Below are 72,089 nucleotides of genomic sequence, written 5' to 3'. Positions count from 1 at the left end.
AGGTACCCCCCGGTGGACATTTTGCGGTGCTGGAGGAAACAGTTGGTGGAATCATGAAAGAGATTTACCGGCTGCCCAGGGGGAAGAATGTTATTGATCATGACCGACGCGAACTGAGACGGTCACCGGCTTTTGATATGCTAACAAACCTAGTCGGTGTTAGCGTGGAAATCAAAGAAGCTAGGGGCCCCCTGATAAGAGAAAAAAACCATTTTGAAAAGATTAGGATGGGATCGGTCAGATGGGAGAAGGCTATTGTTTTGGCCAGGTCTACTGATAAGGTCTCTCCCTTAATCCTCGAACAAAGCGAATCTTTAGAAGAAGTAATTAAACGACTCGCACCCGTATGTTTGATTGTCCCGAGGAAATGCAAAGAACTGGGACGTTGGGTGATGTCTGTTACAATAGGGCAGCCTAGTAAAGAACACCGATATATAATGAGTAATTCAGTGACTAAAGGGCTGATGAACACAGAGGTGTGTATTGGCAATTTAATACGGCTGTCTGAAGCCAGCTTGATAGTGAACCTTGAAAAAAATGAATTCGGCCACACGAGGGTCACTTACCTGGGAATTGTGGTGACACAGGGGCAGCTGGCAGCGATGCAAGCTACAGTGCAGGCTATCGCTGACCTCCCAACCCTGACAGACAAGAGAGCCCTCAGAAGGCTCTTGGAGATGGTGGGGTACTGCAGAAAGTTTTGCAATAACTCTGCGGTCAATACCCGTCCCCCTCCTACTAAGCCCTTGCGAGAGAAAACTGAGTCGGAATGGGACGACCCTTGTTATTGTGGTCCGGGACAAAGCCAAATGAGAGATTACATCGATCGCAATTCATCAGTGTTTTTGGCCACTATGAAGTTTGCTGAGTTGGAGCCTGGTCTAAGGGATTACTAATAACACGTGTAAAAGGAACAGAAAATGTGATGACTGTCTGTCAAGGTGTTGACAGCTTCAAACTCGTTGTGTTTGCCAAATAGCTGATAGAGATGTATATTTGTGTATGTATCAAATAATGTATTCATGTTTGTAATTTTTACCTCCCGGTAAAAATCCTTAAAGGGGGGAAGTGTGACGAGAATACACATAAAATTAAGATGTTTGCTGGCCTAGGTTAGCATCAGTGACATCAGCAAGTGGTCTGCCACCTGCCCTCAGGGGAAGGAGAGATAAGGAACAATGGAGCAGTGTCTGGAGATGTGTAATGAAGGGACGGGGGAGAGAGAGCTGTCTGGAGCGGCTCCCCCCTTTGAACCTTGAACTGTTTGAAGTGATGGACAGGCGATACCCCAGCAGGGGGATAAAAAGGGACAGGTTCGCTAAGGCAGGACACACGCCACCCGAGGTAACGAGACCCTGGAAGCGGTACGCTTCTCACGAGTCGGTGAGAAGTACCAGACAACGGCCAGGGTGGAAAGGTACGATCAGCGGGAACCCGGTGTGTGTCCGCCCTTGCCTGGGTGCCGGGTTCACTGCAGAGGATCGACCGCATCTGGAGGAGGGGTCACAGTCGGTGACCTCAGGTGACATCACCAAGGACCCGCCCAAAAGTTGCTTGTGAGCCATCTCGCCGGTCTGTGAATGAAGCCGTGTCTGAATGATCAGTTGTTCCTGTTCTATCTCTCTCTTCCCCGACGTTGTCCATCGCCATGGCAACGATTACTGCAAACTGAACTACTAAACTGGACTGAACTTTGAGTCACTTTGAAATTTGGTCATTTGCCCCTAGACAACGATAGAGCTTGATTGATGCTGCTATCTTAATTCTGTGCACATGTGTGGTTATCATTGCTGAACTGTTGCATTTATTATCCTTTCGATTACTGTGTTGCTTGTTTCTTTAATAAAACTTTCTTAGTTCCAGTAATCCAGACTCCAACTGAGTGATCCATTTCTGCTGGTGTGGCAACCCAGTTACGGGGTACGTAACACCTGCCTCTAAGGATCTTCAACAACTTTCTCAGCACTGAAGTCAGGCTCACTGGTCAATAATTTCTTCGGTTATAGACTTCCTTTCTTGAACAAGGGAACAACATTTGCAACTCGCCAATCCTCCGGTTCTTCTCCCGACCCAACTGATGACACAAAAATCATCGCAAGGTGCTCAGCAATCTCGTCCCTCACTTCCCACAGTAGCCTGGGGTATATCGCTCATCCGGTCCCGGTGACTTAATATTTTTCAGAACCTCCAGCACATCCTCTTTCTCAATGTCTATATGCTCAAGCATTTGAGTCCACTGTAAGTAATCCCCACAATTGTCAAGGTCTTTTTCCCTGGTGAATACTATAAGACCATAAGACAAAGGAGCAGAAATCGGCCATTCGGCCCATCAAGTCTGCTCCGCCATTTTATCATGAGCTGATCAATTCTCCCATTCAGTTCCACTCCCCCGCCTTCTCACCGTAACCTTTGATGCCCTGGCTACTCAGCTACCTCTCAATCTCTGCCTTAAATACACCCAATGACTTGACCTCCACTGCTGCCCGTGGCAACAAATTCCATAGATTCAACAGCCTCTGACTAAAAAAATTTCTTCGCATTTCTCTTCTGAATGGGTGCCCTTCATCCTTAAGTCATGCCTTCTCGTACTAGACTCCCTCATCATGGGAAACAACTTTGCCACATCCACTCTGTCCATGCCTTTCAACATTCGAAATATTTCTATGAGGTCTCCCCTCATTCTTCTAAACTCCAAGGGATACAGTCCAAGAGCGGACAAACATTCCTCATATGTCAACCCTTTCATTCCCGGAATCATTCTAGTGAATCTTCTCTGTACCCTCTCCAACGTCAGCACATCCTTTCTTAAATAAGGAGACCAAAACTGCCCACAGTACTCCAAGTGAGGTCTCACCAGCGCCTTATAGAGCCTCAACATCACATTCTTGCTCCTATACTCTATTCCTCTAGAAATGAATGCCAACATTGCATTCGCCTTCTTCACTACTGACTCAACCTGGAGGTTAACTTTAAGGGTATCCTGTACGAGGACTCCCAAGTCCCGTTGCATCTCAGAACTTTGAATTCTCTCCCCATTTAAATAATAGTCTGCCCATTTATTTTTTCTGCTAAAGTGCATAACCATACACTTTCCAACATTATACTTCATTTGCCACTTCTCTGCCCATTCTTCCAATCTATCCAAGTCTCTCTGCAGACTCTCTGTTTCCTCAGCACTACCGGCCCCTCCACCTATCTTCGTATCGTCAGCAAACTTAGCCACAAAGCCATCTATTCCATAATCCAAATCGTTGATGTACAACGCAAAAAGCAGCAGCCCCAACACGCATCCCTGTGGAACACCGCTGCTAACTGGCAGCCAAAGAGAATGGGACCCCTTTATTCCCACTCTCTGTTTCCTGCCAATCAGCCAATGCTCTATCCACGTATGTAAATTTCCCGTAATTCCATGGGCACTTATCTTGTTAAGTAGCCTCATGTGTGGCACCTTGTCAAAGGCCTTCTGAAAATCCAAATATACAACATCCACTGCATCTCCCTTGTCTAGCCTACTGGTAGTTTCCTCAAAAAATTGTAATAGGTTTGTCAGGCAGGATTTTTCTTTAAGGAATCCATGCTGAGTTCTGCCTATCTTGTCATATACCTCCGGGTACTCTGTAACCTAATCCTTGACAATCAACTCCAACAACTTCCCAACCACCGACGTCAAGCTAACAGGTCTATAATTTCCTTTTTCCTTCCTTGCCCCGTTCTTAAATAGCGGAGTGACATTTGCAATCTTCCAGTCCTCCGGAACGATGCCAGGATCTATCGACTTTTGAAAGATCATCGCTAATGCCTCCACAATCTCCACAGCTACTTCCTTCAGAACATGCGGGTGCATTCCATCTGGTCCGGGAGATTTATCTACCTTTAGACTATTCAGCTTCCTGAGTACTTTCTCTGTCGTAATTGTGACTGCGCACACTTCTCTTCCCTGCCACCACTGAGTGTCCAGTATACTGCTGACGTCTTCCTCAGTGAAGACTGATGCAAAATACTCGTTCAGTTCCTCTGCCATCTCCTTACCTCCCAAAACAATTTCTCCAGCATCATTTTCTATCGGTCCTATATCTACTCTCACCTGTCTTTTACTCTTTATATACTTGAAAAAGCTATTAGTATCCTCTTTGATATTATTTGCTAGTTTCCTTTCATAGTTAATCTTTTCCCTCTTAATGACCTTCTTGGTTTCCTTTTGTAACATTTTAAAAACTTCCCAATCCTCTGCCTTCCCACTAATTTTTGCTTCCTTGTCTGCCCTCTCCTTTGCTTTAACTTTGGCTTTGACTTCTCTTGTCAACCACAGTTGCATTCTTTTTCCACTCGAAAATTTATTCTTTTTTGGAATATACCTGTCTTGCACCTTCCTCACTTCTCACATAAACTCCAGCCACTGCTGCTCTGCTGTCTTTCCCGCCAGTGTCCGTTTCCAGTCAACTTTGGCCAGTTCCTCTCTCATGCCACTGTAGTTTCCTTTACTCCACTGAAATACCGACACATCAGATTTCGGCTTCTCTTTTTCAAATTTCACAGTGAACTCAATCATGTTATGATCACTGCCTCCTAAGGGTTCCTTCACCTCAATCACTCAAATCACCTCCGGTTCATTACACAATACCCAATCCAGTACAGCCGATCCCCCGGTGGGCTCAACAACAAGCTGTCCTAAAAAGCCATCTCGCAGACATTCTACAAATTCTCTCTCTTGAGATCCAGTGCCGACCTGATTTTCCCAATCCACTCGCAGGTTAAAATCCCCCACAATTATCATAACACTGCCCTTCTGACAGGCCTTTTCTATTTCCAGTTGTAATTTGTAGTCCACATCACTGCAACTGCCATCAGGGTCCTTTTACCCCTGCTATTTCTTAGCTCAACCCATAAAGATTCTGCACCTTCCGATCCTATATCACCTCTCTCGAATGATTTAATATCATTTCTTACCAATAAAGCCACGCCCCCCCCCCTCTGCCTACCTTCCTATCCTTCCGATACACCGTGTATCCTTGGACGTTCAGCTCCCAGAGACATGCATCCTTTAGCCACGTCTCAGTGATGGCCACAATATCATACCTGCCAATCTGTAGCTGTACGACAAGATCATCCACCTTATTCCTTATGCTGCGTGCATTTAAGTACAGCACCTTAAGACCAGTATTTGATACTTTTCGCTTTGATTTCACTGCAACTTTATTGCACTGCAACTCATCCCAATGGCTACAAATTTGCCCCATCACCTGCCTGTCTATCCTGACATCTTTACTGCTCACTATGTTAGATTTATTTCTGTTTTCCCCTTCCTCCACTCTGTCATTCCGGTTCCCATCCCCCTGCCAAATTAGTTTAAACCCTCCCTAACAGCTCTATTAAACTTTCCCGCCAGGATATTGGTCCCCTTCGGGTTCAAGTGTAATCTATCCTTTTTGAACGGGTCATATTCCCCCAGAAGAGATCCCAATTATCCAAGAATCTGAAGCCCTGCCCCGTACCCCAGTCTGTCAGCCACGCATTCATCTGCCTGATCCGACTATTCTTGCCCACGCTAGCACGTGGCACAGGTAGCAATCCCGAGATTACTACCCTGGAGGTCCTGCTTCTCAGCTTCCTTCTGAACTCCTGGAAATCTCTCTTCAGGACCTCCTCCTTTGTCCTATCTATGTCATTGGTACCAACATGTACTAAGACTGTGGCTGCTCCCCCTCCCCCTTTAGAATATTCAGGACCCGATCCGAGACATCCCGTACACTGGCACTTGGGAGGCAACACACCATGCGGGTATCTCTATCAGGCTCACAGAATCTCCTGTCCGTTCCCCTGACAATGGAATCCCCTACGACTACCGCATTTCTCTTCTCCCTGCTTCCCTCCTGCACAACAGCGCCAGGCTCAGCGCCAGAGACCCGGTCACCGTGGGCATCCCCTGTCAGGTCATCCCCCTCAACAGCATCCAGAACAAGATATTTGTTGCTGAGGGAGACAGCCACAGGGGTGCTCTCCACTATCCGGGTATTTCTCTTCCCTCTCTTGACAGTGACCCAGTTTTCTGACTCCTGTAGCCTAGGGATGACTACCTCCCTGTAGCTCCTGTCTATCATCTCTTTACTTTCCCTGATGAGCAGTAGGTCACCAAGCTGCAGCTCCAGATCCCTACCATGGTCTCTGAGGAGCTGCATCTCGGTGCACCTGGCGCAGATGTGGCCATCAGGGAGGCTGGAGGTCTCCCAGGATTCCCACATCTGACACCCTGAACAAAGCACTAACCCTGCAGGCATGTTATCTAATTCTACAGGAATGAAACAGGAAAAATAAGTCTACTCACGTACTTACCTCGCCAAACAGACGAACTTTTTAAACCGTTAGCTCATACCATTACCTGTGAGAGCCCTGCTGTTCCTGCCTGTCCGGGCCAATTCGCGAAATGTAGGGCGGAGGGGGAGAGGAAAAAAAAAGAGTTGGCGCTTCGCTCTCGCCTCTTCCCGTTTACCGCCGAAGCCCGTTGAGGCCAAAGCCCTACACTCTTCTCCCACTCACTCCGCTGCCCGCTGTATAGGGTGGTCTCCTTTTTAAACTCTCCGCGCGGTCCTGTTGACGTCACGCGCCTGCGCAGTTTCGCCCGTCTTGCTCTCGAAGTTTTTTTAAAAAACTGCCTTCCTTCAGAATTCAGCTCCCACGACGCTCTGTTGTCCCGATCCAAAAGAATACTGAAGCAAAGTATTCATTAATACCTCTGCTACCTTCTCCGACCCCATGCACACGTTTCCAGTATCGCACCTGATTGGTCCTATTCTCACATGGCTCATTCTCTTGCTCTTCACATCCTTGTAGAATACCTTGGGGGTTTCCTTAATCCTGCTCACCAAGGCCTTCTCGTGGTGCCTTCTGGCTCTCCTAATTCAATTCTTAAACTCCTTCCTAGCAAACTTGTAATTTCCTAGAGCTCTAACAGTACCTAGTTTCTTGAACCTTTCACAAGCTTTTCTTTTCTTCTTAACTAGATTTTCTGCATTCTTTGTACACCATGGTTCTTTAACCCTGCCATCCTTTCCCTGCCTCAATGGAACATACCTATGCACAACTCTATACAAATGTTACCTGAACATTTGCTACTTTTCTGCCGTTCGTTTCCCTGAGAACATCTGCTCCAAATGGATGCTCACAAGTTCCTGCCTAATAGCATCATATTTCTCCCTTCACCAATTAAATGTTTTCTCAAATTGTCTGTTCTTATCCCTCTCCAGCGCTGTGGTGAAGGAGACAGGGTTGTGGTCACTACCTCCAAAATGCTGTCCAAGAGATCTGACATCTGACCAGGTTCCTTTCCCAATACCAGATTAAGTACAGCCTCTCTTCACAAACTCCCTACAAGCTGTCTCTCCTTGTGCTCCAACCTCCCCAACCTCTGCCTCTGCACTTCGGTTCCCACCCCCCTGCAAATCTAGTTTAAACCGTCCCCAATAGCATCAGCAAACCTCCCCACCCGCATATCGGTCATCTGCGGATTCAAGGGCCACCTGTCCTTTTTGTGCAGGTCACACCTGCCCCAATGAGAGGTCCCAATGATCCAAAAATCTCAATCCCTGCTCCCTGCTCCAATGCTTCGGCCACGCAGTTATGGAAGGCATTGTAGCAGTGTGCTACACACAGCGCTAGAGTAACGACACGTAGTCGGTGAGTTGTAGTTGCGAAAAAAGAGGTTTATTCAGACTTCGCAGCCTCCTTTAAAGCCTTCCCGTTCCCGCCCTCCCTGGGCGGGGCTGCTGTGGGGAATGCATACTCGCAGACCCTTCCCGCGCGCGGGTATTCCCCCTGCTGGTGAAGATGGCCTGGCGCCCTTTTTGGGGCCGGCCTTTCTGCCGGCGCGCACCGTTTTGTGAGCCGGTTCGAGTGCGCTGGAAAGTGGGTCACCACATAACCCCTCCCCCCCCCCGCCACCAGAACCGGCGATACATCCCCCGGTGTCCACAGTCTGGTTCGGCCTCTGTTTGAGAGGTCTGCCTCTGCGCCGCGGTGCCTGAGCCCGGACCGGCTGCGCCAAGTCCACATGGGCCGGTTTGAGTCGGTCCACTGTGAAAACCTCCTCTCTCCCCCCAATGTCCAGCACGAACGTGGACTGTTGTTCCTGATCACCTTAAACGGCCCCTCGTAGGGCCACTGTAGCGGTGCCCGGTGTCCACCCCGTCGTACAAAAAGAAACTTACAGTTCTGCAGGTCTTTGGGTACGCAGGTCGGGCTCTGTCCGTGCTGTGAAGTGGGGATGGGGGCCCGGTTACCGAGCCTCTCTCGTAGTCTGTCCAGGACTGCTGTGGGTTCTTCCTCTTGCCCTCTTGGGGCTGGTATGAACTCTCCCGCGACTACCAGGGGTGCGCCGTACACCAACTCGGCCGACGAGGTGTGCAGATCCTCCTTGGGCGCCGTGCGGATTCTGAGCAGGACCCAGGGATGTTCGTCCACCCAGTTAGGCCCCTCCAGGCGGGCCATGAGAGCCGACTTCAGGTGACGGTGGAAATGCTCCACTCGTCCGTACGACTGTGGGTGATGGGCAGTTGTGTGTTGTAGCTGCAATCCTAAACGGTTGGCCATAGCTGACCACCGGCTGGAGGTGAACTGGGCGCCCCTGTCGGAGGTAATGTGGGCTGGTACCCCGAAGCGTGCTACCCAGGTTGTCATCAGTTCTCGGGCGCAGGATTCGGAGGTGGTGTCGGTGAGCGGGACTGCCTCTGGCCATCTGGTGAACCGGTCTATCATAGTTAGGAGGTACCGCGCTCCTCGTGACACTGGCAGGGGCCCCACGATATCCACATGAATGTGGTCGAACCTTCGGCGGGTGGGTTCGAATTGCTGCGGTGGAGCCTTGGTGTGCCGCTGCACCTTGGCCGTTTGGCACTGCATGCACGTTTTGGCCCATTCACTGAGCTGTTTACGATGCCCATGCCACACGAAACTGTTGGCGACCAGCCGGATGATTGTTCAGATGGAGGGGTGCGCAAAGTTGTGAATGCAATCGAAAACTCGCCGCTGCCAGGCTGCTGGGACGACGGGGCGGGGTTGGCCGGTAGCTACGTCACACAGTAGGGTCCTCTCACCGGGGCCTACGGGGAGGTCTTGGAGCTGCAAACCGGAGACTGCAGTCCTCTTACTAGGGATCTCATCGTCTGCCTGCTGTGCCTCTGCCAGCGCTGCATAGTCCACCCCCTGGGACAGGGCCTGTATGGTAGGTCTGGATAGTGCGTCCGCCACGACATTGTTCTTTCCAGAGACATGCCGGATGTCTGTCGTGTACTCGGAGATGTAGGACAGATGTCGCTGCTGGCGGGACGACCAGGGGTCGGACACCTTCATGATCGCAAAGGTAAGCGGTTTGTGGTCCGTGAACGCGGTGAAGGGCCTACCTTCTAAGAAGTACCTGAAATGCCGGATTGCCAGCTATAGTGCCAATAGCTCCCGGTCGAAAACACTGTATTTGACTTCGGGTGGTCGTAGGTGTTTGCTGAAGAACGCCGGGGGGGGGGGTCACGTGATGACGTGGGATTCAGCTCTCCCGCAACAAATCAATAAAGTACCGTTGAACTAAAACAAAGTTGGTAAATATTTTTTGAAAACTATTTATAAACTTTGTAAGACTATTTTACGGTATGCCTCCTAAACCGCAACAAAAGAAGTCTGCTGTTGCGAAGCAGCCGCGAGACGGGAAGAAAAAAGGGCCTACTGCAACGATGGAGCCTCGGACTCAGGTTGGATCTCCTTCGGTAGAACAGGGAACAATGGCGTTGGCAACGGTTGCTCCGAAGAAGACAACGGAAATGCGCATGCGCAAATCGACACAACGCAAACTACAAGAACCGACACCCACTGCAGTTGAAAGTGACTCAGAGTCAGAACTGGATTCTGCAGAGAACACAGATGAAGAGGAGGAAGAATTGGAAGCGAGTGGAAGTAAAGGAGATGATAGAGACATAAGAGAGGCTGTATTGCAATATACGGCTGAATTAAGGAAAGTAAGAGAGGAGCTTAGAGATACGAAGAGATGCTATAATAAAGTTATGGAAAGACAGGACAAAATGGAAAAGAAGCTTCAGAAGATGGAAAGAGAAATGGGGCTTATGAATGATAGAGTGGAAAAAACAGGAAATGATTTGCTTGTCTGGAACTCGGAAAGAAACCGACTCTTGGAGAAAGTGCACATGTTGGAAAATTTCAGTAGACGTAATAATATTAAAATTGTTGGTCTTACAGAAGGTATGGAAGGAGAAAAGCCAATAGAATTTTTTCAAAGATGGATCCCGGAGGTTTTGCAAATAGGAGAGGAGGTTCGACCAATTGAAATTGAGCGGGCACATAGAGCTTTAAGACCAAAACCAAAAGATGACCAATATCCACGATCGATTTTAATAAAATTCTTAAGATTTCAAGACAAGGAAAGGATTCTACAGGCAGCTGTTCGAGCTGCCAAAGATAGAAAAGGGCCATTGATAATTAAAGGGAAAAGAGTTTTTTTCTACCCTGATATAAGTTACGAACTTTTGAAGAAAAGGAAGAAGTTTAATCCAGTGGAAAAAACCCTATGGGAGCATGGTTATCAATTTATACTGTGTTATCCTGCAACTTTGAAGATTTTTTTGCCTGGTGGAGAAAAAAGATTTTTTTGATGACTACCAGAAAGCAGAGCAGTTTGTGCAAGATTCTCTGAATATTCACCAGATACAAGAACAAACTCAGGAGAGAGAGAGATAGATTGAAGATGAAGATTGGGTTTAAGAATGGATTTGTTGGATTTTTGAAGCTGGATGAATGTATAAATATAGTATTCATTATATGAGGGGGGTAAGAAAGGTTAATACTGGAGGAAATTAGCTGGGAATAATAATACTAATTTTGTCTATATATATATATAACTTTTTATGTTGCGGGCGAGCTGGAAGAAGCACTGATCGATTGCTACGTTAATCATGTGTGCAAGCGTGGCTTTTGCCGCGACCCGTAAAATGGAGGGGGGTAGTGTTGTGTATCTTTCATTCACAACATTAGTGGGGGGGGGGTATTTTGTATTTTTCTTTTTTTTCTTCTTTTTTTTCTCTTTTTGCCTGGAAGGTTGCGGGGCGGGGGGAACACATAGCATCATGGTGAAGTTTAAAGAGATTCCCCAAGGTACTACGAGAGTTGAGAAGATAAGTAATGTTTTAGATTGGAGTAACTTTGTTAAGAATAATGACTAATTTATTGAATTTTTTGAGTTTTGATGTTAATGGGCTTAATGGACCAGTGAAAAGAAAAAGAATTTTAACATATATTAAAAAAAATGAAGATAGATTTAGCTTTTTTACAGGAAACGCACCTAACAGAAACAGAACATCAGAAACTAAAGAGAGATTGGGTGGGTAATGTTGTTGTTCCACATAACCCTGTATTATTTCTATTAGGTGATATTGAAGGGATAAAACCGAAACTTAAATTGAATAAATATCTGAAAGAATTTATAAAAATTGCATTGGCAGTAGCTAAGAAGACTATAGCAGTTACTTGGAAATCTGATTCGTATTTAAGTATGGATCGTTGGAATAATGAAATGGCTAGTTCTATTCCACTTGAAAAAATTACTTATAATTTAAGAGATAATTATGTAACATTCTTGAATATTTGGCGCCCTTATTTACAAAAGATAGGATGTCATATTTAAGTGCTCCGACAAAGAATTTGGTTACTTGGGGAAAGTAACGAATAATTATACCAAAGTTATTTTGAATCCCATGGAGCGTGTGGAAACCTTCCAATACCCAGGCGGCTCTTTTTTTTCTCTTTCTTTCTTTTAGGTAGAACTATATATATGGGGGGGGGTTAAGGGGAGGGGGGTGGGTAGATTTTATCTTTTCATGTATTCTTTTTGAAAATTTAATAAAAATTATATTTAAAAAAAAACGCCAGGGGTTGCCAGCGACCCTCGATGAGTTGTTCCAGCACTCCACCGACTGCTGTGTTGGATGCGTCCACCGCGAGGGCAGTAGGAACGTCCGTTCTGGGGTGCACTAGCATCGCGGCGTTTGTCAAGGCTTCTCTGGTTTTAACGAAAGCGTTTGCGGCCTCTTCGTTCCAGGTAATGTCCTTGCCCTTACCCGACATTAGAGTGAACAAGGGGCGCATGGTTCGGGCTGCTGAGGGGAGGAAACAGTGGTAGAAATTCACCATACCCACGAATTCCTGCAAGCCTTTGATTGTGTTGGGTCGGGGGAAGTGGCGGACCGCGTCTACCTTGGCGGGCAGCGGGGTTGCCCCGTCTTTACTAATCCTGTGGCCCAGGAAGTCGATGGTGTCGAGTCCGAACTGGCATTTGGCCGGGTTGATTGTAAGACCGAATTCGCTCAGTCGGGCGTAGAGCTGGCGGAGGTGGAACAGATGTTCCTGACGACTACTGCTGGCTATGAGGATGTCGTCCAAATAGATGAATGCAAAGTCCAGGTCGCGTCCCACCGCGTCCATTAGCCGCTGGAACGTCTGTGCGGCAATCTTTAGGCCGAACTGCATTCGGAGGAATTCGAAAAGGCTGAACGGGGTGATGAGTGCCATTTTGAGGATGTCGTCTGGATGTACCGGGATTTGACGGTATCTCCGGACGTGGCCTACCTTGGAAAAGATCCTTGCGCCGTGTAGATTTGCAGCAAAGTCTTGAAGGTGCGGCAAAAGATAGCGGTCTGGCGTTGTAGCCTCGTTCAGTCTGCGGTAGTCACCGCATGGTCTCCAGCCCCCCGTTGTCTTGGGCACCATGTGCAGCGGGGAGGCCCATGGGCTGTCGGACAGTCGTAAGATCCCCAATTCCTCCATCTTCCTGAACTCCTCCTTCGCCAGTCGGAGCTTGTCCGGGGGAAGCCTTCGAGCACGGGCGTGGAGAGGTGGTCCCTGGGTCGGGATGCGGTGCTGTACTCCGTGTCTGGGCATGGCTGCCGTGAACTGCGGTGTCAGTACTGATGGGAAATCCGCCAGGACCCTGGTGAATTCGTCGTAGGACAGCGTGATGGAGTCCAGGTGTGGGGCTGGCAACTGTGCTTCACCCAGGGAGAACGTTTGAAAAGTCTTGGCGTAGACTAGTCGCTTCCTTTGCAAGTCGACCAGCAGGCTGTGAGCTCGCAGAAAATCCGCCCCCCAGGAGTGGTTGGGCCACGGAGGCTAGTGTGAAGTCCCACGTGAACCGGCCGGAGCTGAACTGTAGCCGCACCGTGCGGGTGCCGTACGTCCGTATTTTGCTGCCATTTGCGGTCCTCAGGGTGGGTCCCGGTTCTCTGTTGCGGGTGTCGTAACTCGATGGAGGTAAAACGCTGAACTCCTCTCCGGTGTCGAACAAAAAGCGGCGCCCCGACTGCTTGTCCCAGACATACAGGAGGCTGTCATGATGGCCAGCCGCTGTAGCCATCAGCGGCGGCTGGCCCTGGCGTTTCCCGGGAAATTTGCAGGGCGGTCTACAGCGGCGGGCCTTTGTGCCCCACCGCTGGTGGTAGAAGCACCATTATTCGTTGGGCTCCTCACTCCTGTCGCCGGGTTTTGTAGTCTCTGCTGCCGGGCTGGGCCTGGTCTGGTCTGCCGTTGGGTACGCGGCTTGAGATCTGTGCAACGACGCTCCCCTCTCTTTCCTGACATTCCACAGCACATCTGCTCGGGCCGCCCCCTCCCGGGGGTCGCTGAAATCTGCATCGGACAGCAGCAGGCTTATGTCTTCGGGCAGTTGCTCTAGGAACGCCTGTTCAAACATGAGGCAGGGTTTGTGTCCTTCAGCCAGGGCCAGCATTTCGTTCATTAATGCTAACGGCGGCCTGTCTCCCAAACCATCCAGGTTCATTAAGCGGCGTGCTCGTTCGTGCCGTGAGAGTCCGAAAGTCCTTATGAGCAGGGCTTTGAATGCTGTGTATTTGCCGTCCTCTGGGGGCGACAGTATAAACTCCTCAACTTGTGCAGCTGTCTCCTGGTCGAGGGAGCTCAGCACGTAGTAGTAGCGAGTGAACTTCGAGGTTATCTGCCGAATGTGTAATTGGGCTTCTGCTTGTTCAAACCATAGGCGTAGTCGCAGTGTCCAGAAGCTTGGCAGTTTTAACGAAACTGCATGAACAAATGCGGCGTCGGTCATCTCTGGTCCAAATATCGTTTGGGCCGTCGGGGTCACCAAATGTAGCGGTGTGCTACACATAGCGCTTGAATAACAACAGATAGTCGGTGAGTTGTAGTTGCGATAAAAGAGATTTATTCAAACTTCGCGGCCTCCTTTAAAGCCTTCCCGTTCCCGCCCTCCCCGGGAGAGACTGCTGTGGGGAATGTATACTCGCTGACCCTTCCTGCGCGCGGGTTTTTCCCCCGATGGTGAAGATGGCCTGGCGCACTTTTTGGGGCCGGCCCTCTGTCGGCGCGTGCCGGTTCGTGTGTGCTAGAAAGTGGGTCGCCACAAACTTTTATAAATCATTGGACGGGCCACATTTGGCGTATTGGGAGCAGTTTTAGGTGTCATATCTTAGAAAGGATCTACTGGTGTTGGAGTTGGTCCAGAGGAGGTTCATCAGAATGATGCAGGGTATGAAGGCGTTAATATCTGAAGAGGTTATCTACTTGCTGGGCTTCAGAGGAATGGAGCAGGGAGGGGAATCCCAATGAAACCTATCAAATACTGAAAGGACGAGGTGGAGTGAACGTCGTCAGAATGTTTCCTGTAGTGGGAGAGTCTATGACCAGATGCCTATGGAGGCCAAGCCGTTGGGTGTATTTTGAGCAGAGGGTAATAGGTTAACAAGCTTGTCAGGTTTACTGGGGGAAGGCAGAAGAACGGGGGTTGAGATGGAAAGTACATCGGCCATGATCAAGCTCAAGTTCAAGTTCACTGTCATCTGACTGTTCATAAACACAAACGAATCAATGTTCTTCCAGACCATGGAGCACCCACAACACATATATCACACACAGCGCATAAAACAAAATATTACCACCACAAATAAGATAATAAACGATCATTCAAAATGCATATCAAGTGTGCAGCACAGGTAAATACTGAACAGCTCCCTGTCCTAGTGACAAGACCTTAGTGGTGGCAGGGTCGTCATTAGTCTCACAAACTGAGGGTAGAAATTGTTATCCGCTCTGACATTTCTATCCTCATGCTCCTGCATCTTCTTCCTGGTGGTCGTGGGTCGAAGAGATTGTGGTGGTGGTGTTCCTCAACAATGCTTTGGTCCCTTTCTATTCAACCCTCCCAGTAAATGTAACAACCCGGCGGCAGGGGGAGACCCCAGTGATCCTCTTGACAGTCTTTACTATCCTCTGTAGGGCTTTGTGGCCTGAGGCCTTGCAGCTTATTTCTTCTGGATCAGCATCGAAAGGCAGAGCAGACTCGATTGACTGAATGGCCTCATTCTGTGCCCGTGCCTCATGGTCTTATTGTTCTTGAGATCTTGCAGATGCTGAAAATCCTGACAACACACAAAACATGCTGGAGGAGCTCAGTTCAAAGCAAAACTATTACCAAAGTACATTTTCATCACCCTGACATTCATTTTCTTGAAGTCATTTACAGTAGACACAAAGAAACACAATAGAATCAATGAAAAACTCCACACAAACAAACAACATATAATCAATGTTCAGAAGACAAACTGTGTGACTACAAGAAGAAACAATTACTGTTAATAAATAAATATGTAATAAATAACACTGAGAACGAGTTGTCGATTCCTTGAAAGTGAGTCCCTAGGTTGTGGAATCAGTCAATTTTCAGGTGCGTGAAGTGAAAAATGAGAGGAGAGTGAAGGTTGAGTAATTACCAGAATTTGTAATTATCTACTGTAATTGCCCTGTGCATCATCTACATAGAGGATCATCCGCAGTTGTCGGCGTCTCGTTCTCTCACTTTGGGAACCCATCATCAGCAGTTTCCTACTGACAGGCTTGACTTACTAAGGGTGCTTCGCTATTGCCGACTTCCTGTGGTCCAAACCCAACACCCCCTCCTCAACCCCCAGACACAGTCAGACTCGGAGGGGGCTTCCCTTCAAGGTCGCCTCCCAGACCCGCTGTTGTCGAGCCGAATCCAACGTGACAATGTGCAGAACGGTCCCTCATCGCCCCCTTGTGGTGACTGACAGTAGCTGGGAGAGTCAGACAAACCAGATTTCAGTCCCCAGAGACGGTGAAGCAAGCTTGAGAAAACTTCTGTAACCGAATGAAATCAGTAGAAGGTATTTGTGGTTCAGGGAATACGGCCAAGAAAGTGCCCCAGGGCCTCTTCCTCCTCAGGGGACCAGAGAAGTCTGGGATTTCCCTTCAATTTCAAGTTCAAGTTTCATATCAGCTGACTTTACACCTATACAACCAAACAAAATAACACTCTTCCAGACCATGCTGCATCCACAAAACAATTGTCACACACAGCACATTAACCAAAATATTATATTACAATGAAGTTTATAAAATCTAATTTAAAATGCATGCAATAAACCACAGCACAGGTGAACAGCAAATGACTTTTTGTCCTAGTGACGAGACCTTGGTGGTGACAGGGTATTCATTAGTCTCACAGCCTGAGGGAAGTGGCTGTCACCCAGTCTGGCCGTCCTCGTCCTGTTGCTCCTGTACCTATTACTGACGGTAGTGGGTCAAAGTGTTTTAAAAACTTGCAGAAGGAAAAATAAGGACTGTCAGAAGGAAAAGATGCATTTTGAGAGGAAGCAGTCGACCAATATCAAAGAAGATACTAAAAGCTTTTTTAAAGTATATAAAGGGTAAAAGAGAGTCAAGGGTAGATATAGGAACAATACAAAATGACGCTGGAGATACTGTAATGAGAAATGCAGAGATGGCGGAGGAACTGAATGCATATATTGCAACAGTCTTCACAGTGGAAGACAACATCTGCAGTATACCGAACATTCAAGAGCGTCACGGAAGTGAAGTTTGTGCAGTGAAAATTACGACTCAGAAGGTGCTCAGAAAGCTTAATGGTCTGAGGGTGAATAAATCTCCTGGACCTGATGGAATGCACCCTCGGGTTCTGAAGGAAGTAGCTGGAGAGAATGCGGAGGCATTAACAATGCTCTTTCAATAATAGATAGATTCTGCCATTGTACCCGATGACTGCAAAATTGGAAATGTTACACCGCTATTTAAGAAGGGTGGGAGGCAGCAGAGGGGAAACTAGGCCTGTTAGCCTGACATCAGTGGTTGGGAAGTTGATGGAATCGATTGTTAGGAATGAGTTTACGGAGTACCTGGAGGCACATGACAAAGTAGGCCAAAACCAGCATCGTTTCCTGAAAGGAAAATCCTGCCTGACAAACCTACTGCAATTCTTTGAGGAAATTTCGGGAAGACTGCTATTTAGATGTGACCAGAAGACCATAAGACAAAGGAGCAGAAGTCAGCCATTCAGCCCATCGAGTTTGCTCCGCCATTTTATCATGAGCTGATCCATTCTCCCATTTAGTCCCACTCCCCCGCCTTCTCACCATAACCTTTGATGCCCTGGCTACTCAGATACCTATCAATCTCTGCCTTAAATACACCCAATGACTTGGCCTCCACTGCTGCCCGTGGCAAAAAATTCCATAGATTCACCATCCTCTGGTTAAAAAAATTTCTTCGCATTTCTGTTCTGAATGGGCGCCTTTCAATCCTTAAGTCATGCCCTCTCGGACTAGACTTCCCCAACATGGGAAACAACTTTGCCACATCCACTCTGTCCATGCCTTTCAACATTTGAAATGTTTCTATGAGGTCTCCCCTCATTCTTCTAAACTCCAAAGAATACAGTCCAAGAGTGGAGAGAATTCAAAATGGCTTCTCCTATTGCCCTGCACCAGGACCATAGCCCTCCATACGCCTGCCATCCACGTACCTATCCAAACTTCCCTGAAACCCTGAAATCGAGCTCGCTTGCACCTCTTGCGCTGGCAGCTCGTTCCACACTCTCACAACCTGAGTGAAGAAGTGTCCCCTCATGTTCCCCTTAAACTTTCCACCTTTCACCCTTACCAGTGACCTTGTTGTAATCCCACCCAACCAAAGTGGAAAAAACCTGCTTGCATTTACCCTATCTATACCACTCAGGCTTCTGTATACCTCTATCAAATTTCCCCTCAATCTTCTACATTCCACGGAATAAAGTCTTTCAACCTTTCCTTATAACTTGGGGTCTCCAGTCCCAGCGATATCCTTGTCAATTTTTTCTGTACCCTTTCAACCTTATTTACACCTTTCCTGTAGGAAAAACTGCACACAATACTCCAAATTAGGCCTCGTTAAACATCTGATACAACTTCAACATAACATCCCATCTCTTATAATCTATACTTTGGTTTATGAAGGCCAATGTCTCTAAAGCTTTCCTTACCATCCGATCAACCTGAGACACCACTTTCAATGAATGTTGGACCGTATTCCCAGATCTCTTTGTTCTACTGCACTCCTCACTCAGGTAGGTCCTACCAAAGTGCAACATCTTGCAATTGTCCACATTAAATTCCATCTGCCATTTTCCAGTTTTCAGCTGGACCAGATCCCACAGCAAGCTCTGATAGTCTCCCTTGCTATCCACTACACCCCCAATCTTGCTATCGTCTGCAAATTTTCTAATCCTCAGCGATGAGCCCATTTACATGGAGCCTGGCCACAAGATAGCAGCGACCGTCATCAAGGACTCCAACCATCCACACCATGCTCTCTTCTCTCCACTCCCATCGAGCAGGACATACGGAACCCTTAGGTCCCACACCGCCAGGTTCATGGACAGCTGTTACCCTACAACCATCAGGCTCTTGAACCGGTGTGGATAACTCACTCACCACAACTCTGAACCGATCCCACAACCTACAGACTCACCTTCAACAACTCTTTGCAAGTAATGTTCTCAGTATATTTTTCTTTATTTGAACAATTTATCTTCTTTTGCACATTGATTCATTGTCAGTCTCTGTTTATGTACAGTTTTCATAAATTCTATTGCTTTCTTTATTGCCCTGTAAATGCCAGCATGAAAAAGAATTTCAAGGTAGTACACGGTAACAAATAGGTACTTTGACAATGAATTTTACTGAACTTTGAGTACTGGTATTGAGGGCAATACAGGGCCATCCCCAACATCCTGGCCAATGTTAATCACAGAAACAACACCAAACAAAAGAGCCATTTTGGTTGTTTTCAGCTTGTTATGTATGAACACACAAGATTCTGCAGATACTGGAAATCCAGAGTAAAACTCACAAAAAGACGGAGGAACTCAGCAGGTCAGGCAGCATCTATGGAGACAAATGAAGAGTCAGCTTCTCAGGTCGAGACCATCCATCAGGATGCGATAATCTGAAATACTGACGAAGGGTCTCGGCCCAAAATATCGACTCTTCATTCCTCTCCATAAATACAACACCGTACAGACTCTTCGACTAATGATGCAGTGCTGACATTTTAACCTGCTCTACGATAAACATAACCCTTCCCTTCCACATAGCTCTCCACTTTTCTTTCATCCACGTGCTTGTCTGAGTATCTTCAATGCCCCGAAAGTATCTGCCTCTATCACCACTCTTCCAGAGCGTTCTGCGTGCCCACCAACCTCTGTGTAGTAATCTACCTCTGACAACCCCCCAGACCTTCCTCCATTCTCCTGAAAATGATGCCCCCTGGTATTAGCCATTGCTGCCCTGGGAAATACTTCCTATGACTTATGCTGACCACTCTCCAGGTGAAAACATTGGCCTCAGATTCCTGTTAACTCACTTCATACCAATTAGTCCTTCAGTCTCCAGTCCTGGGAAAAAGATATTTGGCCAGTTAAACCTGACACAAGAGCTCGAACCTTTTCACTATTGACTAAGGATGTAATATCAACTAAACCTAGCCTTAAGTAAATACTAGCATCGCTAATGGTGACATTTTTACAGGATTGTTGTGAAAACCCACCCAATTCGGGTGTCACGGTAGCCCAGCAGTAAGTGTAACGCTATTACAGAGCCAGTGGCCCGGGGTCAATTCCCGCTGCTGTCTGTAAGGAGTTTGTAGATTCTTCCTGTGACTGTGTGTGTTTCCTCTGGATGCTCCGGTTTCCTCCCACACTCCAAAGATGTGTGGGTTAGGGTCAGTAAGTTGTGGGCGTGCTATCTTGGTGCCAGAATTGTGGTGACTCTTGGCCTGAGCACACAGAATGTGTTGGTGATTGACACAAACAGCCCAATTCACTGTATGTTTCAATGTGACAAGAAAAGCCAATTTACATTCACAAACGTTGTTCAGGGAGGACAACTGCCTTCCTTACCCCCTCTGGATTGGACAAGACTTCAAATTCTTGGCAATATCATCGTCCCAGAGTTTCCCCCGCTAAGCTGATCGTCAAGCCACCCGACCCAGGAGTGAAGGATGACAGACAAAATGGGCCAGGCGAGGGAATCGATCATCCCTGGAGTACAACAGTAAAACACTTTGAAAAGAAACGTGTTCAGCAGCTGACTTGAAACGGGCTGTCAAAGCGTGAAGAGCAGATTTAGGTCAACAGGTTCTGAAGGAAGTCAAGTTTCAGAATGAGAAGGCAATGGGATAGAATTACTGTTGTGTGTTACCAGACTTAACCCACACAAGAAGTTGTAATGATGAACAACTAGAATGTCAAGTTATTAGGTGAGACAGAGAACAGGAGAAAAATAGATTAGCGCTATGTGTGAGGGGTTGGGGGAGACTGGTGAGTCATATTTCTTCTGAAAGAGAGGACAGGTGAACAAGGAAGCAAAGCTGAGAGCAAAAGCTGTGAACAGAAACTCTGGCAGGGGAAATTACAAACAATGGGAATGTCTCCGCAGCTGGGCGATAGAGACTGAACTCCAATTCTACTCACTGCATTTTAGGAAGACAGGGTTTCCCAGTGTGGGTCAAGAATTAGAATCACAATCAGGTTTATTGTCACTGACTTATATTGTGAAATTTATTGTTCTGTGGCAGCAGGAGAGTGCAGTAAATAATTTTACTGTACGTTACAATAAGGAAATAAATATGTGGTGCAGAACAGTGAGACTGTTGATGGTCCATTCAGAAATCTGATGGCACAAAGAATAAAGTGTTCTGAAAACATCAAGTGTGTCTTCAGGCTCCTGTACCTTTCCCTGACGGCATCAGTGGACTTGTCCTGGATGGCGAGGATTTTAATGATGGACTCCACACTCCTGAGGCAGCCTCATTTGACGATATCCATAATGGCGGGGAGGCTAGTGCCCATGATGGAGCCGGCTGAGTTTTCAAACCTTTGTAATGGTTTCCGATCCTGTGCAATGGTACTTCCACACAGTCAGTATGTACCCAGACTGAATGCTCCCTGCAGTACATCTGTGGCAGTGAGGGATTTTGGCTGTGCAAAAAGACTGGGAGGATGTGAGAGGGGTGTCCTCGAAGTGAAGTAAGATCAAGTGAAGTCATGCTGAATTTATTGTCGTGTGGACAAGGCACCGAGACAGTCTGGAGACACGACAGGCTGCAAATGCTGAAATCCAGAGCAACACACAAAATGCTGGCTAGATGCATCTCCTGCCTCAGCAAGGACCTGGGCCCACTGCAATTTGCCTATCGCCACAATAGGTCAACAGTAGACACGATCTCAATGGTTCTTCACATGGTCTTGGGTCACCTGGACAATAGAAATACCTACGTCAGGATGCTGACCATTGACTGTAGCTCAGTCATCATCATTCCTACAGCCCTGATCAATACGCTACGGAACCTGAGTCTCTGTATCTCCCTCTGCATCTGGATCATTGACTTCCAAACTGGAGGACCACAATATGTGCTGATTGGTAATAATATCTCCACCTCGCTGACGATCAATGCTGGCACAGAACAGGGATATGTGCTGTTCCCACAGCTCTACTTTCTCTGTGTGACTGGGTGTAGCTCAAATGCCATCTATACGTTTGCTGATGACAGAGCCATTGCTGGCAGAATCTCAGGTGGTGACGAGAGGGCGAACAGGAACGAGATATTCCAGCTGGTTGAGTGGGGTCACAGCAACAACTTTGCACTCAACGCCAGTGAGACCAAAGAACTGATTGTGGACTTCAGAACGGGTAAGACGAGGGAACATGAACCGGTCCTCAAAGAGGGATCAGAACTGGAGAGAGTGAGTGATTTCAGGTTCCTGGCTGTCAAGATCTCTGAAGATCTAATCTGGTCTAACCAGAACAGCAGCTATCTTTCATTAGGAGTTTGAGGAGATTTGGTTTGTCACCTAAAACAGTTGAGAACTTCTCTAGATGTACCATGGAGAGCATTCTGACAGGCGGCATCACTGTCTGGTTTGGGGAAGGTGCGGGGGGTGCGACTGCACAGGTTCAAAAGAAGCTACATAAACTTGTAAAATTAGTCAGCTCCATCTTCAGTACTAGCCTCCATGGTATTCAAATATCTCCAAGGAGCAGTGCCTCAGAAAGGACCCCCAAGACCCAGGACATGCCCTCTTCTCCTTGTTACCATCAGGAAGGAGGTACAGAATCCTGAAGGCACACACTCGGCGATTCACGAACTATTTCTTCCCCTCTGCCATCCAATTCCTAAATGGACATTGAACATTACCTCAGTTTTTACTATATTACTTCTGCATTTGCAATATTTTAATTTAACTGTTTAATACAGATATATACTCTCTGTTACAGATCTTTTTTTTCTATATTGTCATGTATTGCATTGTACTGCTGCCGCTAAGATACAAATGTTATGACGTATGCCGGTGACCTGGACCTCTGTACCTCCCTCTGCATTTGGATCCTCGACTTCCCAGCTGGAAGATCACAGTCTGTGCGGATCGGTGACAATATCTCCTCCTCACTGAGGATCAACACTGATGCAACTCCAGGATGTGTGCTTAGCCCACTGCTCTACTCTTCAATACCAATGACAGTGTGACTAGGCAGACCTCAAACAGCATTTATAAATTTGCTGATGATACAACCATTGTTTGTAGAATCTCAGATGGAGTCGAGAAGGCGTACAGGAGCAAGATATACCAACTAGTGGAGTGGTGTCGCAACAACCTTGCACTCAACGTCATTCAGTCAGATGAAAGAGCTGATTGTGGACTTCAGGAAGGGTAAGAGGAAGGAACACATACCAATCCTCGTAGTGGGATCAGAATTGGAGAGAGGAAGCAGTTTCAAGTTCCTGGGTGTCAAGATCTCTGAGGACCTAAGCTGGTCCCAACATATCAATGCAGCTACAAAGGCAAGACAGTGACTATACTTCATTAGGGGCTTGAAGAGATTTCATATGTCAACAAATATACTCAAAAACTTCTCTAGATGTAACGTGGAGAGCATTCTGACAGGCTGCATCACTGTCTGGTATGCGGGGGGGGGGGTGCTGCTGCACAGGACCAAAAGAAGCTGCAGAGGGTCGTAAATATAGTCGGCTTCATCTTGGGTAGTAACCTACAGAGTACCTTGGCCATCTTCAAGCAGCGGTGTCTCAGAAAGGCAGCGTCTTTTATTGAGGACGGCCAGCACCCAGGGCATGCCCTTTTCTCACTGTTACCATCAGGCAGGAGGCACAGACTCAGCGATTCAGAAACAGCTTCTTCCCCTCTGCTATCCGATTCCTAAATGCACATTGACCCCGTGAACACTACCTCACTTTTTTAATATAATTGTTTTTGCATGATTTTTCATCTATTCAATATACATATACTGCAATTGATTTACTTATTCATTTACTTATTATTTTTTGTTCTTCTATATTATGTATTGAATTGAACTGCTGCTGCTAATCTAACACAAGCCGGTGATAATATAATCAACCTAATTTGATTCTGATTCCTTCCTCTGTTTAGCGATCTGTCTGTGTACGAGTGGGCCACAAGTACATCATTTCGACTTTCTTTTGGGCAGTCGGCGGGCAGTAAATGTTGGCCCTGCGACCGATGCCCACATTCCAGCCGAGTTACAGCATTGTGTTTCTGCTCTTCCTGCAGTACCGGTTTCCAGCAGCAGGTGGCGATCCTGCACCGTGAAACTTTAACGAGAAAATCTGCAGATGCCGGAAATAGTTAATCTCTCCCTCTCCCAGTGTAGAGTAACTTCCTGCTTCAAATTATCCTCCATTGTCCCTGTACCAAAGAAGACCAAGGTAACATGCCTGAACGACTGACATCCTGTTGCACTCACCTCAATAATAAGCAAATGCTTTGAGAGGCTGGTCAAGGATTACATCTGCAGCAAGCTGCCATCCACACTGGACCCCCTACAATTTGCCTACTGACACAACCGATCAACAGACGATGCAATAGCCACTGCTCTACATACCATCCCTACATATCTGGAGAAGAGGAATGCTTATGTGAGAATGCTGTTATTGGACTACAGTATTCAACACCATAATTCCCTCCAGGCTCGACAGGAAGCTCAGAGACCTCGGCCTTGACCCTGCCTTGTGCAGCTGGATCCTGGACTTCCTGTCAGATCGCCAGCAGGTGTTAAGAGTGGGCTCCTTCACCCCCACCCCTCTGACTCTCAATACACGAGCTCCTCAGGGCTGTGTCGCCATCCACAGCTCTAATCTGCTAATTAAATTTGCCGACAGCACTACATTGATTGGCCTAATCTCAAACAATAACGAGGTGGCCTACAGGGGAGAAGTTATCTCTCTGACACAGTGGTGTCAAGAAAACAACCTCTCCCTCAATGTCGCAAAAACAAAGGAGCTGGTTGTGGATTACAGGAGGAATGGAGACGGGCTAACCCCTATTGACATCAATGGATCTGGGTTTGAGAGGGTAAACAGCTTCAAATTCTTCGGCATCCACATCACCGAGGACCTCACGTGGTCTGTACACACCAGCTGTGTGGTGAAGAAGGCACAACAGCGCTTCTTTCACCTCAGACGGTTGAGGAAGTTCGGTATGGGTCCCCAGATCCTAAGTACTTTCTACAGGGGCACAATTGAGAGCATCCTGACTGGTATGCGAACTGTACCTCCCTTAATCGCAGGATTCTGCAGAGAGTGGTGTCGACAGCCCAGCATATCTGTACTTGGAAACTTCCCATGATTCAGGACATTTACAAAGACAGGTGTGTAAAAAGGGCCCGTAGGCTCATTGGGGACCCAAGTCACCCCAACCACAATCTATTCCAGCTGCTACAATCCGGGAAACGGTACCGCAGCATAAAAGCCAGGACCAGCAGGCTCCGAGACAGCTTCTTCCAGCAGACCATCAGACTGATTAACTCACACTGATTTGAGTGTATTTCTATGTTACACTGACTGTTCTATTTATTATAAATTACTATGATTGCACACTTAGATGGAGAGGTAAAGATTTTTCCTCCTCATGTATGTGAAGGATATAAGAAATAAAGTCAATTCAATTCATTCCAAACAACACACACAAAATACTGGAGGAACTCAGCAGGGCAGGCAGCATCTATGAGAAAAAGTACAGTCGACGTTTCGGGCCAAAGCTCTTCAGCAGGACTGGAGAAAAAAGGTGAGGAATCACATTTGAAAGGTGGGGGGGGGGTCAGGGGGAGAACACGAGGTGATCGGTGAAACCGGAAGCTGGGAAGGTGATTGGGTGAAAGAGATCCAGGACTGGAGAAGGGTGAGTCCTACAGGAGAGAACAGAAGGCCGTGGAAGAAAAGTGGGAGGAGCACCAGAGGGAGGCGATGGGCAGGCAAGGAGATAAAGTGAGAGAGGGAAAAGGGCACGGGGAATGGTGAAGGAGGGGTGGCCATTACTGGAAGTTCGATAAATCGATGTTCATGCCATCAGCTTGGATGCTACCCAGACGGAATATGAAATATCGCTCCTCCAACTGAGTGTGGCCTCATCGTGACAGTAGAGGAGGCCCTCGATGGACATATGGGAATAGGCAGTGGAATTAAAATGGGTGGCTACTGGGATCCAGCTTTCTCTGGTGCTTGGTGAAGCAGACTCCCAATCCATGTCGGGTCTCACTGATATACAGGAGGCCACACCAGGAGCACCGAACACAGTCTATGACCCCACCTGACACACAGGTGAAGTGTCACCTCACCTGGAAGTGCCAGGAGGGAGTTCAGTGGGATGGAATGAATGGATAAGGGAGTCGTGTAGGGAGTGATCCCTGCTGAAAGCAGAAAGTGGGGGAGAGGGAAAGGTGTGCTTGCTGGTGGGATCCTGTTGGAGATGGTGGAAATTACAGAAATTATTGAGAGTGAGGACAAGTTCCGCTAGATGGGGGAGAGTGGTGGTGAAGGAAACTGCTTGGGACGGGTGTCCAGAAAGAAACCGAGAGCTTTGAGGCCTTCCTGCTGGTGGATGGAGGTGTACGGGGACTGGACATCCATAGTGAAAATAAGATGATCGGGGCCAGGGAACTTGAAATCATTGAAAAGATCCGGAGCGAGTGAAGTCACTGAGGGTTCACACCATCCTGAGACAGTGACCCCTGACCCTCAACTCCTCAGACAGGGGAAACGTCCTCCCTGCATCCTGTCTGTTGAGCCCTGAAAGAGTTTTGTGTTTCGCTGAGATCTCTCATTCTTCTAAACGGGGAACATAGAACAGTACAGCCCAGGAACAGGCACAGAAACTGAGGCTGGTCATGTGTTGGACAATGAAGTCTGTCTAAAGTTACAACAGGACCTCAATCAACTGGGAATCTGGGCAAAGGAATGGCAGAAAGAATTCAACACAGAAATGTGCAAAGTGATGCATTTCAGGAAGTTAAAACCAGGACAGAATGTAGACAGTGAATGTCAGGGCCCTGGGGAGTGTTGTAGAATAGAAATACCCAGGGGAACAAGTACATAGTTCCTGAGAGTAGAGACACAGGTAGACAGTGTAGTGAAGAAGGTGTATGGTACGCTGGCCTTCATCGATCGGGGCATTAAGTACATGAGATGGTTTGTCACGTTACAGTTGTACAAGACATTGGTGAGACCACACTCAGAGAACTGGGTGCAGTTCTGGTCACCGAGCTGTAGAAAGGATGACATTCAGCTGGAATGTGTGCAGACAAGATTCACAGGAATGTTACCGGGGCTCAAGGCTTCAGGAGAATCTGGATCGACCTCTGAATCCAAAACACTATCCACATCTCTCCTCAACATAGTTGATGTGTAAATGTGCAGAGCCCTGTTAGATTATGAGCTGGGTAAATACATTTATTCACCTCTGAATGGTCGTCCCCTCACTGTGCCTCCTCATCCTGACACTCACGTTACCAGAAACATCATCCCTGCATCTACCTGGGGAGCCTGGAGCAAGTCTCAGACTCTCTCTCTGTCTCCACCACACACAAATACACACAGGGGACATCACCATTTACATTTCTCCATTGCGTCAATGACCAACACAGTCTGCCCGAGGATTGTGCTGGGATCAGCCTGCATGTGTTGCCACACTTCCGGCTCCAAAATATCATGTCCACGTCTCTGTGTTTTTCCTGCATTCCTGGGTATAAACTGTGTCCCAAAATGAATATCTGATTTAACGTAGAGATCCCGGCTCTATTTGTCTCATAAATTAGAGGAACAGCTCCCCATGTCCCGTCAGGGTGATCGTCAACCTGACAGCATCAACACCGAATTCTGAAACTTTTGGTAGCTGTTCCCTGTCACTTTTGCTATGTAAATGTCTCTCTCCTCCTGATCCACCAGCCCCATCACCCTATCTCTTTCCCCTCCCTCCCCCACCCTCTCCGTTCCCCATCACCCACACACTCCTCCCCACCTCCCTCCCTTTACTCCGGCCTCCACTTTCCCCTCCTGTCAGATTCCAAAATCTTCAGCCCTTTGTCACTGACACCTCTCACCTCCCAGTTTCTGACACATTTCCAAACTCCACCCCTCCCTCATCTATTACCCCTCACCTGGATCCACCCCTCACCTGTCCATTTCCCTCCACAGATGTTACCTGACACTCTGGGAGATCCCGCCGCTTCGTGTGTTACCGACAGTACATGTCCCGTGTTACCAAGATTCACCGTGACCTCCCTCTCCCAGTCAGCCCCACCACCACTTGTCCCAGTTACCCGGTCAGTCCCGGTGGACTTTAGCACCCGGGGGAGCCGGGGAGCTCAGGACCCGCCGCCCGCGGCTGCTGCTGAATCCGCAGTGTTTCTGTTCCGTTGACGGATGCGGTAAACGAGTTAAAATTAATGGATCGATAATTCTCACATCGTGTTTATTTCACTCTTCGCACATTTATATTTACACTGACTTACTCCTGACGCCGGTCCCGGACCCGACCCGTTTACAGACCCGGAGCGGATCCAGAGCAGATTCTCAGCCGCTCGTTTGGATATACTGTCCCGAATAAAGGATAAAGTTTCCCCGTGAATTTATTCCCAGTGAAGGTGTGGAGATGGGACTTGGTCTCCGCGTTGTAAAATGAAACTGTCCCGGACTGGTAACTGAGATAAACTCCCACCCTCCCGGGGATGGGACCGGCAGGGAGACGGGACTCAGGGGAGGTGTAAACCCACATCTCGTCATCAACCCGCCCGATGATCCAGAATCCGGTCTCCGGTCTCAGTCTGACCGATCCCTTCCTCTTCACAGACTCTGCGGCGACTCCCAGACACCACCACCGATTCCCCGTCACCTCCACCTCCCAGTAATGTCTCCCCGATGTGAATCCCTCCGATCCCAGCAAACAACGCCAGACTGTGAACCTCTTCCCGGTGTCAGGGAGACTCCTCCGGGTCCCGGTGTATCTCACACTCTTCCGATCCTCAGACACCTCGAGCAGCGGATGCGCCGTTTCCACATCCAGGGTGACAGAGACTGGGGGGAGAAGCAGAGAATTAGAGAGTCCCCGGGGATCGGGGGGAGACTCGGGCAGCGCGGCCCCGGGACCGGACCGGGGGAGAGGCCGCTGGGCCTCAGGCTCAGTCGGGTGGCCGACAGGACCCTCTCCCGGGGTTTTACACAAACACAGCGGATGGACAACCAGCATCTTCCCGAGGTTTTTCCCCGACAGGGAGAGCGGATTTTTCCTGATCAACACACAAGATTCTGGAGGATCTCAGCGGGTCAAGTAGCATGTGTTAAGGGAGATTTCAAGCCGAGACCTTTCCTCAAGATTGGAAAGAAAGACGGGAGATAGCAGTGGAAACGGGTGTGAGGAAGGAGAGGAGCAACAACTGGATCCAGATGAGGATGGAGTGAGTAAACACTGGAGGCATTTAAAGAGGAGGTCAGGCAGAATTCATTCATGCTGACCAACTCACTTTAATGAACTTGTTCCATTTGCCTCTATTTGCTCAATATTCCTTCAAACCTTTCCTACCCATGTGCCTGTCCAGATGTCTTTTAAATCATTGTAACTCTACCCACCTCTACAATTTCCTTTGCAGCTTCCTGAGCTCCAGGAAAACGACCCAGAATATCCAGCCTCTCCTTATAACCCAAACCCTCCAGTCCCAGTAACATACTTGTAAATCTGTTCTATACCCTCTCAGTTTAATGACATTCTTCCTGCAGAAAGATCACCAGAACTGTACAGAGTGATCCAAATCATAAAGACGAGAAAGTCTGCGGATGCTGGAAATCCAAAGCAACACGCACAAAACCTTGACCCAAAACATCGACTGTTTATTCATATCCATAGATGCTGCCTGATCTGCTGATTTCCTCCAGCAGTTTGTGTGTATTACTCTGCTCCAAATGTGGCCTTCCCAATGTCTTGTACACTCTTAACGTAAAGTCCCAGCTCCTGTACTCAGTATTCTGACTGATGAAGGCAATCACCTCCTGGTCTCTCTGTTCCACAACACTCTCCAGGGCCCCACTGATTCCTGTGTAATCTGGTCCTGGTTTACCCTCCAAAATGCAACACCCTCATCTCTGAATTAAAATCAATTTCCATCCAATGGTCCAGAGACCCAATTAATCAAGATCTCATTGTAATCTTGGAGAAGTTTGGACAGGTACATGGATGGTAGGAGTTGGAGGACGATGGTCCATGTGCAGGTCGATGGGAGCAGGTAGTTTAAATGGTTCGGTATAGACTAGGTGGGCTGAAGGGCCTGTGTTGTTAGTTTCCATCACTCTGTGACGCTCGTACAAAGAGATAACGGTTTGTAGGATAAATGGTCATTGTACATTGCCCCGTGATTAGGCTAGTTTTAAATAGTTGGGTTGCTGGGTGGAGCAGGTCATTGGTCTGGGACGGCCTGTTTCACACTGTATCTAAATAAATAAATAACCTCTTCACTGTCCATGAAACCACCAATTTTAGAGTCCTTCACAAACCTACTAAACACGTCACCTACATTCTCTCCAAATCATTCATATGAATGATGAAAAACAGTGGACCCAGCACCGATCCCTGCAGCACAACCACTGGTCACAGGACTCCACCCAGACAATTCTGTATCCTATTCCAGATCGTACTGTATCCCATCTGATCTAACTCTCTGCTACCTTGTCAAATCCCTCGCTAAACTCCATGGAGACGATGTCTACTGCACTTTCATCAGCTGTAATTTATTTATTGAGATACAGCACGGAATAGGCCCTTCTGGCCCTTTGACCCCCACCACCCAGAAACCGCTGATTTAATCCGAGCCTGACCATGAGACAAGTTACAATGACCCCCACCACCCAGAAACCCCTGATTTAATCCGAGCCTGACCATGGGACAAGTTACAATGACCCCCATCACCCAGAAACCCCTGATTTAATCCGGGCCTGACCATGGGACAAGTTACAATGACCCCCACCACCCAGCAACCCCTGATTTAATCCGAGCCTGACCATGGGACAAGTTACAATGACCCCCATCTCCCAGAAACTCCTGATTTAATCCGAGCCTGACCATGGGACAAGTTGCAATGACCAATTAACCTGCCAACCGGTACGGGTTTGGACTGTGAAACCGGAGCACCTGGAAGAAACCCACGTGGTCATGGGGAACGTACAAACTCCTTACAGGCAGTGACGGGACATGAACCCGGGTCACTGGTACTGTAAAGTGTGGTGCTAACCACTATGCTACCGTACCGTCCATGCAGAAAGCCAAGCTGGGTATCCCTGATTAGTCCTCACCTTTCCAAATGAATGTAGATCCTGTCTCTCAGAATCCCCTCCATTAATGTACCCTCCACTGACGTTAGGCTCACCGGTCTGTACTTCCCCGGCTTTTCCCTACAGCCGATCTTCAATAAATGTTCAACATTAGTCTCCCTCCAGTCTTCTGGCCCCTCACCCACAGCTATCGATGACACACATATCTCCAAAATGGGCTCCACACTTTCCTCCTGAGCTTCCCACAATGTCCTGGGATACACTTGATCAGGACCTGGGGATTTATAGACCTTTCTGCATTTTAGGACCTGCAGCACACTTGCTTCTGTAATGTGGTGGAAAATGAGGTCGATCATCTTCTGTAACACAGGGGAATTGAGGGTCCCGTGGAACTGGCACAGAAGAGGAGTTGAGAAATGATGACAGGGAAGGTTTAGCAGGATACAGGCAAGATGCAGGTAAATGGACTGGTGGCGGGGGGTGATCTGACAGAAACATTTAAGGTAACGAGGGGTTAGATTGAGCAGATGGTTGAAATCTTCTTCCCACAGGAGGGGGGATGAAATACAAGAGGTCACATGTCTGAGGAAGGAGGAAGGAGTTTAAAGGTGAGTTTACTGGAACAGTGAGTGGTTGATTTTGGAACTTGCTGCCAGAGGAGGTGATGGAATCAGATACAATCACTGTGTTTCCGAGACACTCAGCCAGACACTTTAATGGACAGGACACAGAAGGAGACTGACCTAAATAGGTCAGAACAGAGGTGACGGGCCGAAGGCCCATTTCAAGACTGTACAACAATGACTCTGTGACTTTAGATTAACTGAAAGACTGAGACCCCACAGCCTCCGGTGCAGAGAATTCCAGATACAACATCCTTTGAGGGTCCACCCCATCCTGAGACAGTAACCCCTGACCCTCGACTCCTCAGACAGGGGAAACATCCTCCCTGCATCCTGCCTGCTGCATTTGGAAAGACAAGGACAGATCAGGGACAGTCAGCATGGCGTTGTGCATGGAAAATCACGGCTCACAAATTCCAGTTTGTTGAAGAGGTGACAGAGAGGATTGACCAGGACAAGATGGTAGACATTGTCCACATGAACTTCACCAAGGCCTTTGATGTTGATGATAGACCACACTTGGAGTATTGTGGACATTTCTGGTTCCCCGACTATGGGAAGATGTCATTACACTGGTCAGGAAGCTTCAGGAGACTGTAACAATGGCTGGAGGGCTTGGGTTAAAAGGAGATACTGGATAAGCTGGGGACATTTCCCTGGAGCGATGGATGTTGAGGGGTGACCCCATTTCGAGGTATATAAAATCATAAGGGGCAGGTGTAAGGTGTAGGCTCACGGTCTTTTTCCCATAAAAGGGGAGTCCAAAACCAGAGGGCAGAGAGGCAAAGTGAGAGGGAGAAGTTTTTTAAGGGAGCTGCAGGGTAACCAGTGACCAATCGGCATCTGGGATTGATTAGGAAGAACAAATTAAAGGAAGACAGGCAAACACAGCAGCCATCGTCTGAGTGGACATCGTCAGAGTGGTGATCTTGAGGCTTCAGCTCTTCAAGGCTTCACACGGAGAAAAAAATAAATAAAAGGCATCCGTTAGTCTTGCGAGACCATGGATCTGCGCCTGGAAAGTCTTCACTCTCCAGGGCGCAGGCCTGGACAAGGTTGTATGGAAGACCAGCAGTTGCCCATGCTGCAAGTCTCCCCTCTCCACGACACCGATGTTGTCCAAGGGAAGGGCATTAGGACTCATACAGCTTGGCACCAGTGTCGTTGCAGAGCACTGTGTGATTAAGACACAACACATTGCGTTGGCTGGGGCTCAAACTCACCACCTGGTTAAGAGAAAGCAAAGGAAAGAAAAGCACATTTTTTTTCCTTCTCTTCTTTGCATCTGCTCAGCCAGGACGGTAGAGATGCCAGGCAGGATAGACAAATGCTCCTCTTGCGGGATGTGGGAAGGCAGGGAGACCTCCAGTGTCCCGGAGGACTACAACTGTGAGATGTACATCCAGCTGCAACTTCTGACAAACCACGTTAAGGAGTTGTAGCTGGAACTGAGTGAACTCCGGATCATTCTGGAGGCTGAAGGGATGAGAGACAGGACGTACAGGGAGGTAATTATAACAAGGTGCAGGACATGGAAACTGGGTGACAGTCAGGAAGGGGAAAGGGTTGAGGGAGCCAGTGTATAGTACCCCTGTGGACATCCCCCCAACAACAGGATACTGTCCAGGGGAGATGACCTAACAGAGGAAAGTCACAGTGCTCAGGTCCCTGGTACTGAGTCTGCCTCTGTGACTCAGAAGGGAAGGGGGAGAAGAGAGATGCTGTGGTGACAGGGATTTGTTAGTTGGGGAAAAGGACAGGAGGCTCTGTGGGTGAGAACGAGATTCCCAGATGGGATGTTGCCTCCCGGGTGCCAGGGTCTGGGATATGTGGGATTGAGTCCTCAGCATTCTTAAGTGTGAGGGTGAACAGCCAGAAGTCGTGCTCCATTTTGGTACCACTGACATGGGTAGGATGAGTGACGAGGTTCTGCAAAGGGAGTTCAAGGCGTTAGGTGCTGAGTTAAAGGGCAGGACCTCCAGGGTTGTGATCTCAGGATTGCTCTCCGTGCCACGTGCTGGTGATGCCAGAACAAGCAAGATTATACAGTTTAATATGTGACTAAGGAGTTGGTGTAGGAGGCAGGGCATAAAATTTTTGGATCATTGGGCTCCTGTGATCACAATTCTATTTCCTTTACCATAGCATTGGAGAGGGATAGGAACAGGCAAGTTAGGAAAGCGTTTAATTGGAGTAAGGGGAAATATGAGGCTATCAGGCAGGAACTTGGAAGCATAAATTGGAAACAGATGTTCTCAGGGAAACAAATAGGATTAGGACAGGATGAAGGAAAATCCCAGGGCATTCTACAAATATGTGAAGAGGATAAGATGTGAGAGAATAGGATCAATCAAGTGTGACAGTGGAAAAGTGTACATGGAACCAGAGGAGATAGCAGAGGTACTTAATGAATACTTTGCTTCAGTATTCACCATGGAAAAGGATCTTGGCGTTTGTAGGGATGGTTTACAACGGTCTGAAAAGCTTGATCATGTAGATATTAAGAAAGAGGACGTGCTGGAGCTTTTGTAAAGTATCAAGTTGGATAAGTCACTGGGACCAGACGAGATGTACCCCAGGCTACTGTGGGAAGCGAGGAAGGAGATTGCTGAACCTCTGGAGAGTTTCTGGAGGATTGGAGGGTTGCGGATGTTGTTCTCTTATTCAAGAAAGCGAGTCGGGATAGCCCAGGAAATTATAGACCAGTGAGTCTTACTTCAGTGGTTGGTAAGTTGAAGGAGAAGATCCTGAGGGGCAGGATTTATGAACATTTGGAGAGGCATAATATGATTAGGAATAGTCAGCATGGCTTTGTCAAAGGCAGGTCGTGCCTTACAAGCCTGATTGAATTTTGGAGGATGTGACTAAACACATTGATGATGGTAGAAAAGTATATGGATTTCAGCAAGGCATTTGACAAGATACCCCATGCAAGGCTTTTTGAGAAAGTAAGGAAGCATGGGATCCAAGGGGACATTGCTTTGTGGATCCAGAACTGGCTTACCCACAGAAGGCAAAGAGTGGTTGTAGAATGGTCATATTATGCATGGAGGTCGGGGACCAGTGGTGTGCCTCAGGGATCTGTTTTGGGACCCCTACTGTTCGTGATTTTTATAAATGACCTGCAGGAGGAAGTGGAGGGATGGGTTAGTAAATTTGCTGATGACACAAAGGTTGGGGTGTTGTGGATAGTGTGGAGGGCTGTCAGAGGTTACAGCGGGAAATTGATAGGATGCAAAACTGGGCTGAGAAGAGGCAGATGGAGTTCAACCCAGATAACTGTAAGGTGGTTCATTCTGACAGGTCAAATATGATGGCAGAATATAGTATTAATGACACTTGGACTCTTGGCAGTGTGGAGGATCAGAGGGTTCTTGGGGTCGGAGTCCATCGGACACTCAAAGCTGCTACGTAGGTTGACTCTGTAGTTAAGAAGGCAGGCAGTGCATAGGCCTTCATCAATTGAGGTAATGAGTTTAGGAGCTGAGAGATAATGTTGCAGTAATATAGGACCCTGGTCAGACCCCACTTGGAGTGCTGTGCTCAATTCCGGTCACCTCACTACAGGAAGGATGTGGAAACCATGCAAAGGATGGCGAGGATATTCACAAGGATGCTGCCTGGATTGGGAAGCATGCCTTATGAGAATAGGTTGAGTGAACTCGGCCTTTTTTCCTTGGAGCGACAGACGATGAGAAGTGACCTGATAGAGGTGCATAAGATGATGAGAGGTATTGATCGTGTGGATAGTCAGAGGCTTTTTCCCAGGGCTGAAATGGCTAATATAAGAGGGCACAGTTTTAAGCTGCTTGGAAGTAGGTACAGAGGAGATGTCAAGAGTAAGTTTTTTTTTAAACACAGAGTGTGGTGAGTGCGTGGAATGGGCTGCTGGTGACGGTGGTGGAGGCAGATACGATAGGGTCGTTCAAGAGCCTCCTGGATAGGTACATGAATCTTAGAAAAATAGAGGGCTTTGGGTAACCCTAGGTAAATTCTCAGGTAAGGACATGTTCGGCACAGCTTTGTGGGCCTAAGGGCCTGTATTGTGCTGTAGGTTTTCTATGTCTTTTTGTTTCTACATCCCACAGAATAAGTACTCTGAAGGCAGGATGTGGCTAACAAGAGAAGTCAAAGCCAACATAAAAGCCAAAGAGAGGGCATAAAACAGAGCAAAGAGTAGTGGAAAGTCAGAGGATTGGGAAGCTTTCAAAAGGCAACTAAAAAAGTCATTAAGGTAAAGAGGGATTACAAAACTAAGTTAGCCAATAATATTAAAAAGGACAACAAAAGTTTCTTCAGATACATAAAATTTAAAAGACCATAAGACATGGGAGTAGAATTAGGCCATCTGCCCATCAACTCTGCTCCGCCATTCAATCATGGCTGATCCTATTTTTTATTTCCTCCTCAAACCCAGTTTCCAGCCTTCTCCCCGTAACCTTTGAAACCATGTCCATTCAAAAACTTATAAATCTCTGCCTTAAATACACCCAACGACCTGTCCTCCACAGCTGCATGTGGCAACAAATTTAACAAACTCACCACCCTTTGGCTAAAGAAATTTCTCCTCATCTCTGTTTTGAAAGGGCGCCCCTCTATCCTGAGGCTGTGCCCTCTTGTCCTGGACTCTCCTACCATGGGAACCATCCTTTCCACATCTACTCTGTCTATGCCTTTCAAGATTCGAAAAGTTTCAATGAGATTCCCCCCCCGCCCCCCATCATCCTTCTGAATTTCAGCGAGTACAGACCCAGAGCCATGAAACGTTCCTTGTAAGATAACCCTTTCATTCCTGGCATTATCCTTGTGAACCTCCTCTGGAACCTCTCCAATGCCAGCACATCTTCCTCAGATGAGGTGCCCAAAACTGTTCACAATATTCAAGGTGAGGCCTCACCAGTGACTTTTAAAGCCTCAGCATCACATCCTTGCTCTTGTATCCTAGACCTCTTGAAATGAATGCTAACATGGCATTTGCCTTCCTCACCACCGACTCAACCTGCAAGTTAACCTTTAGGGTGTTCTACACAAGGACTCCCAAGTCCCTGTGCATCTCAGATTTAGATCTCAGATCCCATTTAGAAAATAGTCTGCACATTTATTTCTACTAGCAATGTGCATGACCATACATTTTCCAACATTGTATTTCATTTGCCACTTTCTTGCCCATACTCTTAATGTGTCTAAGTCCTTCTGCATCCCACCTGTTTCCTCAAAGTGACCTGCCCATCCACCAATCTTTGTATCATCTGCAAACTTGGAAAAAAAACCATCTATTCCATCATCTAAATCGTTAATATACAGCATAAAAAGAAGTGGTCCCAACACTGACCCCTGCCGAACACCACAAGTCACTGACAGCCAACCAGAAAATGATCCTTTGGTTCCCTCTTGCTGCCTCCTTCCAATCAGTCAATGCTGTAACCATGCCAGTATCTTCCCTGTATAACATGGGCTCTAACTCGGTAAGCAGCCTTTTGTGTGGGACCTTGTCAAAGGCCTTCTGAATGTCCAAATACACAACATCCACTGCAGCCCCTTTGTCTATCCTACTTGTAATCTCCTCAAAGAATTCCAACATGTTCGTCAGGCAGGATTTTCCCTGAAGGAAACCATGCTGACTTTATACTATCTCTTCCTGTGTCACCATGTACTCCATCACCTTATCCTTAACAATTGACTCAAACATCTTCCCAACCACTGAAGCCAGGCTAATTGGTCTATAATTTCCTTTCTGCTGCCTTCCTCCTTTCTTAAAGAGTGGAGTGACATTTGCAAATTTCCAGACGTCTGACACCATGCCAGAGTCCAATCATTTTTGAAAGGTCATTTCTAATGCCACCACAATCTCTAATGCGATCTCTTTCAAAACATTAGGGTGCAGTTCCTCTGGTCTGGGTGACTTATGAACCTTTAGGTCTTTCAGCTTTTTGAGCACCTTCTCTCTTGTAACAGTAACTTCACCAACTTCTCTTCCTTCACACACTACAACATCAGGCACACTGCTAGTGTCTTCCACAGTGAAGACTGATGCAAATACTCATTTAGTTCATCAGCCGTCTCCTTGTGCCCTGTTATTATTTCTCCTGCCTCATTTTCTAGCGGTCCTATATCCACTCTCATTTCTCTGTTATTTTTAACACACTTGAAAAAACTTTTACCGTCTACTTTGATATTATTTGCTAGCTTGCTTTCATATTTCATATTTTTCCCTTCCAATGATTTTTTTAGTTGCTCTCTGTAGGTTTTTAAAAACTTCCCAATCCGCTATCATCCCACTAATTTTTGGTTTGTTGTCTGCTCTTTCTTTTGCTTTTACAATAGCTTTGACTTCCCTTGTCAGCCACGGTTGTACTATTTTACCATTTGAGTATTTCTTCATTTTTGGAAGAAATGAAGAAATACTCATGTCCTGCACCTTCCTCATTTTTCCCAGAAACGCACACCATTGCTGCTCTGCTGACATCCCTGCCAGCAGCTCTTTCCAATTTACTTCAGCCAACTCCTCTCATACCACTGTAATTTCCCTTACTCCACTGAAATACTGCTACATCAGCCTTTACTTTCTCCCTATCCAGTTACAGGTTGAACTCAATCATACTGTGATCACTGGTTCTGAAGAGTTCTTTTACCTTCAGTTCCCTAATCGCGTCCGGTTCATTACATAACAACCAGTCCAGTATAGCTCATCCCCTGGTAGACCAATGCAAACTGATTTAAATGCCATCGCTTAGGCATTCAACAAACTCACTCTCTTGAGATCCATTACCAACCTGATTTCCCAAATCGACCTGCATGTTAAAATCTCCCATCACTACCATAACATTGCCCTTTTGACATGCCTGTTCCATTTCCTGTTGTAATCTGTGTTCCAATTCCCAGCTCTGTTGGGAGGCCTGTATATAACTGCCATCAATGTCTTTTTATCCTTGCAGTTTCTTAACTCAACCCACAAGTATTCAACATCTTCCGATCCTATGTCACATTCTTCTAGTGATTTGATGCCATTCTTTACCAGTAGAGCCACACCACCCCCTCTGCCTACCTTCCTATCACTCCGATATAATGTGTAACCTTGGATATTCAGCTCCCAACTACAACCATCCTTCAGCCACGATTCAGTGATGGCTACAACATCATACCTGGCAATTTGTAATCGTGCAACAAGATCATACACTTTACTTCTTACACTACGTGCATTTAGATACATCACCTTGAGTACCGTATTTGCTGTCCTTTCTGATTCTGCATCCCTAATGTTTTGATACTCAGCCTGTTGACTGCAACTGAGGCCCATCACATGCCTGCCCTTCCTGACAGTCTGACTGCACGCTATCTTTATTTTTCACTATCCGTCCTATCCTGAGTCCCTTCACCATGGTTCCCACCCCGCTACCACATTAGTTTAAACTGTCCCCAACAGCTCTAACAAACCTGCCCGCGAGAATATTGGTTCCCCTCGGTTCAGGTGCAACCCATCACTATTGAACATGTCATACCTCCCCCAGAAGAGATCCCAATGATCCAAGAACCTGAAACCCTGTCCCTGCACCAGCTTCTCAGCCACACATTTATCTGCCAAATCATCCTGTTTCTACCCTCACTGACACGTGGCATAGGGGGCAATCTAGAAATTAGTACGCGGGAGACGCTATTTTCTGGATTAGAGGGAGGCAAGAGTGGATATCAGACTGCTGGAAAACAATGTTGGGGAGGTAGTAATGGGGGACAATGAAGGGGTGGATGAACTGAAGACGTATTTTGCATCAGTCTTCACTGTGGAAGAGACGAGCAGGATGGTGGAAGTTACAGGTGTCAGATGGCATGCCGTGCGTGAAGTTCGCATTACCAGAGAACAGGTTCGTGGGAAACTGAAAGATATTAAGGTAGCTGTCACCTGGACTAGATGGTGTACATGCCAGAGTTCTGAAAGAGGTGGCTGAAGAGATCGTGGAGGCATTAGTAATGATCCTTCAAGAATCACTAGATTCTTGAATGGTTCTGGAAGACTGGAAAGTTCTAAATGTCTCTCCACTGTTCAAGAAGAGAGAGGCAGAATAAAGGAAACTCTGGGCCAGTTAGTCTGACCTCAGTGGCTGGGAAGATGTTGAAGTTGATTATTGAGGAGGAGTTGTCAGGGTACTTGGAGGCACAGGATAAAATAGGCCGTAGTCAGCATGGTTTCCTCAAGGGAAAATCTTGCCTGACAAATCTGTTGGAATTCTTTGAAGAAATAACAAGCCAGATCAACAAAGAAGAATCATTGATGTTGTGTACTTGGATTTTCAGAAAGTCTTTGACAAGGTGCCACACATGAGGCTACTTAACAAGCTACAAGCCCACGGTATTACAGGAAAGATCCTGGTATGGACAAAGCAGTGGCTGATTGGCAGGAGGCAAAGAGTGGGAATAAATGGAGCCTTTTCTGCCTGGCTGCCAGTGGCTAGTGGTATTCCACAGGGGTCTGTGTTGGGACTGATTCTTTTTACATTGTATGTCAATTATTTGAATGATAGTTTTAATGGCTTTGTTAAAGAGTTTGCAGATGATATGAAGATAGGTGGAAGGGCAGGTACTTTTGAGGAGGTAGAGAAGCTACAGAAGGACTTAGATAATTTTGGAGAATAAGACCATAAAACAAAGAACCAGAAACTGGCCATTCGGCCCATGGAGTCTGCTCCGCCATTCTATCATGATCTGATCCATTCTCCCATTTAGTCCCACTCCCCCGCCTTCTCACCATAATCTTTGATGCCCTGGCTACTCAGATACCTATCAATCTCTGCCTTAAATACACCCAATGACTTGGCCTTCACTGCTGCCCATGGCAACAAATTCCATAGATTCACCACCCTCTAACGAAAAAAATTTCTTCGCATTTCTGTTCTGAATGGGCGCCCTTCAATCCTTAAGTCATGCCCTCTCATACTAGACTCCCCCATCATGGGAAACAACTTTGCCACATCCACTCTGTCCATGCCTTTCAGCATTCAAAATATTTCTATGAGGTCTCCCCTCATTCTTCTAAACTCCAAGGAATACAGTCCGAAAGCAGACAAATGTTCCTCATATGTTAACCTTCTCATTCCTGGAATCATTCTAGTGATTCTTCTCTGTACCCTCTCCAACGTCAGCACATCCTTTCTTAAATAAGGAGACCAAAACTGCCCACAGTACTCTAAGTGAGGTCTCACCAGCGCTTTATAGAGCCTCAACATCACATCCCTGCTCCTATACTCTATTCCTCTAGAAATGAATGCCAACATTGCATTCGCCTTCTTCACTACCGACTCAACCTGGAGGATAACCTTAAGGGTATCCTGTATGAGGCCTCCCAAGTCCTGTTGCATCTCCGAACTTTGAATTCTTTCCCCATTTAAATAATAGTCTGCCCATTTATTTTTTCTGCCACAGTGCATCACCATACACTTTCCAACATTGTACTTCATTTGCCACATCTTTGCCCATTCTTCCAATCTATCCAAGTCTCTCTGCAGACTCTCCCTTTCCTCAGCACTACGGGCCCCTCCACCTATCTTCGTATCATCAGCAAACTTAGCCACAAAGCCATCGATTTCATAATCCAAATCGTTGATGTACAATGTAAAAAGAAGCGGCCCCAACACAGACCCCTGTGGAACACCACTGGTAACCGGCAGCCAACCAGAACAGGATCCCTTTATTCCCACTCTCTGTTTCCTGCCAATCAGCCAACGCTCTACCCACGTGTGTAACTTTCCCGTAATTCCATGGGCTCTTATCTTGTTTAGCAGCCTCACGTATGCCACCTTGTCAAAAGCCTTCTGAAAATCCAAATGTACAACATCCACTGCATCTCCCTTTTCTAACCTACTGGTAATTTCCTCAAAAAATTGTAATAGGTTTGTCAGGCAGGATTTTCCTTTAAGGAATCCATGCTGAGTTCTGCCTATCTTGTCATATGCCTCCAGGTACTCTGTAACCTCATCCTTGACAATCGACTCCAACAACTTCCCAACCACCAATGTCAAGCTAACAGGTCTATAATTTCCTTTTTGCTTCCTTGCCCCCTTCATAAATAGTGGAGTGACATTTGCAATCTTCCAGTCCTCCGGAACCATGCCAGAATGTATCGACTTTTGAAAGATCATCGCTAATGCCTCCGCAATCTCCACAGCTACTTCCTTCAGAACATGAGGGCGCATTCCATCTGGTCCAGGAGATATATCTACCTTTAGACTATTCAGCTTCCTGAGTACTTTCTCTGTCGTAATTGTGACTGCGCACACTTCTCTTTCCTGCCACCCTTGAGTGTCTGGTATACTGCTGATGTCTTCCTCAGTGAAGACTGATGCAAAATACTCGTTCAGTTCCTCTGCCATCTCCTTATCTCCCATGACAATTTCTCCAGCATCATTTTCTATCGGTCCTATATCTACTCTCACCTGTCTTTTACTCTTTATATACTTGGAAAAGCTTTTAGTATCCTCTTTGATATTATTTGCTAGCTTCCTTTCATGGCTAATCTTTTCTCTCTTAACGACCTTCTTGGTTTCCTTTTGTAAGGTTTTAAAAACTTCCCAATCCTCTGTCTTCCCACTAATTTTTGCTTCCTTGTATGCCCTCTCCTTTGCTTTAACTTTGGCTTTGACTTCTCTTGTCAACCACAGTTGCATCCTTTTTCTAGTCGAAAATTTATTCTTTTTTGGAATATACCTGTCTTGCACCTTCCTCACTTCTCACATAAACTCCAGCCACTGCTGCTCTGCTGTCTTTCCCGCCAGTGTCCCTTTCCAGTCAACTTTGGCCAGTTCCTCTCTCATGCCACTGTAATTTCCTTTACTCCACTGAAATACCGACACATCAGATTTCGGCTTCTCTTTTTCAAATTTCACAGTGAACTCAATTATGTATGATCACTGTCTCCTTAGGGTTCCTTCACCTCAATCTCTCTAATCACCTCCGGTTCATTACACAATACCCAATCCAGTACAGCCGATCCCCTAGTGGGCTCAACAACAAGCTGTTCTAAAAAGCCATCTCGCAGACATTCTACAAATTCTCTCTCTTGAGATCCAGTGCCGACCTGATTTTCCCAATCCACTCGCAGGTTAAAATCCCCCACAATTATCACAACACTGCCCTTCTGACAAGCCTTTTCTATTTCCTGTTGTAATTTGTAGTCCGCATCCCTGCAGCTGTTTGGAGGCTTATAAATAACTGCCATCAGGGTCCTCTTACCCCTGCAACTTCTCAGCTCAACCCATAAAGATTCTGCACCTTCCGATCCTATATCACCTCTTTCTAATGATTTAATATAATTTCTTACCAATAAAGCCACGCCTTCCCCTCTGCCTCCCTTCCTGTCCTTCTGATACACCGTGTATCCTCGGATGTTCAGCTCCCAGAGACATGCATCCTTTAGCCATGTCTCAGTGATGGCCACAATATCATACCTGCCAATCTGTAGCTGTACAACAAGATCATCCACCTTATTCCTTATGCTGCGTGCATTTAAGTATAACACCTTAAGACCAGTATTTAGTACTTTTCGCTTTGATTTCACTGCAACTTTATTGCACTGCAACTCATCCCAATGGCTACAAATTTGCCCATCACCTGCCTGTCTTTCCTGCTCACTATCTTAGACTTATTTCTGTTTTCCCCTTCCTCTGCTCTGTCATTCCAGTTCCCATCCCCCTGCCAAATTAGTTTAAACCCTCCCTAACAGCTCCATTAAACTTTCCCACCAGGATATTGGTCCCCTTCGGGTTCAGGTGTAATCTGTCCTTTTTGAACAGGTCATTCTTCCCCCAGAAGAGATCCCAATTATCCAAGAATCTGAAGCCCTGCCCCCTGCACCAGTCTCTTAGCCATACATTCATCTGCCTGATCCTACGATTCTTGCCCTCACTAGCACGTGGCACAGGTAGCAATCCCGAGATTACTACTCTGGAGGTCCTGCTTCTCAGCTTCCTTCCTAAATCCTGCAAATCTCTCTTCAGGCAAAGAAATGGCAGATGGAATACAGTGTCGGGAAGTGTATGGTCGTGCACTTTGGTGAAAAAAACATAAGTCTTAACTATTTTCTAAATGGAGAGAAAATATAAAAAAAACTGAGGGGCAAAGGGAGTTGGGAGATCTTGTGCAGGATTCCGTAAATGTTAATTTGCAGATTGAGTCTGTGGTGAGGAAGGGAAATCTGATGTTAGGATTCATTTCAAGAAGACTAGAACATAAAAGCAAGGATGTAATGTTGAAACTTTATAAGGCCCTGGTCAGACCTCACCTGGAGTATTGTGAGCAGGTTTGGGCCCTTTATCTCAGAAAGGATGAGCTGAAACTGGAGAGGGTTCAAACGAGTTCATGAAAATGATTCTAGTGTTGAATGGCTTGTCATATGAGCGGCGTTTGATGGCTCTGGGCCTGTATTCACTGGAATTCAGAAGAATGAGGGGTGATCTCATTGAAATCTATCATTGAAAGGATTTGATAGAGTGGATATGGAGAGGATGTTTCCTGTGGTGGGAGAGTCTAAGACCAGAGGACACAGTCTCAAAATGGGGAAGCATTCTTTTAGGATGGAGATGTGGAGGAATTTCTGTAGCCAGAGAGTGGTGAATCTGTGGAATTCTTTGCCACAAGTTGAGGTGGAGGTCAAGTCTTTATGTATATTTAAGGCAGAGATTGATAGATTCTTGACTGGTCAGGGCATGAAGGGATGTGGGGAGATGGCAGGAGATCTGGGCCGAGAGGAAAATTGGATCAGCTACGATGAAATGGCAGAGCAGACTCAATGGGCAAAATGGCCTAATTCTGCTCCTATATCTTAGTCTTATGGTCTATGGTTTAATTAAAATATTTTAAAATAAATTTAGACAGGTACACAGATAGGAAATGGTTGGAGGGATATGGGACAAACACACGGAAATGGGGCTTACTCAAGAAGACATTTTAGCCCGGATGGATGAGTTGGGCCATGGGTTCAACATCTACCAAACCCCTTCCCAGATCATCCTCCTGAGGAATCTCACCCTGGAGTCTGTCTGTGAACTGTTGGTGTGACATCAGTTCAGAGGGCAGTTCAGTGCCACAAAATCAGGCAGATTGGATAAAGGTGGCAGATTTCATTCTTAAATGTAAATTTGTGTCTGTGTCTCTGACGATGTGTCCCAGTCTGCTGGTGTGTCTGGGTATTTATCACTGGTGTGTGTGTGTGTGTGTGTGTGTGTGTGTGTAACTAACAATGTGTAATGCTGAGGCTCTGACTACAATCTATCAATCGTGCTTGTGCATGTGTGTGAGGGAGATTTGCCAGGCTGGTTACATGATCTTCTCCCATCATTCACCGAGGTCAATGCTGATCAGTGTGTCCGGGCTCAGTCTGACGATGCTTCAATGTGCTGGTTTGATAACAACAGTGAGACTCGCGAGTCCAGCAGGGGGCAGAGCTGAGTCAATCAGACTGCGGTCACGGACAGGTCAGACACGGTGAGTGGCTCGAAGGACTGGTGTATTTTTCTGACAATTCCCTGTCACCACAGTGATACCAGATTTTATCCCCTTTAATGTCATTCATTGAATGTTAATTCCAGAGCTACTGTGTTGGGATTCAAACTCATGCATTGGCGTATTTGTCCAGTGTGAATGGGATCAGGATGCAGTGGTTCACATAACAGTGCCGTGTATTGGTTGTATGTTGTCCCTGTGTCAGTCTGTTCAGGGATTTGACATCTCCAGCTGACCATGTGACAGTGATGCTTCCCAACAGGTGGAGTTGGTGCCGGAATTAACTTCAATTCCGACGACCCGATTAGAGGCATGAGCAGGCCACAGTGAGGAGGTTTCCAGCAGGTTTGCGACACTTGTTTAAAAGTAGAGAAGGGACAAGTGGAGCGGCCATTGTCGGGGCTACCATTGTTGGGATTAGGTCAGTGGTGAGAGTAGGAGTGTCAGGCTTTGGCTCAAAGGAGGTTTCACCGTTAAAAGAGGCATTACTCTGGGTAAGCTTCTGTTAAATTTCCCTTTTTTTTCTCTTACTGTAGCTCATGTAGTAAATGCCTGTTGTGTGTTCTTCATGCTGGATGTTGGAGTCCTGGGAGACCAGAGTCTCCCAGTGAGCACCATCTGTGTGAAGTGCATCTGGCTCCAGCTCCCTGAAGACTATATTCGGGATCTGGAGCAGCAGCTGGATGACCTTCGGATTGTAGAGGAGAGTGAGGAGATAATCGATCAGAATTACTGGAAAGTAGTCACACCAAAGTTGCAGGAGGCGAGTAGCTGGGAGTCTGTCATGAGAAATGGAAATGCAAATAGGCAGTTAGCGCAGTGAAAAGAGGTCCTGAACAGAGAACTTAGAGAGCTAGGTAGAAAGTTGAGAAGCAGGACCTTCCAGGAAGTAATTTCTCCATTGCTGCCTGTGCCACGCGTCACTGTGGGTAGAAACAGGATGATTTGGCAAATTACTGCATGGCTGAGAAGCTGGTGCTGGGGGCAAGGCTTCAGGTTCTTGGATCATTGGGATCTCTTCTGGGGGAGGCATGACCTGTACAAAAGTGACAAGGTGCACCTGGACCCGAGGGGAACCAAAATTCTCGCGGGCAGGTTTGTGAGAGCTGTTGGGGAGGGTTTAAACTAATTTGGCAGTGGGGTGGGAACTGGAGTGAGGGGACTCAGGGTAGGATGGATGGTAAAAAAAGCATAGATAGCCTGCAATCAGACTGTCAGGAAGGGCAGGCAGATGACAGGTCATAATTGCAGCCAGCAGGGTGAGTATCAGTGCATTAGGGATGCAAAATCAAAAAGGGTAGCAAATGCAGTACTCAAAGTGTTATATTTCAATGCATGGAGGATAAGAAATAAGGTGGATGATCTTGTTGCACTATTACAGATTGTCATGTATGATGTTGTGGCCATCACTGAATTGTGGCTGAAGGATGGTTGTAGTTGGGAGCTGAATGTCCAAGGTTACACATTATATCGGAGTGATAGAAAGGTAGGCAGAGGGGGTGGTGTGGCTCTACTGGTAAAGAATGGCATCAAATCAGTAGAAAGACGTGACATAGGAATGGAAGATGTTGAATCATTGTGGGCTGAGTTAAGAGAATGCAATGGTATATACAGGCCTCCCAATAGTAGCTGGGATGTGGACCACAGATTACAAGAGAATAGGAAAGAATTCAAAATGCAGAGATGCAAAGGGACTTGGGAGTCTTTGTGCAAGATACCCTAAACGTTAACCTCCAGGTGGAGGTTACTGACCTCCTTACTAACTCTTCCTTCAGTTAGTCCTGACGAAGGGTCTCGGCCTGAAACCTCGACTGTACTTCTTCCTAGAGATGCTGCCTGGTCTGCTGCATTCACCAGCAACTTTGATGTGTGTTCCTCCAGGCTGAGTTGGTTGTGAAGAAGGCGAATGCAATATTGGCATTCATTTCTCGAGGTATAAAATATAAGAGCAGGGATGTGATGTTGAGGCTCTATAAGTACTCGTAAGACCACACTTGGAGTATAGTGTGCAATTTTGGGCTCCTTATTTTAGAAAGGATATATTTAGAAAGGGTTCAAAGAAGATTGACGAGAATGATTCCAGGAATGAAAGGGTTACCGTACGAGAAACATCTGGCAGCTCTTGGGCTGTATTCCCTGGAGCTCAGAAGAGTGAGGGGGGGTCTCATAGAAACATTCCGAATGTTAAAAGGCTGAACAGATTAGATATGGCAAATTTATTTCCCATGGTAGGGGATTCTGGGACAAGTGGGCACGACTTCAGGATTGAAGGACGTCCTTTTAGAATTGAGATGCGGAGAAGTTACTTTCATGAGAGGGTGGTAAATCTGTGGAATTTGTTGCCACGAGCGGCTGTGGAGGCCGGGTCAATAGGAGCAGAGTTAGGCCATTCAGCCCATCGCGTCTGCTCCGCCATTCCATCATGCCTGATCCTGGATCTCACTCCATGACCTACACCTGCCTTCTCGCCCTGACCGATCAGGAAACTATCAACTTCCACCTTAAGTATACACATGGACTTGGCCTCCACCACATTCTGTGGCAGAGCTTTCCACATATCTGACGTGTAGAACAGATTTGCCACTCTCAGCCTAAAAGAATTCCTACTTACCTCTGTTCTATCATGTTGCCCCTCAATTTTGAAAAAGCTCTGCCCTATAGTTGTGGATACTCCACCGTAGAGAACATCCTCTCCACATCCAGCCTATCTTGCCTTTTCAACATCTGGGTGTATGTAGGGCAGAGATAGATAGGTTCTTGATTAGCCAGGGCATCAAAGGGTATGGGGAGAAGGCAGGGGAGTGGGGATGACTGGAGAATTGGATCAGCCCATGATTGAATGGCAGTACAGACTCGATGGCCCAAATGGCCTACTTCTGCTCCTATATCTTATGGTCTAATATGGAAAAAGCAGGCCAGAAGGGCAATGTTATGATAGTCGTGGGAGATTTTAACATGCAGGTCCATTGGGAAAATCAGGTTGGAAATGGATCTCAAGAGAGGGAGTTTGTTCAATGCTTAAGAGGTGGCTTTTTAGAGCAGTTTGTCGTTGAGCCTACTAGGGGATCAGCTCTACTGGATTTGGTGTTATGTAATGAACCGGAAGCGACTACTGAGGAGGCAGTGATCACAAAATGATTGAGTTCAACTAGTAATTTGATAGGGAGAAAGTAAAGTCCGACATAGAAGTATTACAGTGGAGTAAAGGGAATTACAGTGGTATGAGAAAGGAGTTGGCCAAAGTAATTTGGAAGGACATGCTGGCAGGGATGACAGCAGAGCAGCAATGGAGTGAGTTTCTGGGAAAAATGAAAAGTGCAGGATGGATGTATTCCAAAAACAAAGAAATAATCAAATGGTAAAATAGTACAAGGGAATCAAGACTAATGTAAAACCAAGAGAGGGCATACAACAAAATCAAAATAGTGGGAAGAGATGACTGAGAAGATTTAAAACTCTACAGAGAGCAACTGAAAGAATCATTAGGAGGGAAAAGATGAAATATGGAAGCAAGCCAGCAAACAATATCAAAGTGGATAGTGAAAGCTTTTTCAAGTATGTAAAAATAAAAGAGAGATGAGAGTGGATGTAGGATTGCTAGAAAATGATGCCGGAGAAGTAATAATGGGGACAAGGAGGTGGCAGAAGAACTAAGTGAGTGCAGTTAATTTTACAAGGTAGAAGGTGATGAAAATGCTGAAAGACCTAAGGGTACATAAATGACCCAGACCAGATGAACTGCACCCTCGGGGTCTGCAAGAGGTAGTGGTTCAGATTGTGGAGCCATTAGAAATGATCTTTCAAAAATCATTTGACTCTGGTATGGTGCCAGATGACTGGAATATTGAAAATGTCACTCCACTCTTCAAGAAAGGAGGAAGGCAGAAGAAAGGGAATTATGACCAGTTAGCCTGACTTCAGTGTCTGGGAATATGCTGCAGTCAATTGTTAACGATGAGGTGATGGAGTACTTGGTGACGCAGGACAAGATGGGACAAATTCAGCATGGTTCCTTAAGGAAAAATCTTGACCGACGAACCTGTTGGAATTTGTTGATGAGATTCCGCGTAGGATAGATAAAGGAGATGATGTACACAGGTATCCCCCGCTTTTCAAACATTCGCTTTACAAAATCTCACTGTTACGAAAGACCGACATTAGTTACCTGTTTTCATATCAGAGGCGACTGATCAGAGACTAATCCTAACCCTAATGCGCTGCAATTGCAATCGCCTCTGATCTGGGCTGACATTTAATTCCACTTATGTTGTATACAAATAACTTACGAGGGGTGATTGATAAGATCATGGCCTAATGTAGAAGGAGATGAGTTATACAGCTCTCGTTACATGCACATGCAGTTCAACTCTTTGAGTGATTATACAGAAAGTTTGAAGTTAATAACTTTTGTGGTATTTCTGTTTCAGATAATTGAAAATTGCAAGTAAGCACTGTCTGAGAAAGTGGACCTTAAGCCACAAAATTATCAATCACCCTCGTAGATGATGGGATGATGGCTTTGTTGCTATGTTTGCAGCTGATGCAAAGATTGGTGGAAGGGCAGGTAGTGTTGAGGAAACAGATAGGCTGCAGAAGGACTTAGGCAGATTCGGAGAATGGACAAGGAAGTGGCAAATGAAATACCATGTTAGAAAATGCATGCTCGTGCACTTTGGTAGTAGAAATAAATCTGCAGACTGTATTCTAAGTGGGGAGAAAATCCAAAAATCTGAGATGCAAAGGGGCTTGGGTGTCCTTGTGCAGAACACCCTAAAGGATAACTTGCAGACTGAGTCAGTGGTGAGGAAGGCAAATGCAATGCTAGCATTCGATTTAAGAGGTCTAGAATACAAGAGCAAGGATGTGATACTCAGGCTTTATAAGGCACTAGTCAGGCCTCAACTTCAGTGTTGTGAACAGTTCTGGGCTCCTCATCTAAGAAAAGATGTGCTGGCATTGGAGAGGGTTCAAAGGAGGGTCACAATGATGATTCTGGGAATGAAATGGTTATCATATGAGGAATGTTTGACATTTCTGTGTCTGTACTCGCTGGAATTTAGAAGGATGGGGGGGCTGTCATTGAAACCTTTCGAATGCTGAAATGCCTGGACAGAGTAGATGTAGAAAGGATGTTCCCCATGGTGGGGAATCTAGGACAAGAGGGCACATCCTCAGGACAGAGGGACATCCATTTAAACAGAGATGCGGAGAAATTTCTTCAGCCAGAGGGTGGTGAATTTAATGAATTTATTGCCACAGTCAGCAGTGGAGGCCAGCTCATTGGGTGTACCTAAGGCAGAGCTCAATAGATTCTTGATTGAACATGGACATGGACATTGGACATTGGACGTGGCATCAAAGGTTACAGGGAGAAGGCCGGGGAGAGGGGCTGAGGAGGGGAAGAAAGGATCAGCCATGATTAAATTGCGGAGCAAACTCAATGTGCCAAAGAGACTAATTCTGCTCCTGTGTCTTATTGTCTATAGTTTCCCTTCAGCCTATAACTACAGCCATATTTTGTGTCTAATTATAACTTGGTTGTGTCTCTTAAACCAGGACAAATGAATCTTATGTTTTACCGTGTTTAATGCTGCCAATCACTTCTTCCGACGCTCTGTCAAGCAAATAGGGGTGATTGAATTTTTCAACCAGTAGGGCACCATCTGTCACTGACAATGTCTTGTTTTCATCACTAATCCTGTAAATATTATACATGTAGTTGTAAACTGAGCATCAGTAATATTTGAACTATTTTACATATTCATACAGTGTTTCAGTAAAGACCATGTCCTACCTCCTCTTCCGACGAGCTTCCTCCTGAAATAAATAAAACACAGATCTCAATTGACTGAAACAGACCGTCGGCATCTGAACAGCAGGAATCTGAGCCAAGTTACTACAAGCTGCTGAAAATTCCCACTAAACTCACTCCCACTGACACGAACGGAAAAAGAGGGACATTGAACCATGGGAGAAAGTACAAGGACTGTTTATGAGAATTATACCATAACTGAGAGAAGGAACTTACAGGAGAGACTGGACAGGTTGTGTACATTTATCTGGATATGATGCCAGGGAGGATCAAATGGAGGAATTTAAGATTCCGAATGGATTTGATAGAAAATATTTCTGCTTGTGTGGAGACCAAAAGTCAAAGATACAACACAGTTGGTCATTAATGAATCCCACAGGAAACGTGGTGAAGAGAACGTGGACTCACTGCCACAGGAGTGGTTGAAGTGGAACACCAGAGAGTGAATGTAATGGGGATGCTGCATAAACACATGAGGGACCATGGAGTTGGGGTCACTGTTACTGGGGGTGGTGAGTAGGTGGGAGGAGGCTTGTGAAGCAGGGAAACTGGTAGGAGAGAACAGACTGAAAAACCTGTCTATGATGGAAAATGGGATATAATCTGATGGAGAATATTTCTGAAAAACAAAAGACAGTGCAAAATTCTCCAAAACACCAAACCTGATACAAACCATATATAGATGGTAAATCTCACAACATGCTAGAGGAACTCAGCAGGTTGGGCAACATCCTTGAAAACGATCAGTCAACGTTTCGGGCCAGAACCCTTTGTCAGGACTGAAGAGGGAGGGGGCAGAGGCCCTATAATGAAGGTGGGGGGAGGGTGGGAAGGAGAAGGCTGGTAGGTTCCAGGTGAAAAACCAGTAAGGGGAAAGATAAAGGGGTGGGGGAGGGGAAGCAGGGAGGGGTAAGCAGGAAAGGTGAAGAAGGAATAGGGGAAAACATAATGGGTAGTAGAAGGAGGCGGAACCATGAGAGAGGTGAAAGGCAGCTGGGGGAGGGGGCAGAGTGAAACTGGGATGGGGGACAGGCGGGGAAGGGAATTACCGGAAGTTGGAGAATTCAATGTTCATACCAAGGGGCTGGAGACTACCCCTTCCCTCTTCAGTCCTGACGAAGGGTTCCCGCCCGAAACGTTGGCTGATCGTTTCCACAGATGCTGCCCAACCTGCTGAGTTCCTCCAGCGTGTTGTGCGTGTTGCTCTGACCTCAGCATCTGCAGAGTATTTTGTGTTTAGATGGTAAATCTAATGTGAGGGTCACATTCTGGAATTCAACCTCAGTTCCCACTGATCAACAGTGGTTAATGGTGGTAAATAACAGCAGTATTTCTTCAGCAGTTTGAACAGGGCACAACTGTGCAAGCGTGTGGAGGTCGGCCAGTGAGAACAGTGGGAAGAGTTTAAAAGCGAGCAGAGTTGAAAAGGTGACGGTTATTTCTTCAGTGGTTTGAACAGGGCACAACTGTGCAAACGTGTGGAGGTTGGGCAGTGAGAACAGCCGTAAGAGTTTAAAACGAAGACAGATTTACAGAGTGGGCGACAGAGCAGAGGGAGACAGAGTCGGAAGGCTTTGGCTCAACGGGGCTTTGGCGATAAAGGGTCATAGTTGGACAGAAAGTATGTGTGTGATGCCAGTTTTCTGTGCTCAGTGTCAGATGTGGGAGGTCCTGGAGACTTCCGGCCTCCCGGATGGCCACAACTGCACCAGGTGGGTTGAGTGGCATCTCCTTAGAGACCGCATTAAGGAACTAGAGCGGCAGTTTGATAACCTTCGTCTGGTGAGGGAGAATGAGGAGGGGATAGAAAGAAGCTATAGGCAGGTAGTAACCCCGGGAGCACAGGAGACAGAGAAGTGGGTAACAGTCAGGAGATGGAAGGGCAAGAAGCAGGTACTAGAGAGAACCCCAGTGGCTGTCCCCCGAACAATAAGTACTCCTGCTTGAGTACTGTTGTGGGGGATGGACTACCTGGGGGAAGCAACAGTGGTCGTGCCTCTGGCACAGAGTCCAGCCCTGTGGCTCAGGTGGGTAGGGAAAGGAAGAGGATGGCAGCAGTGATAGGGGACTCTGTAGCTAGTGGTCAGACAGGCGATTCTGTGGACGCAGGAAAAAAATGTGGATGGTATTTTGCCTCTCAGGTGCCAGGGTCCGGGATGTTTCTGATCACGTCCATGATATCTTGAAGTGGGAAGGAGAACAGCCAGAGGCTGTGGTACATATTGGTACTAACCACATAGGTAGGAAAAGGGAGGAGGTCCTGAAAACAGACTATAGGGAGTAAGGAAAGAAGTTGAGAAACAGGACCTCAAAGGTGGTAATCTCAGGATTACTGCCTGTGCCACGTTACAGTGAGTATAGAAATACAATGAGGTGGAGGATAAATGTGTGGCTGAGGGATTGGAGCGGGGGCAGGGTTTAAGATTTCTGGATCACTGGGACCTGTTTGGGGGCAGGTGTGACCTGTACAAAAAGGACGGGTTGCACTTGAATCCCAGGGGGACCAATATCCTGGCAGAAGGTTTGCTAAGGCTACTGCGGAGAGTTTAAACTAGGATTGCTGGGGGGGTGGGAACCGAAGTTAAGTGACGGAGGAAAGGGAGGTTGGCTCACAAATAGAGAAAGTTTGGAGACAGTGCGAAAGGGAGGAGAGGCAGGTGATAGAGAAGGGATGCGCTCAGTCCGATTGTTTGAGATGTGTCTATTTTAATGCGAGGAGTAGCATGGATAAAGCAGATGAGCTTAGAGTGTGGATCAACACTTGGAGCAATGATGTTGTGTCCATTACAGAGGCTTGGATTGTGCAAGGGCAGGAATGGCTACTTCAAGTGCCAGGCTTGAGACGTTTCAGAAAGGATAGGGAGGGAGGCAAAAGAGGTGGGGGCATGGCACTGTTGATCAAGGACATTGTCACAGCTGCAGAAAAGGAGGAAGTCATGGAGGGGTTGTCTACGGAGCCTCTGTGGGTGGAACTTAGGAAAAAGAAGGGGTCAATAACTCTACTGGGTGTTTTTTTATAGACCATCCAATAGTAACAGGGACATCGAGGAGCAGATAGGGATACAGATTCTGGAAAGGAGTAATAACAGGGTTATCGTGGTGGGAGATTTTAATTTCCCAAATATTCATTGGCATCTCCTGAGAGTGAGGGTTTAGATGGGGTGGAGTTTGTTAGGTGTGTTCAGGATGGTTTCATGACACAATATGTAGATAAGCCTGCAAGAGGAGAGGCTGTACTTGATCTGGTATTGGGAAATGAACCTGGTTTGGTGTCAGGTCTCTCGGTGGGAGAGCACTTTGGAGATAGATATCACAATTCTATCTCCTTTACCATAGCATTGGAGAGGCATGGGAACAGACAAGTCAGGGAAACTTTTAATTGGAGTAAATTGGAGTAAGGGGAAATATGAGGCTATCAGGCAGGAACTTGGAAGCATAAATTGGAAACAGATGTTCTCAGGGAAACATTTGGAAGAAATGTGGCAAATGTTCAGGGGATATTTGCGTAGCGTTCTGTGTAGGTACGTTCCGATGAGACATAGAAAGGATGGTGGGGTACAAGATCCGTGGTGTACAAGGGCTGTTGTAAATCTAGTCAAGGAGAAAAGAAGAGCTTTGGAAAGGTTCAAAAAACTAGGTAATGATCAGAATCTAGAAGATTATAAGGCTAACACAAGGAATTCTGCAGATGCTGGAAATTCAAGCAACACACATCAAAGTTGCTGGTGAATGCAGCAGGCCAGGCAGCACCTCTAGGAAGAGGTACAGTTGACGTTTCGGGCCGAGACCCTTCGTCAGGACTAACTGAAAGAAGAGTTAGTAAGAGATTTGAAAGTGGTAGGGGGAGGGGGAGATCCAAAATCATAGGAGAAGACAGGAGGGGGGGGATGGAGCCACAAGCTGGACAGTTGATTGGCAAAAGGGATATGAGAGGATCATGGGACAGGAGGCCCTGGGAGAAAGAAAAGGGGGAGGGGGAGAAAGCCCAGAGGATGGGCAAGGGGTATAGTGAGAGGGACAGAGGGAGAAAAAGGAGAGAGAGAGAGAAAGATGTGTGTATTTAAATAAATAACGGATGGGGTATGAGGGGGAGGTGGGGCATTAGCGGAAGTTAGGGAAGTCAGTGTTCATGCCATCAGGTTGGAGGCTACCCAGACGGAATATAAGGTGTTGTTCCTCCAACCTGAGTGTGGCTTCATCTTTACAGTAGAGGAGGCCGTGGATAGACATATCAGAATGGGAATGGGATGAGGAATTAAAATGTGTGGCCACTGGGAGATCCTGCTTTCTCTGGCAGTCAGAGTGTAGGTGTTCAGTGAAACGATCTCCCAGTCTGTGTTGGGTCTTGTCAATATAGAGAAGGCCACATTGGGAGCACCGGACGCAGTATATCACCCCAACTGACTCGCAGGTGAAGTGTCGCCGCACCTGGAAGGACTGTCTGGGGCCCTGAATGGTGGTAAGGGAGGAAGTGTCAGGGCATGTGTAGCGCTTGTTCCGCTTACAAGGATAAGTGCCAGGAGGGAGATCGGTGGGGACGAATGGACAAGGGAGTCACGTAGGGAGCGATCCCTGCGGAAAGCAGAGAGGTGGGGGAGGGAAAGATGTGCTTCGTGGTGGGATCCCGTTGGAGATGGCGGAAGTTACGGAGAATAATATGTTGGACCCGGAGGCTGATGGGGTGGTTGGTGACGGACAAGGGGAACCCTATTCCTAGTGGGGTGGCGGGAAGATGGAGTGAGAGCAGATGTACGTGAAATGGGGGTTCAGGGCCCTGGATAGTTCTTCCAGGTGAGACGACTCACCACCTGTGAGTCGGCTGGGGTGATATACTGCGTCCGGTGCTCCCGATGTGGCCTTCTATATCTTGGCGAGACCTGACGCAGACTGGAAGATCATTTCGCTGAGAACCTACGCTCTGTCCGCCAGAGAAAGCAGGATCTCCCAGTGGCCACACATTTTAATTCCACATCCCATTCCCATTCTGATATGTCTATCCACGGCCTCCTCTACTGTAAAGATGAAGCCACACTCAGGTTGGAGGAACAACACCTTATATTCCGTCTGGGTAAACTCCAACCTGATGGCATGAACATTGACTTCCCTAACTTCCTCTAATGCCCCACCTCCCCCTCGTACCTCATCCGTTATTTATTTATATACATGCATTCTTTCTCTCTCTCCTTTTTCTCCCTCTGTCCCTCGGACTATACCCCTTGCCCATCCTCTGGGTTTTTCCCCCGTCCCCCTTTTCTTTCTCCCTGGGCCTCCTGTCCCACTATCCACTCATATCCCTTTTGCCAATCAACTGTCCAGCTCATGGCTCCATCCCTCCCCCTCCTGTCTTCTCCTATCATTTTGGATCTCCCCCTCCCCCTCCCACTTTCAAATCTGTTACTAACTCTTCTTTCAGTTAGTCCTGACGAAGGGTCTCGACCCGAAACGTCGACTCTACCTCTTCCTAGTGATGCTGCCTGGCCTGCTGCGTTCACCAGCAACTTTGATGTGTGTTGCTAAGATTATAAGGCTAGCAGGAAGGAGTTTAAGAATGTAATTAGGAGAGCCAGAAGGGGCCATGAGAAGGCATTGCCGGACAGGATTAAGGAAAACTCCAAGATATTCTACAAGTATGTGAAGAGCAAGAGAATAAGGTGTGAGAGAATAGGACCAATCAAGTGTGAGAGTGGAAAAGTGTGTATGGAATCAGGGAAGATAGCAGAAGTACTTAATGAATACTTTGCTTCAGTGTTTACTGCGGAAAAGGATCTTGGCGATTGTAGGGATGGTTTGCAGTGGACTAAAAAGCTTGAGAATGTAGATATTAAGGAAGAGGATGTGCTGGAGTTTTGGAAAGCATCAAGTTGGATAAGTCACCAGGACTGGATGGGATGTTACTCAGGCTATTGTGGGAAGCGCGGGAGGAGATTGCTGAGCCTCTGTCAATGATCTTTGTATCATAAATGAGGATGGGAGAGGTTCTGGAGGATTAAAGGGTTGCGGATGCTGTTCCTTTATTCAAGAAAGGGAGTATGGATAGCCCAGAAAATTATAGGCCAGTGAGTCTCACTTCAGTGGTTGGTAAGTTGATGGAGAAGATCTTAAGAGGCAGGATTTATGAACACTTGGAGAGGCCTCATATGATTAGGAATAGCCAGCATGGCTTTGTCAAAACGTCTCAACCTAAGCAAGGCTGCAGGACCGGATGGTGTCAGTACCAGGGTGCTCAAAACCTGTGCCCCTCAGCTATATGGAGTACTTTGCCATGTATTCAACCTGAGCCTGAGGCTCCAGAGGGTTCCTGTACTGTGGAAGACGTTCTGCCTCGTCCCTGTGCCGAAGACGCCGCGCCCCAGCGGCCTCAATGACTACAGACCGGTGGCATTGACCTCCCACATCATGAAGACCCTGGAGAGACTTGTTCTGGAGCTGCTCTGGCCTATGGTCAGACAACACTTAGATCCTCTCAAGTTCGCCTACCAGTCCCGACTAGGAGTTGAGGATACCATTGTCTATCTGCTGAACTGTGTCTACGCCCACCTGGACAAGCCAGCGAGCACTGTGAGGGTCATGTTTTTTGACTTCTCCAGTGCCTAAACACCATCCGCTCTGCTCTGCTGGGGGAGAAGCTGACAGCGATGCAGGTGAATGCTTCCCTGGTATCATGGATTCTTGATTACCTGACTGGCAGACCACAGTACGTGTGCTTGCAACACTGTGTGTCCGACAGAGTGATCAGCAGCACTGGGGCTCCACAGGGAACTGTCTTGTCTCCCTTTCTCTTCACCATTTACACCTCGGACTTCAACTACTGCACAGAGTCTTGTCATCTTCAGAAGTTTTCGGATGACTCTGCCATAGTTGGATGCATCCGCAAGGGAGATGAGGCTGAGTACAGGGCTACGGTAGGAAACTTTGTCACAAGGTGTGAGCAGAATTATCTGCAGCTTAATGTGAAAAAGACTAGGGAGCTGGTGGTAGACCTGAGGAGAGCTAAGGTACCGGTGACCCCTGTTTCCATCCGGGGGTCAGTGTGGACATGGTGGAGGATTACAGATACCTGGGGATACGAATTGACAATAAACTGGACTGGTCAAAGGACACTGAGGCTGTCTACAAGAAGGATCAGAGCCGTCTCTATTTCCTGAGGAGACTGAGGTCCTTTAACATCTGCCGGATGATGCTGAGGGTGTTCTACGAGTCTGTGGTGGCCAGTGCTATCATGTTTGCTGTTGTGTGCTGGGGCAGCAGGCTGAGGGTAGCAGACACCAACAGAATCAACAAACTCATTTGTAAGGCCAGTGATGTTGTGGGGATGGAACTGGACTCTCTCACGGTGGTGTCTGAAAAGAGGATGCTGTCCAAGTTGCATGCCATCTTGGACAATGTCTCCCATCCACTACATAATGGACTGGTTGGGCACAGGAGTACATTCAGCCAGAGACTCATTCCACCGAGATGCAACACTGAGCATCATAGGAAGTCATTCCTGCCTGTGGCCATCAAACTTTACAACTCCTCCCTTGGACGGTCAGACACCCTGAGCCTATAGGCTGGTCCTGGATTTATTTCATAATTTACTGGCATAATTTACATATTACTATTTAACTATTTATGGTTCTATTACTATTTATTATTTATGGTGCAACTGTAACAAAAACCAATTTCCCCTGGGATCAATAAAGTATGACTATGACTATGAAAGGCAGGTCGTGCCTTACGAGCCTGATTGAATTGTTTGAGGATGTGACGAAACATATTTATGCAGGTAGAGCCGTAGATGTAGTGCTTCTGGATTTTAGCAAAGCATTTGATAAGGTACCCCATGCAAGGCTTATTGAGAAAGTAAGGAGGAATGGGATCCAAGGGGACATTGCTTTCTGCATCCAGAACTGGCTTGCCCACAGAAGGCAAAGAGTGGTTGGAGATAGGTCATATTCTGCATGGAGGCCGGAGACAAGTGGTGTGCCTCAGGGATCTGTTCTGGGAGCCCTACTTTTTGTGATTTTTATACATGACCTGGTTGAGGAAGTGGAGGGATGGGTTAGTAAATTTGCTGATGACACAAAGGTTGGGGGTGTTGTGGATAGTGTGGTGGGCTGTCAGAGGTTACAACGGGACAGTAGAACATAGAACATAGAATAGTACAGCACAGTACAGGGCATTCGGCCCACAATGTTGTGCCGACCCTCAAACCCTGCCTCCCATATAAGCCCCCACCTTAGATTCCTCCATATACCTGTCTAGTAGTCTCTTAAACTTCACTAGTGTATCTGCCTCCACCACTGACTCAGGCAGTGCATTCCACGCACCAACCACTCTCTGAGTAAAAAAACCTTCCTCTAATATCCCCCTTGAACTTCCCGCCCCTTACCTTAAAGCCATGTCCTCTTGTATTGAGCAGTGGTGCCCTGGGGAAGGGGCGCTGGCTATCCACTCTATCTATTCCTCTTATTATCTTCTACACCTCTATCATGTCTCCTCTCATCCTCCTTCTCTCCAAAGAGTAAAGCCCTAGCTCCCTTAATCTCTGATCATAATGCATACTTTCTAATCCAGGCAGCATCCTGGTAAATCTCTCCTGTACCCTTTCCAATGCTTCCACATCCTTCCTATAGTGAGGTGACCAGAACTGGACACAGTACTCCAAGTGTGGCCTAACCAGAGTTTTATAGAGCTGCATCATTACATCGCGACTCTTAAACTCTATCCCTTGACTTATGAAAGCTAACACCCCATAAGCTTTCTTAACTACCCTATCCACCTGTGAGGCAACTTTCAGGGATCTGTGGACATGTACCCCGAAATCCCTCTGCTCCTCCACACTATCAAGTATCCTGCCATTTACTTTGTACTCTGCCTTGGAGTTTGTCCTTCCAAAGTGTACCATCTCACACTTCTCCGGGTTGAACTCCATCTGCCACTTCTCAGCCCACTTCTGCATCCTATCAATGTCTCTCTGCAATCTTTGATAATCTTCTACACTATCTACAGCACCACCAACCTTTGTGTCATCTGCAAACTTGCCAACCCACCTTTCTACCCCGGAATCCAGGTCATTAATAAAAATCACAAAAAGTAGAGGTCCCAGAACAGATCCTTGTGGGACACCACTAGTCACAATCCTCCAATCTGAATGCACTCCCTCCATCACCACACTCTGCCTTCTGCAGGCAAGCCAATTCTGAATCCACCTGGCCAATCTTCCCTGGATCCCATGCCTTCTAACTTTCTGAATAAGCCTACCATGTGGAACCTTGTCAAATGCCTTACTAAAATCCATACAGATCACATCCACAGTACTACCCTCATCTATATGCCTGGTCATCTCCTCAAAGAAATCTATCAGGCTTGTTAGACACGATCTGCCCTTCACAAAGCCATGCTGACTGTCCCTGATCAGACCATGATTCTCTAAATGCCTGTATATCCTATCTCTAAGAATCTTTTCCAACAGCTTTCCCACCACAGACGTAAGGCTCACTGGTCTATAATTACAGCTATCCCTACCACCTTTTTTGAACAAGGGAACAACATTCGTCTCCCTCCAATCCTTCGGTACCATTCCCGCAGACAACGAGGACATAAACATCCTAGCCAGAGGCTCAGCAATCTCTTCTCTCACCTCGTGGAGCAGCCTGGGGAATATTCCATCAGGCCCCAGGGACTTATCTGTCCTAATGTATTTTAACAACTCCAACACCTCCTCTCCCTTAATATCAACATGCTCCAGAACATCAACCTCACTCATATTGTTCTCACCATCATCAAGTTCCCTCTTATTGGTGAATACCGAAGAGAAGTATTCATTGAGGACCTCGCTCACTTCCACAGCCTCCAGGCACATCTTCCCACCTTTATCTCTAATCGGACCCACCTTCACTCCTGTCATCCTTTTTTTCTTCACATAATTGAAGAATGCCTTGGGGTTTTCCTTTACCCTACTCGCCAAGGCCTTCTCATGTCCCCTTCTTGCTCTTCTCAGCCCTTTCTTAAGCTCCTTTCTTGCTTCCCTATATTCCTTAATAGACCCATCTGATCCTTGCTTCCTAAACCTCATGTATGCTGCCTTCTTCCACCTGACTAGATTTTCCACCTCACTTGTCACCCATGGTTCCTTCACCCTACCATTCTTTATCTTCCTCACCGGGACAAATTTATCCCTTACATCCCGCAAGAGATCTCTAAACATCGACCACATGTCCATAGTACATTTCCCTGAAAAAACATCATCCCAATTCACACCCGCAAGTTCGAGCCTTATAGCCTCATAATTTGCCTTTCCCCAATTAAAAATTTTCCTGTCCTCTATGATTCTATCCTTTTCCATGATAATGCTAAAGGCCAGGGAGCGGTGGTCACTGTCCCCCAGATGCTCACCCACTGAGAGATCTGTGACCTGACCCGCTTCATTACCTAGTACTAGATCTAGTATGGCATTCTCCCTGGTCGGCCTGTCCACATACAGTGACAGGAATCCATCCTGGACACACTTAACAAATTCTGCCCCAACTAAACCCTTGGAACTAATCAGGTGCCAATCAATATTAGGGAAGTTAAAGTCACCCATGATAACAACCCTGTCATTTTTGCACCTTTCCAAAATCTGCCTCCCAATCTGCTCCTCTGTATCTCTGCTGCTACCAGGGGGCCTACAGAATAACCCCAGTAGAGTAACTGCTCCCTTCCTGTTCCTGACTTCCACCCATATTGACTCAAAAGAGGATCCTGCAACATTACCCACCCTTTCTGTAGCTGTAATAGTATCCCTGAGCAGTAATGCCACCCCCCCCCTCCACTTTTTCCACCCTCTCTGTCCCTTTTAGAGCACTGAAATCCAGGAATACTGAGAATCCATTCCTGCCCTGGTGCCAGCCAAGTCTCTGTAATGGCCACTACATCATAATTCCATGTATGTATCCAAGCTCTCAATTCATCACCTTTGTTCCTGATGCTTCTTGCATTGAGGTACACGCATTTCAGCCCTTCTACCTTACTGTCTTTACACCGTTTATTCTGTTTCTCTTTCCTCAAAGCCTCTCTGTATGTTAGATCTGGCTTTACTCCATGCACTTCTTGCACTGCTCTATCGCACTGGGTCCCATCCCCCTCGCAAATTAGTTTAAACCCTCCCGAACCATGCCAGCAAACCTACCTGCAAGGGTATTGGTCACCCTCGAGTTCAGGTGCAACCCATCCAATCTGTACAGGTCCCACCTTCCCCAGAAGAGATCCCAATGATCTAAAAATCTAAAACCCTGCTCCCTGCACCAACTCCTCAGCCACGCATTCAACTGCCATCTCCTCCAATTCTTACCATCTCTGTCACGTAGCACTGGCAGCAATCCTGAGAACGTCACCCTTGAGGTCCTTTTCTTCAGCCTTCTGCCTAATTCCTGAAACTCACACTTCAGGACCTCATCCCTCTTCCTGCCTATGTCGTTGGTCCCAACATTTATCACGACTTCTGGTTGCTTTCCCTCTCGTACCAGGATATCGTGCACCCGGTCAGAGACATCCCGGACCCTGGCATCCAGGAGGCAACAGACTATGCAGGTGTCCTTCTCACGTCCACAAAATCTCCTGTCTGCTCCCCTGACTATAGAGTCTCCAATAACGACAGCTCTCCTCTTCTCCGTCCCACCCTTCTGCACCACCGGGTCAGACTCAGTGCCGGAGGCCCTGCCACCGTGGCTCACACCTGGTCGGTCGTCCCCGCCAGCAGTATCCAGGATGAAGGAACGCCTACAGGGGTGCTCTGCACTACCTGTCTGCTCACCTTTGCTTCGCCCTTCTGACTGTCACCCAATGACCTGCTTCCGACAGCCTAGGTGTGACTACCTCCCAGTAGCTCTCATCTATGACTGCCTCATTCTCCCTTATGAGTCAAAGGTCATCCAGCTGCTGCTCCAGATTCCTTACACGGTCTTCCAGATCGCCCAGCCGCATGCACTTCTGGCAGATGATAGAATGCAAAACTGGGCTGAGAAGTGGCAGACAGAGTTCAACCCAGATAAGTGTGAGGTGGTTCATTTTGGTAGGTCAAATATGATGGCAAAATATAGCATTAATGGTAAGGCTCTTGGCAGTGTGGAGGATCAGAGTGATCTTGGGGTCCAAATCCATAGAACACTCAAATCTGCTACACAGGTTGACTCTGTGGTTAAGAAGGCATACGGAGCATTGGCCTTCATCAAAATGAAGTTTAAGAGCCAAGAGTCTATATCAGGCACTGGTCGGTCCGCACTTGGTCACGTCACTACAGGAAAGACGTGGAAAACATAGAAAGGGTGCAGAGGAGATTTACGCGGATGTTGCCTGGACTGGGGAGCATGCCTTATGAGTATAGGTTAAGTGAACTTGGCCTTTTCTCCTTGGAGCGACAGAGGATGAGAGGTGACCTGATAGAGTGTACAAGATAATGAGAGGCACTGATCGTGTGGACAGTCAGAGTCTTTTCCCCAGGGCTGAAATGGTTAGCACCAGAGGGCATAGTTTTAAAGTAGGTACAGAGGAGATGTAGGTACAGAGGAGATGTCAGGGGTAAGTTTAAGGTGCTGAGAAGTAGGTACAGAGGGGATGTCAGGGGTAAGTTATTTTATGCAGAGTGGTGAGTGCGTGGAATGGGCTGCCGGCAGCAGTGGTGGAGGTGGAAACGATAGGGTCTTTTAAGAGACTGCTGGATGGCTACATGGAGCTTTGAAAAATAGAGGGCTGTGGGTAAAGCCTAGGTAGTTCTAAGGTAGGGACATGTTCAGCACAGTTTTAGGGGCTGAAGGGCCTGTATTGTGGTGTATGTTTTTCTATGTTTCTAACAGAGAGACCCTCACACCAGACACACTCACAGTCCCTGACTCTAATGGGATGTTACTCTGAGTATCAGGGGATATTATACGTGGGGAATCACAGAACCGATCACTGGCTCAGTGCTACGATCAGAGTGAACTCTCCCGAGAAGATTGCAGCCCATCCTGTGATGTACAGATGTTGTGGGAGGCCGGTTTGGGGACAACAACAATTCGGAACAGTCAAAACATCTGTCTGGTTTAGATCAGTTTACAACTACAGTATTTGTAAATCCCACACTGAGTTAAAATACATCATTTGGTGACTGTGCATTTTTACAGAAACAAACTGAAATCTCTCACCATGAGGAATATGATAATGTCTTGTTGATCCATCTGTTCCTGTAACTTTGAGATTTCCTCCTGGATGGAATTTAAATTCTCTTGAATTACTTGAAGATTTTTCGCCATTGGATTTAGAATCCTCTCCTCTTCTTCCCTGAGATCACGGAGCGCACGCTGCTCTTTCTCGGTGATAATCCGGCGCAGTTCAGCAAACTGGGATGTGATGTGAGACTGAACGCTTTGTGACTGTTCCTGTCAAATGAAAGGAGAGGCTAGTTTATTATTTGGCCCTGATGTATTTCCTTATGATATGGAAGGTCTATCCAGCCCATTATCATACAAGAGGACCACATCCTTGCCGTTGGGTTTGGAGGCTTGTGTGCCTCACTGACCCAAAGAACGATAATGGCTGGAATGTGGGCTTTATGCTCTGACTCTTGGTAGGGTCACCCATGCCAAACAGGTCAAAGGGTAGAGGCCAGAGTAAGAGTGGTCTACTGGTCCTCCAGGTTCATGGGTTCAGCTCAGGGCTAACAATACTGACTGGTGAAACAAAATTGTTGTGGAAACAATGAAGAGTCTTTCTACATCTGAGTGCCATATTATTCCTGAGCTCCACTCAGGACCTGCATGACTGACAGTAGTGGAAACTGAGAAGTAGCTACTGACATATTCAATGAAGACATGAACACTGCTAGAGATGGAGGACTGTCCAAAATGATGGTGGCATAACAGGCAGTAAGTAAGTGGCTCCCAGATCACATTTCCCTGAAACCCAGTCTTCTTCACTGACCCATTAACTCCCACTTCATTCACATACAACCCCACTTCACGGGGTTAATTACAGTAGACAAATAATCATTCATCCAGGATTTCTTGGCAATGTCGGCCCCTCGTGATCACCCAGAGAACGTGCAAACTCCACGCAGACAGCACCAGAGCTTAGGATCGAACCCAGGGCACAGGAGCTGCGATAGTCAGCTATTGTGCTTTAAAGGGAACAAAACTACACAACGATATTGGAAACTCTGCTTAGGAAGCCTCACCCGAACTCCAGCAATCTTCTCTTTCTGTTGCTGCTCCATTTCCTGAATGTCCAATTTCTTTTTTGTGAGAGAGTCCAAGGAAGATTTAACCCGATCCTGGGAATTAAAGAGTGAATGGGTTAGACAAAAAAAAGACACAACATAAACAGACGATCGAAAGCGGGTTATTTTTACCTTGTAAATTTTAACGGCTTCTTTAATCGGCATGAAGTTGTGAGACTTGTGTTCCTGTGCATCTCTGCAGATCAGACAGATCAGTGTCCTGTCCGTCTCACAAAACAGCTTCAGTTCTTCCTCATGTTCTTCGCAGTGAAGTTTATTTTCCTTCTCTTTCCGATTCAGGTTTAGTTTTCGAGCTTTCTCAGACAGATTTGCTAAAACCCGATTGACCCTGAGGGTGCGGTCTGCAATCTCCTCTCGACATTCCGGGCAGGAGTTTCTCGCCTCCCTTTCCCAACACCGTATGATACAGGAGCGGCAGAAGTAGTGACCACACTCCAGTGACACCGGCTCGGTGAAGAAATCCAGGCAGATGGGACAAATTACCTCCTCGGTCCAACTCTCGACCTGTCCTTTCGAAGCCATGTTAATTCCGGAACTTCCGGGTTCGGGATCCTTTCACTTTCGGGAGTTGCTGAACCCCTGCAGTTCCGCGATTGTCCACTATGTGCGCTGCAGTCCCGGGAATGAACATAACTGCGACAAGTGTTCTCTGGGAAGGAATCACGGCAATTTCCACGTCAGGATGGGATCAGAAACACATCAAAGAGGTCCGAATATAAATGAACCCGGAGCGCGGAGGCAGAAATGAAAGGGACAATTCTTGAAAAGCGAGATAGATACTTGGCCTATGTCCCTGCCTGCCCCAGCCCCACTGAACTCGTGTCCTCATACATTGACTCCATTCTAACCCCTTCAAGTCAATTCCTTCCAACCTACATCCGAAGCACTTCTCATGCCCTCAATCTCCTCAGCAATTTTCAATTCCCTGGCACTGACCACCTCATCTTCACCATGGATGTCGAGTTATAACTTCTATCCCCCATCAAGAAGGCCTTAGAGCTCCACGTTTCTTTCTCAATAAATGATCAAACCAGTTCCCCTCCATCTGGAAGGACTGGTGTTCACCTTCAACAGTCCATGTTCTAGGCCTTCCCCAGTAATGCTCCCAAAATCTTCTTCAGAAACGTTAATGACTGCATTGGTGCTGCTTCATGCACTGATGCTGAGTTTGTCAATTTCATCAACTTTCCCACTAACTTCCACGTTGCACCTAAATTCACTTGGTCCATTTCAAACACCTACCTTCCCTTTGCCCATCTCTCTGCCTCCATCTCTAGAAACAAACTGTCAACTGACATACTCTATAAACCTACTGATTCCCACAGGTATCTCGACTATACCTCTTCCCACCCCGTCTCCTGTAACTTTTCAAAATTCCTTCATTTCCACCGTATCAGTTCCGAGACTGCAGTTTCCCCTTCCAGAACATCAGGTATGTCCTCCTCTGCAAAGAACAGGGTTTCCTTTTCTCCACTATTGATGTTGCCCTTACCTGCATCTCCTCCACTTCCCGAACATCTGTGCTCACCTCATCTTCCCTCTGCCTTAACAGTGACAGAGCTCCTCTTGTCTGAACCTACCAGTACATAAGTGTCCACATCCAACACATCATCCTCCAAAAAACCTCCACCATCTCAGAACCAGAATCAGAATCAGGTTTATTATCACCGGCATGTGTTGTGAAATTTGTTAACTTAGCAGCAGCAGTTCAATACAATACATAATATAGAAGTACTATATATATAAAATAAATAAGTAAATCAATTACAGTATATGTATATTGAATAGATTAAAAATAGTGCAAAAACAGAAATATATATTAAAAACGTGAGGTAGTGTTCACAGGTTCAATATGTCCATTTAGGAATCAGATGGCAGAGGGGAAGAAGCTGTTCCTGAATGGCTGAGTGTTTGCCTTCAGGCTTCTGTACCTCCTACCTGATGGTAACAGTGAGAAAAGGGCATGTCCTGGATACTGGGGGTCCTTAATAAGGGACACTGCTTTTCAGAGACACCGCTCCTTGAAGACTTCTTGGATACTTTGTAGACCAGTACCCAAGATGGAGTTGACTGAATTTATGACCCTCTGCAGCTTCTTTTGTTCCTGTGCAGTAGCCCCTCCATACCAGACAGTGATGTAGCCTGTCAAAATGCTCTCCACAGTACATCTGTAGATGTTTTTGAGTGTTTTTATTGACATACTAAATCTCTTCACACTCCAAACGAAGTATAATCTCTGTCTTGCCTTCTTTATAACTGCATTGATATGTTGGGACCAGGTTAGGTCGTCAGAGATCTTGACACCCAGGAACTTGAAACTGCTCACTCTCTCCACTTCTGATTCCTATATGAGGATTGGTATGTGTTCCTTCGTCTTACCCTTCCTGAAGTCCACAATCAGCTCTTTCGTCTTCCTTATGTTGAGTGCAAGGTTGTTGCTGTGACATTACTCCACTAGTTGGCATATCTCACTCCTATACGCCCTCTCATCTCCATCTGAGATTCTGCCAACAATAGTTGTATCATCAGCAAATTGATAGAAGGTATTTGGGCTATGCCTAGCCACGCAGTCATGGTATCCTACCACCAAACGCATCTTTACCTCCTCCCTTCTCTACTTTCTGCAGGGATCATTCCCTCCATGACTCCCATGTCCATTCACCCTCCCCACTAATCTCACTCCTGACACTTACCCCTGCAAGCAGCCAAAGTACCTATTCACCTCCTCCCTCACCTCCATTCAAGGACCCAAAAAGTCCTTCCAGCTGAGGCAACACTTCATCTGCTGGGGTCATTTATTTGATCTGCTGCTCCCAATGCAGCCTCCTCTACATTGGTGAGACCTGTTGTAAATTGGGGTTCTGCTTCATCAAGCACCTCTACTCCATCTGCCAAAGATGAAATTTCCTGGTGGCCAAACATTTTAATTCCAATTCTCATACCCATTCCGACCCGTCAGTCCATGGCCTTCTCTTGTGCCACGATGAAGCCACCCTCAGCGCGAAGGAAAAACTCCGTATAGTATGTCTGGGTAGCCTTCAAACAGATGGCATGAATATTGATTTCTCCTTCCAGAAAAAAAAATTCCCTGTCTCTCCCCTCTTCTTCTATCCCCACTCTGGCCTCTTACCTTCAGCTACCTGACTATCATCTCCCCCTGTGTCCCCTCCTCCTTCCCTTTCTCCTATGGTCCATTCTACTCTTGTATCAGATTCCTTCTTCTCCAACCCTTTATCTTTCCAACCTACCTGGCTTCACCTATCACTTTCCAGCTATCCTCCTTTCCATCCCCCCCCCCCCCACCTTTCTATTCTGGGGATTTCCCACTTCCTTTCCAGTTCTGAAGAAGGATATCGGCCCAAAATGTCATTTCCATAGATGCTGTCTGACTGTTCCTCCGGCATAGAACATAGAAATACAACATAGAAAATCCACAGCACATTACAGGCCCTTCGGCCCGCAATGTTGTGCCAACCTGTATCCAGCTCCAGAAGCTGCCTAGAATTTCCCAACCACACAGCCCTGTATATTTCTAAGCTCCATGTACATATCTAAGAGTCTCTTAAAACACTTTATTCAATCTGACTCTACCACCTTCGCTTTGCATTCAATGCACCCACCACTCTTTGTGTGAAAATTTTACGTCTGACATCCCCTTGTACCTCCTTCCAAGCAACTTAAAACTCTGGCCCCTCATGTTAGCCATTTCAGGCCTGGGAAAAAGCCTATGGCCATCCACACGAGCAATGCCTCTCATCATTTTATACACCTGTATCAGGTCACCTCTCATCCTCCATCGCTTCAAGGCGAAGTTTACTCAACTTGTCTCATAAGGTATGCACTCCAATCCAGGCAACATCTTTGTAAATCTCCCTAGAGTACATTAAGGACATCCTGAATGCTAAAAAGAGGGTGTTCAGAGATGGAAATAGGGAGGAGCTGAGGGCAGTACAGAGGGACCTGAAAGCCAGGATCAGGGAGGCTAAAGACAGGTACAGGAGGAAGTTTGAGTGGAAACTCCAGCAGAACAACATGAGAGAGGTCTGGATGGGGACGAAGATCATCACTGGGTTCCGGCAAACTAGCAACAGAGGAGCTGAAGGCAGTGTGGACAGGACCAACGAACTTAACCTGTTCTTTAACAGATTTGACATCGTGGCCCCTGCCCATCCCCCATGAGTCATCTGTTGTCGGCCCCCAACCAACACATATTCCACTCTCCCCTCCTACCCCTCCTCACAGTCCCCAACCCTGCTCTCATGACTATACCCCTTCCCCACACGAAACCACCATGGTGGGCTTCACAGCTGAACAGGTGAGAAGTCAGCTGAAAGGTCTCAACTCAAGCAAGACTGCAGGACCGGATGGTGTCAGTACCAGGGTGCTCAAAGCCTGTGCCCCTCAGCTATGTGGAGTACTTCGCCATGTCTTCAACCTGAGCCTGAGGCTCCGGAGGCTTCCTGTGCTGTGGAAGACGTCCTGCCTCGTCCCTGTGCCGAAGACGCCACGCCCCAGCGGCCTCAATGACTACAGACCCGTGGCATTAACCTCCCACATCATGAAAACCCTGGAGAGACTTGTTCTGGAGCTGCTCCAGCCTATGGTTAGGCCACACTTAGATCCCCTCCAGTTTGCCTACCAGCCCCGACTAGGAGTTGAGGATGTCATCGTCTACCTGCTGAACCGTGTCTACACCCACCTGGACACTGTGAGGGTCATGCTTTTTGACTTCTCCAGTGTGTTCAACACCATCCGCCCTGCTCTGCTGGGGGAGAAGCTGACAGCGATGCAGGTGGATGCTTTCCTGGTGTCATGGATTCTTGATTACTTGACTGGCAGACCACAGTATGTGTGCTTGCAACACTGTGTGTCTGACAGAGTGATCAGCAGCACTGGGGCTCCACAGGGGACTGTCTTGTGTCCCTTTCTCTTCACCATTTACACCTCGGACTTCAACTACTGCACAGAGTCTTGTCATCTTCAGAAGTTTTCTGATGACTCTGCCATAGTTGGATGCATCAGCAAGGGAGATGAGGCTGAGTACAGGGTTACGGTAGGAAACTTTGTCACATGGTGTGAGCAGAATGATCTGCAGCTTAATGTGAAAAAGACTAAGGAGCTGGTGGTAGACCGGAGAAGAGCTAAGGTACTGGTGACCCCTGTTTCCATCCAGGGGGTCAATGTGGACATGGTCGAGGATTACAAATACCTGGGGATACGAATTGACAATAAACTGGCCAGGTCAAAGAACACTGAGGCAGTCTACAAGAAGGGCCAGAACCGTCACTTTCCTGAGGAGACTGAGGTCCTTTAACAGCTGCCGGATGATGCTGAGGATGTTCTACGAGTCTGTGGTGGCCAGTGCTATCATGTTTGCTGTTGTGTGCTGGGGCAGCAGGCTGAGGGTAGCAGACACCAACAGAATCAACAAACTCATTTGTAAGGCCAGTGATGTTGTGGGGATGGAATTGGACTCTCTGACGGTGGTGTCTGAAAAGAGGATGCTGTCCAAGTTGCATGCCATCTTGGACAATGTCTCCCATCCACTACATAATGTACTGGTTGGGCACAGGAGTACATTCAGCTAGAGACTCATTCCACCGAGATGCAACACAGAGCGTCATAGGAAGTCATTCCTGCCTGTGGCCATCAAACTTTACAACTCCTCCCTTGCAGGGTCAGACACCCTGAGCCAATAGGCTGGTCCTGGACTTATTTCCTGGCATAATTTACATATTACTATTTAACTATTTATGGTTTTATTACTATTTATTATTTATGGTGCAACTGTAATGAAAACCAATTTCCCCCGGGATCAATAAAGTATGACTATGACTATGAAGGCCAACACACCATACGCCTTCTTAACCATACTATCAAGCTGCGCAGCAGCTTTGTGTGTCCTCTAGACAGGATCTCACTGATCTTCCACACTGTCAAGGTTCTTACCATTAATATTACATTCTGTCTTCAATCTTGACCTACCAAAATGAACCACCTCACACTTATCTCAATTGAAGTCCATCTGCCACTTCTCAGCCCAGTTCTGCATCTTATCAATATCTCACTGTAACCTCTGACAACCCTTCAGACTATCCAGAAGACCCCCAACTTTTGTGTCATTAGCAAATTTACTCACCCATCTTTCTGCTTCCTCATCCAGGTCATTTATAAAAATCACAAAGAGGAGGGGTCCTAGAACAGATCCTAGTGGAACACCACTGGTCACCATCTTCCATACAGAATACAGACCATCTACAACCACCCTTTGCCTTCTGTGGTCCAGCCAATTCTGGATCCAGAAAGCAAGGTCTCCTTGGATCCCTTGCCTCATTACTTTCTGAATCAGTCTTGCATGGGGAACCTTATCAAATGTCTTGCTGAAATCCATATACACTACATCCCCTGCTCTACCTTCATCAACATGTTTTGTTACATCCCCAAAGAATTCAATCAGGTTTGTAAGGCATGACCTGCCCTTGACAAAACCAGGCAGACTATCCCTGATCGGATTATGTCTCTCCAATTGCTCATAATTCCTGCCTCTCAGGACCTTCTCCAACAATTTACCCACCACTGGGAAAAAGTGGACGGGATGGTGAAGGAGAAGTGGGGGACATTACCATAGTCTCCTCCACCGTCGTGTTGAGTCCACGATCAGGTTGGAAGAACAACACTTTATATTCTGTCTGGGTAGCCTCCCGCCTGATGGCATCAACATCGATATCTCGAACTTCCGGTAATGCCCCCAACCCCCTCTCAATCACCATTCCCCATCCCCCGTTTCCCTCTCTCATTTTATCTCCTTGCCCGCCCATCGCCTCCTTCTGGTGCTCCTCCCCCTTTTCTTTCCTCCATGGCCTTCTGTCCTCTTCGATCAGACTCCCCATTCTCCAGCCCTGTATCTCTTTCACCGATCAACTTCCCAGCTCTT

General features: G+C 47.0%; 1 protein-coding gene across 2 annotated transcripts; it reads right to left on the bottom strand.

Annotated features, from left to right (window-relative positions):
- Positions 1 to 28,118: 28,118 nt before the first annotated feature.
- LOC134346565 (zinc-binding protein A33-like) lies at positions 28,119 to 65,695 on the bottom strand. Of its 2 annotated transcripts, XM_063047984.1 has the most exons (6): positions 65,267 to 65,695; positions 65,093 to 65,188; positions 64,065 to 64,298; positions 50,902 to 50,924; positions 50,687 to 50,805; positions 28,119 to 28,752 (listed from the first exon to the last, which is right to left on the bottom strand). In XM_063047984.1, the coding sequence occupies exons 1-6, from the start codon at positions 65,675 to 65,677 to the stop codon at positions 28,220 to 28,222; spliced, it is 1,416 nt and encodes a 471-aa protein (XP_062904054.1). In that variant the 5' UTR covers positions 65,678 to 65,695; the 3' UTR covers positions 28,119 to 28,219. The 2 variants fall into 2 exon arrangements, with proteins under 2 accessions (XP_062904054.1, XP_062904053.1); XM_063047983.1 differs by having other exon boundaries at positions 65,093 to 65,682.
- Between the last annotated feature and the right edge of the window lie 6,394 nt (positions 65,696 to 72,089).

This window comes from Mobula hypostoma, chromosome 5 (genome assembly GCF_963921235.1).
Source record: "Mobula hypostoma chromosome 5, sMobHyp1.1, whole genome shotgun sequence".
In the NCBI taxonomy this organism is placed as follows: Eukaryota; Metazoa; Chordata; class Chondrichthyes; order Myliobatiformes; family Myliobatidae; genus Mobula; species Mobula hypostoma.
Note: the sequence above shows the minus strand (reverse complement) of the source record. Positions and strands in the feature narration are given on the sequence as shown.

Excerpts from the sequence above, each read along its gene's own strand:
- LOC134346565 (XM_063047983.1), bottom strand. The coding sequence starts at position 65,677 with ATGGCTTCGAAAGGACAGGTCGAGAGTTGGACCGAGGAGGTAATTTGT. Across the intron at positions 64,299-65,092 it reads AGAAGATTGCTGGAGTTCGG|GAACAGTCACAAAGCGTTCA; the intron begins GTGAGGCTTCCT and ends TTCATTTGACAG. Across the intron at positions 28,753-50,686 it reads GATTGGCAGCATTAAACACG|TCTCTGTCACCCTGGATGTG; the intron begins GTAAAACATAAG and ends TTCTCCCCCCAG.